The 61,971-nt window shown below is 40.6% G+C and overlaps 1 protein-coding gene across 2 annotated transcripts; it reads right to left on the reverse strand.

Annotated features, from left to right (window-relative positions):
• Positions 1-2,637: 2,637 nt before the first annotated feature.
• On the reverse strand, positions 2,638-57,860 carry tbx15 (T-box transcription factor 15). 2 transcript variants are annotated; one of them, XM_032568238.1, is made up of 8 exons: positions 57,246-57,860; positions 47,121-47,328; positions 41,729-41,830; positions 29,492-29,663; positions 18,787-18,954; positions 18,465-18,529; positions 10,093-10,190; positions 2,638-6,591 (listed from the first exon to the last, which is right to left on the reverse strand). In XM_032568238.1, exons 1-8 carry the CDS (start codon positions 57,430-57,432, stop codon positions 5,747-5,749), a joined length of 1,845 nt encoding a protein of 614 aa, XP_032424129.1. In that variant the 5' UTR covers positions 57,433-57,860; the 3' UTR covers positions 2,638-5,746. The 2 variants fall into 2 exon arrangements, with proteins under 2 accessions (XP_032424129.1, XP_032424130.1); XM_032568239.1 differs by lacking the exon at positions 57,246-57,860 and adding an exon at positions 55,582-55,732.
• Positions 57,861-61,971: the final 4,111 nt, after the last annotated feature.

The following is a 61,971-nucleotide window of genomic DNA, read 5'->3' on the forward strand; positions in this document are numbered from 1 at the left end:
TGCTATGCTATTTATACTATAGCAGATTGATGCTACAGATAGCTAGCTATCCGTTTAAAGATAGATTTCCATTTAGAAATGGATAGCTGGCTAGCTAAATCTTGCTAGCTAACTAAATCTTGCATCTAGCTAAAACAGCAGGTAGCCAGCTGCTGTTTTTTTTCTTTACTGTCTATGTTTTTCCTTTCCTTGACATCTGTATCATGACTCTAGCAATCCTACAATAGTTTCAAGATGTTTTTTTAAGGAGGACAGAAGGAGGGCAGGTGTAAAATGGCAGAAAGTCTGAGATGGTCCTCTGCAATTTGAACCCCGATGATTTAGAGTCCCAACGCAAAATGCTGGCACACTGCAACACCTCGGCAAAGGGTGTGTCTGCCTACTGTCTGCAGTAATTTACTGACCGAACCTAAAGCACAAGAGAGGATTAAACACAAGAGGGCAATAGTTTACCAAGAATTCCCAAATCAAAGTGTGTGATATAAGCTTGCACTCTTTATAAAAACCAGATGCATGCAGAAATTAAACCAGAAGTCTGTTTCTCTCTCTCTCTCTCTCTCTCTTTTTTTTTTTACCAGGTCTTCTTCTCGGTCGTCCTAGGATTCGGCTCGGTTCACTTTAGAGCGACTTCTGAGCCTTTGAATATATGCGAGATGTGTTCAGGTCTCTTGACGGAGAACGGGGTGGGGGGTACCTTGCGTCCAAAAAGTGCTCTTACTCAAACTGAGCCCAAAACCGTCATCTCTGTCAGAGGTTCTCATTAAAACACCCGCGGCCTGGATCTTCAGTTCTTTTGCTTTTATGGCAGGCCAGGCACACTGAACCATCAATCAGTCAACAGAGCTTTTTGCTTGTTTTGTTTCTAATTGAAGACGCCACCATAAAAGGCTTAGGGGCTCCCACTCATGCCTAACCATACTTTTCCTGTTAGGGCCCTGATTGATAGCTGCGGTTTATAAAAAAAAAGAGAAAAGAAAAAAAGAAAACTGGACCTGCTATGCATTATGTTTCTGATTCCAAAGACCCAGAAGTAAATTTGGGTTAAAGATGTGTGGGAGCAGCTGGATGATTCCTAACATTAGTGGAACGAGACATAACAGACAGATAATGTGAATAATTATCGAAAATAATGTCCAGATAGATGGAGCCGGGCCCAATTCTGAAATCATCCTTTGTTATATCGCGCTGCTCATTATTTGGAGTCATGCGTGGAAAACAGGTGTTTCTAATAGTTTGGTCACTGTCTCCGCCCCCCCCCCCTTCGTTTTCTGATGCTGGCTCAGATATGATATTTCATGGTTGAGGCCACGCTCGTGATGGGAAGTGACGGGAGAGAGCTGTTCAGGAGACATCCGTGTAATGGATGCTGATTGGCTGCGGCTAAAATCACGGGGCTTGTGCCTGCACAACAAGAGGGGAACCACAGAGCGGGGCTCATCGTTTTTTTTCTCTCTCTCTCTCTCTTTCATGGAGCTTTAAATGATTACAAGGGGATTTCTCTGTGTTTAAAAACAGGTGCCATATTTATATGCTTCGAGCAGAACAGCAGTGCAGCTGATTGGGTTCAGTCTGTTTCTTTTATTATTATTACTATTATTTGCTTGATAAACGGAACCATCAGGGCTCGGAGGTTCCTTTCCTTCAATTTGGTTTATGACAGAAACCCTGGCTGCTGACCATCGCAGATGGCTGCGTTTTATGGACAGAGGATGTTTTCTTGTTTGATTGAGTCATTTCATAAGTTTTATGCAATGGCAGATCTTCATCAGAAATGGCAAGGCCCACAGTCTGCTTCTCTTGTTCTCTGGGCCTTTGTTCATCTATGGTGGCTGCTGCTTAGCTTACTTCATAAGACTCAATCGGCCAAAACAAAGATCAGAACCGATGTGAATTAGCATAGAGTGCAACAGAGTTGAGTTAGATGCGAGCATTTTTATGATCGTTTCTCCATTCAAGGAGACACATAACCTTCTTATTTTTCTGTCTGATTTCAAAGGGGGCAGTAATATGTGTTTTCCAGGCACACAGTGCCTTTTTATAGCACAATCAAGTAACTATGTTACCTTCAGTTTTTATAAAAATGCTACATATATCAAATATGACTTAAAATAAATATTACTTCCTGACTTAGTGCCTTGAAATTGGGCCTCTGTCTCTTTAAGAAGCTCCTGCTCTTTCTGAAACTTTGCCTTCAGGAAGTCATCACAACATGGCTCCTCTATTAACCCTTTAGCAAAATTTTTACCAGCGTTATACTGAGAAGTAGCTCCTGTAGTGAACTCAGGAGATGCTCAGTTCTAGGTGTTTGCTAATTCCTGATGGCTAGTCTGAAGGAGTTGAGTGGGAGACTCACGGGGGACGGCTGCTCTGTGAGGCAGAAGCTCAATAGCTTAGAGGAGGAGCTGCGTCTCAAAGGCGGAGCTAGGTCCACCCAGGCGTTTTGCACAGATAAATGGTTGCCACGGGGATGAAAGGATTTCTCAAACATGCATAAAAGAATCAAAGCAACACTCCGGGTGTGTTTTTGATGCAGGAGGAATAACATAACGTGAAGTAAAGTTCAAAAAAGCCAACTTTACACGATACTGCCCCTTTAAATGAAAACATTCGGCGAACAAATAAGAAACAAATCCCACCTTCATACATGAAATAAACGTTTATTTGAGTTTTTTCATGTGCTTGGCACTTGTATGTACAGCTACTCCAAAAAAAAAAAAAAGGAAAAAAAAAAGAAGATTAACTTTGCTAATTCCCATTTGCACAAATTTTAATAACAAATAGGTGAAATTGCTATACTGGTCAACTCTTAAATACACATCTTAGTACACACCACAACATACTTTACTCTCTTATTATAGTATTGCTTATTATTCAACATTTCACACAACAACTTTTTAAGCTTATAATATTGATTGCATTTGCCTTCTTTTTTCTTTTATATATAATACCGTGAAGAAGTGTTTGTCTCCTGGAAGAGTTCTTCTATTTTTGTTTTGTTGTCACACTTAAACGTGTCTTATTTTAACTCAGAGTTTTATATGAAACTTTAGTTAGCCGAGATGAAAAGAGCTATCCAAACCAACATGAGAAAATCATTGACCTCTAAAGCTAACAGCTGGTTGAGGCCACCCTGGTGGAAACAACTGCCGAACAGCGTCAGAAGATGGCAAAATGGTAAACGACCTGCACTTGTTAGCACTTTATCAAGTCAGAGGACTCCAAAGCGCTGTACGCTACAATCGGTCATTCACTCATTCATAGCTACAACATAGCTAACCAACATCTGCCCTGGATGTGGACCGACAAAAGGAAGTCTGAAATTTAATCTGACCACCGCCAGCAGACAAAGTGGGTGAAGCGTCTTGTCTAAGGACATAGCAGCAAAGTCTGAGACGGACTGAGTGGGGGTCTGAACCAGCAACCCATTGGCTACATGGGCAACCCCAACCTGCTGGTCCACTGTTGCCCAGGATTACGGGACAATGAGTCTTTTACATCGCTGTCGAAGAGTTCTGGTTGACTTCACAGACTGGTTTTATTCAGCCACCTTGAGGAGTTTTCGAACACGAGCAATCTGTGAAAGGTCAAACCGCAGCATGTTCGTTAGATTTAAGCCCAGTGTTTGTCCAAACTGCTACAAAACCTTTTCAATACAGTGAGTTTGGAGCGTTGGGATTTTGTCTTGCTGCATATTCCAAATGCCCTTCACCCTAAAGGTCACAAACTCATCTATGGATACAAATTGGAATTGCGAAAAATAAATTTGCTTAATGGAAACATGGCAATTTTGAAGAAAAAGAAATTCATGATTTTTGATACATTTTTGCTGTAGGATAAGGTTGTTTTTTTGGCCATATCAAAATGAATGCATTTTGAAAAGACTCCAATGGAAACACCTTGTTTCTATCACTAGTCACACCAGTTTGCATACATCAGCAACATACTTATTTTTAGGAACTGGCCACCTTGGACAATGCACGGCTGTCTCCAGCAAAGCCAGGTGTGCATCGCAAAGTTCTGGTTCTGGTGCCTTGCAAAGCTCATCAAAAGTTTGTCTTTTGAAAGAGTTGGATCCATAGCTCTTCCAGAAAACTGTAGACTGCAAATTCCCAAAAAAGGGAAATGGTAACACCACAATTGGGAAATTGCGTTTTTTGTCATTATCAGAGTATTAAAAAGGTTTTGCACTTACTTGTAATGGAAACACAGCTAATGACTTAGTCAGTATCCACAACCGGATGGATGATCAAATTGGACCTTCACTCTGGTTTACTGGCGTCCAAAGGCTTGTTAAGCCTGTCCAGACTGATGGATGTCAATAATCCTGTTTCTTAGAGTAGGAGACAATGCGTATCTTTCTGAAATCTTTGGCATGCTTCATGTTGTTAGACAGGTTGTGTTCAAGGGTCCATTCGCTTTAATCAAACTCTAGTTCATTTGTCTAGAAAGTCCATTTCATTTGCGGAGGTGTGAACGCGCAATCGAACTCTGAAGCGAGTCATAAAAGCAAACCCCTACAAACAGAGGTCTCTGTTCAGTTGAAGTGAACGCTGGTGCGGTTCGAACGCATAGGTGGATGTAAGCGAACCGGAAACCGCTCCAAAAGCAGGAAGCGGGTTGTAGCGCAGAGCATTCTGGGTAACTAAAACAAATGCTTGTGTCTAGCTCTAGAAGGAGAAATGGCTCGTGGTCTTTCACCGAAGATGTGAAAGAAATCCTACAACCACTAAAATGTGACACTACTTACATTTTGTGAAGGTCAAAGTTGTGCTCGGTGTCTTAAGTTTTTGTGTTGTTTTCTTCATTAATTCTTTGTGCAGCGTCCCCCCCCAGGCGAGGAGGGGAACAAGTTTTTCAAAGGGTCTGGATCGTTTGACAGTGCAGTGTGAAAGCAAACTGCTGAGAATGCCACAAATTGAACCGAGTCTACCGGACTGTCAGGTGTGGAAACACCCAAAGTCATTTTATGATTCTAATTTTTGTATTTACTCAGGTTATCTTTGTCTGATATGATCTGAAACACTTAGGAGGGATAAAATAGAAAGAATGCAAGAAAAAATCTGCAAGGAGGCAAATCCTTTTCCACTATATGCATATATATATATAATTATATATAATCACATAAATCCCGGAAACATTGTGAGGAGTTCTAGTTTTTGCGGAAGACAGGTGGGTGGAGTTGCCTGGCTGGAGTCCTGTTCTCACATTTTACTATACAGCGAAAAGAACCGCCTCTGTTTTCCTCCGTCAGCAGCCTCCACCGCGCCCAGGTCCTCCACCTCCAGCAGTGAACCGCTCACTGGCGCTGTCCAGTTGTCCCTTTCATTCTGTCCAAAACCTCCGAGCTCCACAGAGAGCCGCCAACTCTTTGACGTCCCTCAACCGAAACGGCACAAGCGCCGCTTGAAGTGAAGAAAACAAACAAAAAACCTCTGGATGACACTGGAGCTGTTTCTATTATTATTGCACCGTAACACATAGACTTCCTTCTCTACTCCATTTCCACTTCTCCAAATTTGCCTTCAAACGGTAAGAACATTGAGCTGCTGTCAAGATCAATATAAAATAATTAAATAGAAGTTTATACCTGCTTTTGTTTTTATTGCGTTTGGAGTGGTAGGCGTGTTTCTGAAACGTGAACGTTGTTGGTTTAAACCAACACTCACCAACTGCAGTTTTTTTTTCTCCTTCCCTTTTTTCACCTGAAATCGTTTCAGCGATGTGGAGAAGGTCGAGGTCGCGGCTTTCACACCATGTGCATGGACATCTGAGAGGATGAGCCGTACTGACGTCCATCGCAGGAGCTGCCGCCCTGCTGGCCGCCCGCCGCGTTGCCGATCATGTGCATCGTGTCCATGCCGCCGTTGGGCAGGTACTGGCGCTCGGCGAAGGCGCCGGCGGGGGCCGAGGAGCAGAGCAGCCCCGCCTGGGGCTTCTCCGGGCTGGCGGCCAGGCGAGGCGAGGCGGGGAAGTTGTATCCGTACAGGTTGTAGGGGTTGTGGAGGGAGAAAGCGTTGTAAGATCCCTGCTGCACGTGGTGGTGGCTGCTGCCGAACATGTGGGCGGAGGACGGAGACGACCCTGACGAAGAGGACGAGGCGGAACCGGAGCTCCCGCCAGCCTGCATCACGTACTGAAGCTGGGAGGCCGGGAACGAGCCCAGCTGTCCGCCGTAGGCGTCCATCTTGCCGCCGGCAGCACCACCGCCGCCTCCACCGCTTCCGCCGCCGGCCAGGGAACCGTGGGCGCCGCCCTGCATGCCCGCGGCGATCAGGGAGGAAGTCCTTTGCGGCAGGAAGGATTCCGATGGCTGGGCGGACGCCACGGCTCCCCCCGCCGCCTGGAGGCGGCCATAGGAGCCGTCAGCCAGGCCGCCGTAGCCTTGCAAAGCCGCCATGTTGCTGCGGGCGCAGGCGGGGTACTCTGACAGGCCCAGGTTGCAGAGCTGGCTCTCTCTGCAGCCGACGTTGAACGTATTGGGGGCCAGGTGGAAGGCGGGAGGGGAGCAGGAGGGGGAGAGGAGGTGGGCCGCGCCGGACGGTGAAGGCGTTCCCGTGCTGGAGGTGGTGGGAGACGTCCCAGTGCTGCCACCTGGAAAACAAAACACAGACAGAGCCGGTGAAACGCAGATTCAGGGTTTCCCCCAGTGTAATAAGCCTGGCGGGCCACCAGGCTTTACTTTTGCCCCCACCAGGCTAAGCATTGTTTATTAATTTTAGCTTTTTTTAAGAATTGCCTTTTTTAGGACTTTATAATTGGTGTTTAGGTATTAATGTTCCAGTCTTCCAGTAACGCATAACTATCAAGTGATAATTTCAAATTTCCTGTCACCTTTAAACATTTTTTAACTCATAAACATGGTGGCCGGCTAGATGAATGACTTCCCTAGCGCCCCAAGCACCGGGCTTAGAAAGTGTTCTGGGGGAAACCCTGCAGATTTATTCCATGGTATTCAACTGGGATTTGAGGAGAAGTTAGCATGAAGGTCCAGTTAGATGGTCAATGTTAGTAAAAATGGTTCGTACACCACGAACAAATAATGGTCGAGAAAAAAAAAATCCATCTTAAAATCCAAGGTGAAGAAAAATCATTAACTGGTTCTGGCTCTGCTCTGCATCCACCAGAACCAGAACCAAACATGGAGAAGCGGCATTCAGCTTCTATGCACCACAAATCTGGAACAAACGTCCAGGAAACTGCAAAACAGCCGAGGCACTAAAGTCACAGTTTTTATTCTCCATACGTATCAGCAGGTTGCTAATCTAAAATAATTCCGATCAGAACTGGACGCACAAAAAAATAAGAACAAAACATTCCGATCAGGACATCCCTGGTTCGAAGTGATTGGTAGCAGGGAGTATGTCCAGGTTGGACACCTGCACTGGATCAGATGACACAAAACTGAATCATCTGAACAAAACACACACACCACTCTACTTCTTCTATTTCTTTTTTGTTTAACTCTCTCCCTCTCCGAATAACTGCAAGTTTTACTCTCAAGCTGTCCGTGACACCGCATCACGCGCGGGACCGTAAAACATTTGGCTGGTCAACATGGCCGCTCCGCACACACACACCCACCCCCACACACACACACACACACACCCACGCACATATAAGACGCACATAAAGCGCAACGCTGTTGAAGCAGACGATAACCACAAGTCAGGCCTCTCGGAGTGAAACAATAGCTGTGGGATATCAATCACATACTTTTCGATTAATGAGACTCTGGCAGGAGTTCCCGCTGCTGCTGCTGTCGGAGAAATTCAGCTTGAAACCAGAACGAGGAGGAGACGCGCGGCTAAATGGTCCAGGACTTGCTTGGCCCGGGATTCTCGTGATTTTGCACCATATGCCTTCGATAATACGGCCAGCACCGCTCGGCCAAGAGAGAAAGATAGCGTGGTGATGTCATGTTTTCCTCCGGTTAGTGGGATTCAAGGTGTTTCAAGGAGGCGCGAGGAGGACGTGAAAGCAGCGCGTGCGCTCACAGATACGGCCCTTTATGCCAAAAATCAAAAGAAAAGAAAAAAACGGGGTCCGTACAGGGTGACAAAGACGGTGTAAAAACTTTAATTAAATCTTAATTACTGTAGAGGATTTTTAGGATGACAAACACATGTTAGCATCACGTCATACTGACCCCTGGTGGTAATTTACACAGAAAGGAGGGGGGAGTCAGCGGGGAAAGAAAGCCATTCCACAGCGGCGAGGTCTTTGAAATGAGCCATTACTAAAACCTCGCTTTGGGCAACACCGGAGGGGGAGAGAGAGCGCAGCGCCGACGGTGACTCCGAGCGGTCCAAAGCCAGCAGGGTAATGGTTTCGTACCGGAGGCCTGCGCGCCATGTGAAAAGTTCAGCAGACGCAGGCGGACCCGCCAGAAAAGCGGCGCATGGCCAAGCTCAAGTGAAGGACGGGCATGGCTGACGCAGTGTGCGGCGATAGGCAGGGGTTGGAAAAGTGCAGGGAAAAGTTCACGTCGGGATAGCGACGCACCTAGTGCGTCCGCACGCTGCTCTGTAACCCCAAACGGATCACAAAAATCAAGCAGCTGTGAAGACATGGATGAAATACACGCATAAGGTAAAGTAAAGCTGATTTTTATTTCATGTTACAGTCATAAAACTCAGTGTGTTGTGTTGAAATGTTGTGATAGGCCAACAAAGTGGGCTATTTTTTGAAATAGAAAGAAAAATGTGTTTTTCAACTTTTTCACTTTTATTTTTTACTAATAAAAGTTTGGAAATTATGCATTTGACTTCAGCCAAACAAGGTCTAGTCACCATAAGAAATTTTGCTGGACGATAAATTGTCCTGGAAGTTATCGCGATGAACGATAATATTCTTGTATCGAGACCATCTTCAGGTAATACAATGGAAACAGCATAATAATGCAAGGACACATTCTCAAAGATCAATAAACTTTAAATTCTAATGAACATTTAAACACTGGACCTGGAAGACATTTTAAATATCCATAATAAATAAACAAAACAACAGAAACAGCAAATAAAATGAATTATGATGGCTTTGTAAACCAAATTGTCCTTTTAAAAAAGCGACCAGTCGACTGAAGACTTTTGTCATCCAGTTTTTGGTAGAAAGAGAAAAACAATAAATCCTGCAACTGAAAACGATTGAGCTTGTTTTAATTTATCATTAAGTGATTTATTGTTTATTGCGCCAGGAATCAAAACTAGCGATGTGACTAATTAGGTGACTTCTGAAGACAGAAATCTGCGTGGAGCAGCAGTTCTGTTAAGTTTGTCAAAATCTTACTAAGTATTTGTTACTCTAGCTTCTAGTGCAAATATCTTAGTTCACTTGAAATAGACAAAATGAACTTATAAGCAACTCTTCAGCAAGAACTAGGAGCTTGTTTTAAGTAAATAATGGGAAAATGTATTGTTCCACTGGCAGATTATTTCCACTTATAACCAGTCATTTTTCATAAACACAAAGAAATTATTGACTTAAAGCAAGCTGCTTGTATTGTGCTGACATTTTATTGTTGTCTTATTTTAAGTGTCCTAAGACATTGTGTTTTTGCAGTGTACTGAACTGACTCAACGGAGTCCAAATGCTGCAAACAATTTTTCACTTGAGCAGTTAGCATTTTCAGCGAGAAATTTTAAAAACTATGAAACACTTTCGACAAACCCAACAATTACGTTGCGGTTTTAGTGTGACAAGATGTACATTTTTGCAAAGCACAACAGTAAAATCCCAGGACGGCAAGCTTTAAGAAAGCAAAATTCAGTTTTACGGCTTGTTCGTTTCAGGTGCAAAATCGTAGAATTTCTCCAGCTCGTTCTCTGCGTCAAATATTTTGTTTGTTGGCCTGCTTGAGGGAAACACAAATATAATGACTCACAGTGAAATGAGTCATCTCATGGATTTCTGACCTTCACAATAAATTACATTTACTCTGTTAGAGCTGCCAGCGCTCTCCCATCTGGTTTTTTGGAGCAGATGAAATCCCACCAAGAGGTTCGCCAACAAAATTAAAAGCTGACTGACTGGATTTAGCCGACAGGTTATTTTCCAAAGGGTTTTCTCTCGGAAAGTGAACGTAGATTAGCGTACCTTGTTGCTTCTGCATGTTGGTGAAATCCTCAAACGTGAGGGTCCTCACAGGAGGTCTCCAGAAAGCGTACGTCTCCATGATGGCCTCCAGGCCGGTTCTGAAACAGAGAGAGAGACCCTTCGGGTCAGACGTCTGAAACTACAAAAACGTGACGTCCAGTGACGACGAGCTGGGATTCGGTTCAACGTTTCACTGCTTTGTGTTCACACCTCTGCATCGGGTGAGTCTTTTATTTTGTTTCTACCTTTATAGTTGTCCGTCTTCCTTCCTGGTGAGGTTTTTTGTGCCTGTGTTCTTTCAAAATAAAAGGTTTTTGATGAGCTCTCATTGGTATTTCTCACTTTCAGCAAAGTTACTCGGGTGCTTTGACGTCCTGATGTCATAAAGAAAAAGTTTGACGTTTCTGAAGTAAGGTCCTGTGAGAAGGTTGCACCAATATTCAATAAACGTGAAACACTCAGCACTTTAAGTCAAGGCTAAAGTCCCACCTGTTCACCTCTGGTGCATAATAACTGGAACATTGATCATTACATATTTGGTTATAATTATTCATGATGATTTTGATGATGGTGTTGGACAGAATTTAATGTCTTCTGTTTTGTAATTGTCTACTGTTGCACATGTTTTTCATTAAGGTTACATTTCTGTGTTAACAAATGTTATTCTTTTATTTGTTCGGTGTTATATTCAGATTTTTAAATGTCATTTTTTCATTAACCGCAAGTGGAAAATCCATCAGAATTAACAGGGAGGCTTTCGAGCATTTGTCTGTGTGTAGTTAATTTATAAAATGTGCTTCACTTAGTGATAAAGTTCCTGAAATAAATGGACTTTTCACTAGTATTCTAATTGAATGAATGGGTTAGCAAGGTTTTCCCCCAGAAAACTTGCTAACCCCAGTGGTTGGGTGCTGCAGTCATTCATCCAGCGGCCCGTCGTGTTTTTGAGTTTAAAAATGATTAAGGTTGACAGGAAATTTGAAAATATCACTTGATAATCATGTGTTATTGAAAGATTAATACCTGAACACCAACTATAAAAACATTTTTAAAAGACTTAAATAAATAAGCAGTGTTTAGCCTGGTGAGGGCACAAGTAAAGCCTTGGTGGCCCGCCAGGCTTATAAAACACTGAGGGAAACCATGGGTCTGTATAACAGGCTGACCTGTATTACAGTTGAAAAGTCTTTTTTTGGGGACGAGAAATAAATTTTTAGACGGTTCAAGCGAGCTAATAAATGAAATAACACCAGTTTCCCACATTAGTTTGTATAGAACCGTTATTTACTGAACTGGGTGTTGCTGCTATTAATAAAGAGCACGTTATAGGCGGGTCTGCAGCAATGATGTTCCACATTTAAACTGACTTCTGTTCAGTTTAAATGCCAATATTTTATTTATAATTAATAAAAACACTGTGCAGCAGGGAAAATGTCAACATAACTACTGCACAGTTATTGAAAAATAGCGACTCCGGTCCAAAAGAATGCTCAACTAATTGAAAATGTTCAAAATGTGCGTTTGTATTCATTTGAGCATTAAAAGACAGACTTTTTACAAGAATAAAAACTGCGCAACAGCAGATATGTGCAAATGCCAGAAGAAGTGTTATTTAAAATGAGTAGAAACTTTGCAATAACTGTACAAACAATTGTGAGCAACTGAGGCTCTGTGAAAACAATAATTAGCGTAAATCAGTAGGATGAGACTTGCCGAGTTTTTGCTTGTGTGATTAGGAGAAGTGAAATAAGGGACATAACTATACACTTCTCAGTAAATATCTTCCTACCACCTCCTAGGCCTGTCAAATCAATTAATTGTGAAATCAGTAACAACGAGCTGAATAATTTCTATTTTTGCATGATTTATCGTTTTTCTATTTTCTCTCTTTTCTGTCAAAAACTGGACGACAAAAGTGGCTCTTTTAAAGGACAACTTTGTTCACAAAGACTTCATAATTGATTATATTTACTGTTTCTGCTATTTTGTTTACTGATTTTGGATATTTCAAATGTCTTCTAGTTCCAGCGCTCATTAGAATGTAAAGCTTGTCGATGTTTGAGAATGTGTTTTTGCATTATTATCATGTCACTTGAAAACCGTATCAAAACAACAATATTATCGTTTATCATGATAACTTCTGGGACGATTTATCGTCCAGCAAAATTTGTTCACTGGACAATAGAACTCATAAAAATGATTTACATTCACTGATCTGAAGTGATTTTATTGCAGATTTTAAGTTTGTTGTTTAAGTATTAGTGATTAGTAATGACTCTATATCAAAAATGTATATCTTAAATGGCGTCGTAATTACTTTCAAGTCCAGGTTAGAAGCAAACGTCGCATGTAGTGAGTCTGGAAAGCTTTAACAGGTTATCAAAGCAGCAAACGAGTTTTGAAGAAGACGGAGTGTGATGGATTCTGCCTGAGCGCGTACGACAGGAGAGGCAGAGAAGTCGGAGGCAGCTGTCCGAGTCCGAAAACCGTCAGACCAAGTGAGACAGAGAGGCAGGGAGAAGCCGACGTCTGCTTGGAGGAACCCAGGGCCATTAAAAAAGGAGGAAGTTTTTTTTTTTTTTGTTTTGTTTTACTGCGCACATAAATCCGAGGTGACGTTTCTCCTTGAATCTGCACATGCTCCTCTGTCCGGCTTGATTTACCTCCCCGCGCACACGGCTCCGGCCCACTGCCGGGGGCGAGGGGGAGCCAGCGCCCGCCGCTGTTATTTTAGGCCTGCTAACTCCCAGAGCAAGGCGGCTCGTTAGTGCGCCTCGCTAATCTGACTGCGATCATTCATGCGCCCCGACGGCGGTGGGACCAAAACACAATAAATGAGCTGTGTCCTCCTGGCAGGCCGTAAAGCCGCCTCACCAGGACACCAGGTGAAAGACACCTCCACCAGTTACCGCTGGGCCCAGCTTGGATCTATATTGGGATGTAGTAGGTAATTCAGAATATATATATATATATATATATATATATATATATATATATATATATATATATATATATATATATAAAAAAAAGCTGGTGCTTAATGTGATAATTGGCTGTGTGGAGGTTTGCCCTTTTCATTAATATGGATTTTCCACTGGATGCAGGAAATGGTAAAGTTCCACGGCAAAGTAGCTGCGCCGTTGCTTTAGCTCCTGCAGTGTAAACACGTGTGCAATAATTGCGTTTTTCCGACGACTGTTTTTGCAATTCATATCCGATTCTAATATTAGCTCCTTAAAGTTCAAAAGTGGCTGAAATAACGAAGCACGTCACAGCGGGGTTTTTTTTTTTTCTTTTTCATGTTTGACTTCTCTTTTTCCAAATAAAAAGTTGTTGCCTTCAACTCTGATATTTTCTTCTTTGCGAGGTCAATGGCAGCAAATCGTTGTATTTAAAAAGAAAATATATATATTAAGATCTAAAAAAAAAAAAAACATTTTCCTTAGAAAGAACAGGCAGAACTGGGCTAAGCCTGGCAGGATGTTTTACCGCTCTTTTTGGAACGAGCGGTGAAGTTCGTTTAAAATCGGCTGGTTTCCGGCCATGGACTGGGCTTTTACGCGCGGCCTTCAAATATTGAGTACAGTTGAGGTCGGGGTTTTTGGAGGGCCATCCAGAAAGTTGACTATAAGGCTTCCAGAACCAGGTTTTTATGTGCGCTTTGGACCATTGTCCCCCTTTTCTTGTTTCTTTTTCTCTTACAATAAAACATAACCGCTGATACAACACTACTTGGTGTTATATAAACTATGAAGGCTATATAAAACAAAGCCTAAGTATTTGTTCAAATGTGACTCAATCTGGGATGAGCCAATTAAAAAAAAGACATCCAAAATAAAGAGCAGAGCGGGAGATTTTCCAGAATCCAAGAATTTTCAGTCTGAAAATGATAAATCCAAATATTTTCTGGTCAGTGAATGCACCTTCCTAAGACTCAAACTTAGCCATCCGTTAAGTGCTTTAAAATGAAGTCTGAGGAGGCAAACTGAGGTAAGAAGCTATTTAATAGGGAATTATTTGTTGGCCATGTTGTGACACGTCTGTACTTCATTCAGGATGCTAGAGAGCAAAACTTAAAAATCATAACAGGAAGGCTGGAAGGATACAGAAACTGAGAAGACGCACAGCATGCTTGCTCAACTGTTATGAACCATTAAATTAAATGTTAGTAACCTTTTAGAAATCCCAATGTTACCGTAAAAAGCTCTACATTCAGATGTGAGCAAAAGGTCGGCTGTTTAAGCAATGCTAGCTGTGCTAACTAAGCTAATTGCTGATGGAATACGCAAAAGATGCATGAGAATGTCAACTTTAAATCATTTCGTATTTGTTTAAAGGTCATAAAAGTCATATTTTAGAGCAAATGCTCTCTTAAAGGCTGAGTTATGATCGTGCTTTTGAAAGTTTGCGTTGAGCGTGTGCGAGCTGAGCAAGTTGTGTGGCAGTTATGCTGGACGCGTACGTCGGTGCGGTATTCCCTGAAAATGAGCCGCGCCAAATTACAAATATTCAGAGGTACACAACCAGGTGTGCCAGGCCAACGTGGATGGGCTATCACATCGTGTTTGGCGCACACCCGTTCAATGCGTCGCCAATAAACCCAGATTAAGGGCTCCACACACGGGAGGCGACGTCACTTCCTTCACCTTTATTTCCTGTAGAACTTGTGAGGCCAAAAGTCAATTGCCCTCATCCAGCTTAGCGACCAGCGAAATTTGAGCTTGTACACGCGGATAGCTACGTGACACAAGAAAGTCGAAAAAGGTTAAACTTTTGTCGCTGCTGTCGTCGCATCCCGTGTGTTGGGTTCATTGGCGGAAACCTGTTGTTGTCCTTCGTCCAGCCTGTTGGATGAGATGTTTTATCTGTTCTCAGCTCCTAAAATTAAACCGAGATCAGGTAGAATCGGTATTAGCAGATGGACGGTTTCCAAAACACGGATACAAACTCTGACTGGTGCAGCTCTTCAGAGGGCGGAATTGAAAGTTTTCTGAATTAGACAAAAAGTTACTCATCAAACTTTCTCTGAGGTCTACGTTTGAACGGATATTGTAAATATTAGCAGCGCATATTTGTAATTTTCACTGACCAAAGTGAAAGAGAAAGAATGAAGCATTCAGAGGGTTTTCAACCCTCCCTCGGTGTTAGCGTGACGCACAGGAGGAGTGCGACAAGTGTCAGTGCGACCCCGCCTGACCGTAAAAAAAGAAAAGAAAACTCTGCTGGGTGTAAATGACCCGGTCTCTTAAGACCGGCAGAGGGTTGAGGGAGGGTTAGCAGAAGCAGAGCGGTGAGGGATGCGATGCGAACAAAAGGGCCGTAGAGATGGAATCCGAAGCCGCACGTGAGGACAAATTCATTTTCCCTCGCTTCTCTCCGCGGACCAATATCTCACGTTATGTTATCTTTTCATCTGTTGCTTCCCCTGCAATAAAACTCTGATGCCAGTTCGTAAATCAAACGGCCTATTGTTTGAAAAATAGAAAAAGATGTCTCAAATATCTGTGCGCTTAATAATGCGGACCAGATGAAGGAGGCTGCTTTCATGTGAGGCGGGTCTGCCGGGTTTAACGTCCCTCTCATTCCCTTCTTCCTCCATCACGCTGATACTCATCGGGATTCAAAGACCTGACGGAAGACGCGGCGGCTCGAAAGAAAAGAGACCGGAAGGAAGGGAGGAAGAGGTAGAGGAGGACAACAAATACCTTAGCAACATCGTGTATTTTGCTCAGGCAACACGTAGTGAGAAAATCTTTTATTGTATTGATTTGGACGAGGAAGTCCTACAGAACATGCAGAGCTTCACAGTAACGCCCGACTCGCTCGGCGCTTCGTACGACGTCTGAGGAGTCCAGACGGTGTTAATAACCCTGCTGATGTGGTGATTTGCAGGTCAGAAAAATAAAAAAAAAGTCTAGACTAGTCGAGGTGAAAGGGAGGGAACATTCTGTTACACAAAGCCATTGTTTCCAGAAGCATTTTATAACCAAATGTTTTGCTCTGAAAGTGTTTGGATTTATTTATGGTTTCTAAGAATAAAGGGTTTTTACAACCGGGCAGGAATTTACGGCTAAACGCCGAGGTAGACGGACCAGCAGACCCAGGTGGTCATAAGGGCTTGGAACGGCTGTGCCGTGTGCCAGAGCTGAACCACAAGCCATAACCTTAATGATCACCAGCTAAAGAGGGAAAAAGCGATATTTTTTCTCTGAGTAACACCATAACGATGGTATACTTCTCTCTACTGCTTGGTGTGCATCCCGTTTTTAAATCTATTTTCATTTTTTGGAGTCAAGCTAAGACTGAAAATTGTATTTAGACGTTACAGTACAAAAAAATTGATCAAATCAAAGTGTCAGAAAGAGAGGAGAGGCAAGCAGCAGAAAACACATTTCAAGCTAGTCCATCAACGTGAGGCAACCTCGTAGGAGTAAAAAAAACAAAGATATGTTAGAGGGAGGTTAAAGTGTCGCGTCACTGTGAGTTTTTGAATAGAAAATCATTTGTCATTCTTTTTATCCCTTTCTGATTCCACCAATATGAATAAATCTGCTGATTTTTAACATAACCTTAGAGATGACCTGTTGCTTCTGTGACCTCATTGTGACCTTTTGTGCTACTTGTTGAAGCGCTTACCTTTTTATGTGCTGCTGAGATCACTTTGTGCCTTGATGAAAATTCAATAAAAACACATTGTATTGAATTTATATTACAAGAACGGATTATTTCACACTTGTCGGACATCGCTAACCTGTCTTGGCAGATGGAAATAATATATACTCTTGTGTTTTTTTGGTTGTTGTTAGTTTAGACCTTTGCAATCCTTTGAGTTCTCAAGACATAAAGAATATCATAAATAAAATCTATGATCATTCCTATTATTATATTAATAATATAATACATCCATATCAAAACAACCCAAGCCTATGGAGGTTGTTACAATGCTATGAACCCTTAAACGGTTGTCATCTTTGCACTGGCCTTTCATATTCCCAGAAGCCAATAAAAATCTGTGAGACATTGAGAAAGTTGAAGCTGATAGTAAGGCAGCCTTACTCTCATTAACACACTGTGCATTTAAATCACTGACAATTTTGTGTTTTTTACTTAAAAACCAGGCAGCCAAACTGAATATTTGTGTTTCATCCAGGAAGATGATTGTGGATGCACCACTTCATGCCTCTGTTTTTCATATAAATACTAATAAATCTCGCCAATCTAATCCCTAATCTGTAAATTCTTGGAGAGCTAGTATTATTAAAAATCAACCTCGTTGAGATTTACATCTTGTTATAATGTTATTCCCCTCATCAGAAACATCTGAAGCATTGCTTGGATTCTTTGATGCATGTTTGAGAGATCCTTTAATCTCCATGGCAACCATTCAGCAATGCAAAAGCCTGGTTGGACCTAGCCCCGCCTTGGAGGACAAAGCTCCTCCTTGGAGCTGCAGTTTCCAAGTTTCTGAGCTTCGAAACTGTATCCCTCCCCACTCCGCTCCTTCAGACTAGCCAGAAGCAATTAGCAAACACCTGGTGGAACTGAGCATCTGCTGAGCTCAATATAGGAGCTACTTCTTCATAAAACACTGGTAAAAATGTTGTTAAAGGGTTAATAGAGGAGCCATGTTGTGATGACTTCCTGAAGGCGGAGTTTCAGAAAGAGCAGGAGCTTCCTAAAGAGACAGAGGCCCAATTTCAAGAAATTAAATTACTTAGTCAAATTTCTTTTAAGTCATATTTGACACATATGGCAATTTTATTACACCTGAAGGTAATATACTGTAGTTACTTTATTGTACTATAAAATGGCACTGTATGCACAATACTGCACACATACAGTACATCTATCTGCTTTGATTAACAAATATTAATATCAGTGAGTCGTCATGGTGTTGTGAAACGTTTTGTCGTAAAAAAGAGGAAAGAATCAAAAAATGTGCCTGAAACTAAATTATCTAGTGACTCTGACTGCATATGTTACTGACAAATACAAGTTGAAAAATGTTGGCAGCGATCACACAATGTTCTTTGGAGAAAGCCAGTGATTCTTTTGTTCCCACTTTTGTTTCATTTGCTGTGGATCTCGGCTATTTAGAGGGTAGCGCAAGAACACAAGATGTGGTTTGGGTTTAAGCAACAGAACGTCATGGTGAGATTAAAGAAAACAGCTTTTTGTCAAGAATAAAAGGCAGGGGTTCCTAACCGGACGCATTCCTCACAAGAGCGCTTCTCTGGCCGAGAAGCGAAGATTATACATATTTTTTTGGAACATAACGTTAAAACCTTTGAAATAATGAATAGGTTAAGTTGATGGATGGAAACAGATGCAAAGAGTTAAACAAAGCACTCCCAACAGGATTTATTCTGTACCTGTTTCGGCCCGAGTCCCGGAATCCTTTGGCAAAGGGGTTGCGATCAATCTTTAGTCTGGTGATCTGTCAAAACGGCAGACAGGACAAGGTATTCTGAAATTGATGAAGCTCAAAATTAACTCACACAAAAGGCTTTTTTTTCCCCCCGTAAGATGCGACATCTTATTAGATGTATGACCAAAAAAAAAAACCTAAATCCATAAAACTGAAGAGTAACATTCCCCCTTTGTGAACATACAACTTTTTTACAAATTCTTAAAATATGCTAGGCAAAAAAAAACAAATTTCCTAAGAGAGAGAAACAAAATGGGGCTGCGTACCTGCTGGTTCTGGTAGGCGGTGACGGTGGTAAAGACGGTTTCGGAGAAGCTGAACGTTTTAACGCCCTCCCCGCTCGGCACTGGTTTGTTAGCAGACAGCTCACTGCTGGAGTCCTTCCTGATGATGTGAACCCGAGGCTGATACTTGTGCATGGAGTGAAGGATGATCTGTAAGTAAATATATAAATATAAAGAAATAAACTATAAGGGGTTTTACAGCTGGGAGTGTTTTCCACATTGGAAGGAATCCTAAAAACTTTGTTCACTTTTGTCACATTTAATTGCTTCAGATCAACAAAGAAACCTCAAAATCGGACAAAGTAATCGCCTCAAGAATTGTGCTTAATTAAATTGATTGATTAATCAATTCCAGAAGATTTGTTTATTCAATACATGGACAGGACCAGTCCGACCACATGAAGTAGGCTGAAAATCTCCAACAGAAAAAAAAGTAAATTAATAATCAAGGCCACATCTAAAAAAAAAAAACTAAACAGATTAGAAACGGTGATTAGCCGAGTTGAACATATGATTCAGCAATTTGACATTTCAAACATAACTTCGCTTGGTGCCACTTTACAATAAGGCTCCGATTATAGCTGGTTAATAAATAGTTCGTGGATATGTTATTAATTCATCTCAACACTTTATAAGTCATGAATAACTCTTTATTATGCATTAATTAAGGGTAAGAAGGAGACAAAATCTACAGCTTGTTTTGCCAAATAGTGAGCCAAATCAGTTTTTTAGCATGTAGTCTCCTTCTCCGTCTTTATGCATGATAAGCAGTTATTTATGACTCATAAAGTGTGTACAGATAACATATCTATGAACTATTTATTAGATATCTAAAAGGGAAAACGTAAAGTGGAACCATTCGCCTAATGGAAACACTGCAATGTTGAAAAAACACATTTTTCAAAAAAACGTTTTGTTGTTAGGATGATGAGGTTTTTTTTACTGTAATTTGGTTTATTTTCCAAAAATGAAATGTCCGTGTTTTTAAATGATTTATCGCGTGAACAAACTTATTCACACGTGACTTCTTGTTTAACAGGAAACACCGCAATTGCAAAACTGTGGCGTTTTTTTTGACATTAGTGGAATATTTGCACACATTTGGCCACGGAAACGCGGCTGAGCGAGGGCTTCAAAGTTATCTATAAGAACCAGAGTGCGAGTCGTCATCCCCCAAACAGAACCAACCAAAGTTACTCTTGGAGCGCGTCGATAACTCATCCAAGGAGTCCTAAAAACCATCAACGCACTGCAGGTATATCTATGCTCTGCTAAGGTCAAAGTTCATGATTCAACAGTATGAAAGAGGATGGGCAAAAATGGCATCCATGGAGATCAAAACCACTGCAAAACAAAGAAAGAAGGGGGGGGAAAAAAAGACATCTTGATGATCCTCAAGACTCCTGGAAAAAATATTCTGTGGATTTATGAGACACCCTATTACATCTGGAGTACGGCAAGGCAAGGTTATTTATATAACACCTTTCGGCCCGAGGCAAAATCAAAGTGCTTTTTCGTTGACGCTAATACGACAGATTTCAAAATGAAGTTTAGGGGGGGGGAAAAAACTTGGTTTAGAGTAGGCAGCAGCAAATAAAACGGTTTTTAACCTCGTTTTAAAAGAGCTCAGGGTGGGAGCATTCCTGCAGAGTACAGAGAGCTTATTCCAAATTTTTGGTGCATAAAAGCCTGAAGGCTGCTTCAGCATGCTTTGTTCTGACTCTTGGAGTGGTTGGTAGGTTTGATTCAGATGATTTTAGCACTCTCAGTGGTTTATAGCGTCGAAGACGGTCGGATCAGACACCCAGTCCAGGCTTTTGCGAGTGAGAGACCCATTAGTGAGGTTCTGAACTCTGTTCGGTTTACAGTGTGAGGACATCAGAACCGGACTGGTACGCTGATCGGCTTTTGTTTTTGTAAGGACTCTCGCAGCAGCATTTTAAAGAAGTGGAAGCCGTCTTGTTGTTTGTTTTTTTTCTTGATAGTCCAGTGAAAACGGTGTTACGATAATCGAGCCTGCTAAAACCAAAGGCATGAAGTGACTTTTCAGAAATCTGTTGGGACAATCGGTCGTCTAATCCTGGACATGTTTTTAGGTCGCAATGTGCTGCCTTTACCCTACGTTTGATAGTTGTTGACACTAAGATCAGATTCATGGTCAAAGCTAAATTCCTGGGTTTTCTCTGAACTAAAACAACGTTTTAGAAAATTAACATCTAAACATACTTAAAGTCAAACGTGGTGATGAAGTGGCAAAGTTTGGCACTTTGCCACTTCATCACCCAGAAGGATTGCCAAAAATGATGGAGCTATGAATTTTGCTCTTTATCTGAAAATGCTGACAGAAACTCTTAAGGTCGAGTCTAACGCTGTGACAAGACGTGAAACATGCAGTTCAGGCTCGAGAATCCTCCAATACGGTCAAATTAAGACAATAAAGCAAAAAAAAGAGTGGATTTATGTTTCCATTTGTTCATTATTATCTTTTGGAGGCTTTTGCTTTTCATGTGAACAGGATAACTTAATGAAATTATCATTTGAAAACGGACATTTTTTTTATTTGCTCTGGGCAGTTTTCTTTGATATTATTATTGGTTTTCATTTATCTAAAATATAAGTTTCTGAAACTTACACTGAAACAAAAACAAAGTACTTTTTTTCTAGTTTCTAGTACAAATATGTTCTTGGTAAACTTGAAATAAACTTATAAGGGATTTTTCATTAATATTTTTTGTTTTAAGTGAATAATTCCTTAATATTAATGAAAAACATACTGCTTCCACTTGCAGTTTATTAAAATGTCTCGCTATAAGTGAAATAATCTATACTTTTTCATCAATATTAAGGAATTATTCACTTAAAACAAGCTCCTATGTCTTTCTGAAAAGTTACTTGCAGAACAGTTTCGTTTTATTCCAAGTGTATTGAGATATTTGCACTAGAAACTAAAAAAAAAAAAACACATTTGGTGAAATTTGGTGTTTCTGCAGCGATGAAGTCCTTGTTTCTTTTCCACGCATTCCTCCCAGAGTCGGCTCGCTGTACGTGACTAAAACTTCACGCCGTCGTGAATCTCAGTGGAGGATTACTTCACAGCAGAGCAGAGGCGTCAGACCGTGTCGGCCTCAGCCTCGCCTCGGGGCCCCCGGTCTGCTCCTGATTAATCTGAGGGTGAGAAAACCTCCCCAGAGCCAAACACCCCCAGTTCTTCCCTCATCCTGCCGCAACGAGAGGGGGTCATTTCAAAGCGGCGGGGCCGCAGGGGCGAGAGGAAACACCTCCGAATATGAAAAACACTACACCTCCAGACCCCCAATCACACACACACAAGCAGAAATTAAGACTGGTGCACGCTTTAATCTACCATCCTCGTTTTTTTTGGTTTTTTGTGGTCTTTTCCGCCATGCTCTGCTCTTGGACCAGCCGTCAATCAGAACGCCGTGGGAGGAGCTGCGGTGTCTTTTTACCCAGCTCAGTAGACGTCGCACAAATTGTTATCCCCCCCTCCTCTGACCAGAAGGAAGGAAGAAAGAAAGAAGTCTCCGGTTTTTCACCGGGGGAAGACATGTTGCCTTCGCTCGGTGTTTCGGTTGCGCCGAAATGGCCGTTTGAAAAAGGAGCTCAAGATGGAAAAAAGACAGACAAAACCTCCATTATAAATTCTAAATCTTTTCAGCCAATTAGCTTAGCATTGTTACTACAACAGATACTGGAAGGGGTAAAAAAATAAGTCAGTTTCTGCTGGGTTTTCAAGTCGACACTGTCTTTTTGTGTGTAGTAATCGTCTGGCTCTCCAGTTTGGCGGCTGTCATCCTGACGGAAAGTGTCGTCTTTAACTAATTTTCTTCAGTGTTGTTATGCTTTTAGCTCCATCCATCTTCCTATCAACTGTGACCAGCTTCCCTACGTATGAGACCAAAGAATTCCCCAAAGCATGATGCTGCGACCGCCACGTTTGACTGAGAGGATGGCGTGTAGCTCCAGTTGATGTATTGTGCTAGTTCTTCGCAGAACATTGTGTTCTCCGCGTAGGCCAAAGAAATTAATCTTTTGTCTCGCCTCCACCGCGTTCTCCGATGCGTCATGATGATGTTCGCTAATGTTCTCTTAACAAAGGTCACAGGATTTATTTGAACCTCAAATTACTGATTAGATGAGCTCTGAATGCAATTGACTGCGGTGAGAACTCATGTGCATATTTGTGCTTAAATAAATTACATCCTGCATCGTTTTAGTCAACAGTCACTTTTGCGGCTGGCAAAAAAACATTAAATCCCAATAAAATACATACAGTAGAAGATTGTGTCTGTAACATCATAAAACGTGGGAAAATAAAAAGCTAGGAATATTATTGGAGTTGTATCCATCCTTTTTTCTTTCCACTCCCGATACCGATATCTGAGGTTCAGTATCGGCCGATACCAATACAGAAAAACATCACTGAATCACTGAATGACTTAAAATGTTTGGGTTTTTTTTTTAACACAGACATAAATATACTGAATTACAAATTAATTTCATAACTCTGCACCAGTGCAGCACATTTGAATACACCAACAGGCTAACATGTAAAAACAACACAACTTTAATTTGTTCAGTCAGTGAAATTAACAATATAACATCCAATGTAAAATAAATGATAAAGAAACTGAAAACAAAAAAGTGAACTACTTCGGTCAAACATGTAAAAAAAAAAAAAAAAAAAAAGCTGCAAATGTTTCAGAAAGTGGAATAAGGAATTATAAATATAATGTAAAAATAATTAATAAAGCATAACGTCGCTCTGATCTAGAAATGTTTTCAATATCAGGAACAACATAGATATTAACATCAGACTGGTGCATCTCTAGTTTCATTAGACAGAAACTTTCTAAACTACTCTGGGAAATCAATTGAGCTTAACGTACTGTTTTATAACTAGTATCAATTTTAATATATAAAGTTATGTTTTTGTGCAAACTGCCTTAAGACGTCATTTGTTGCGAATCGGCACTATCTAAATACGACTCAACTGGAGTATTTAGACATCTGTCTCCGAGCCACACTCGTTTTTTTCTCAAGGAGAAAAAGACATTTTCAAAGACAAAGAGGCAGGTCAAAACTAGAAAGCAGTTTATTAAATGAGGTGACACGAATTAAATGCAGATGACCCGGCCTCTTAACTCGAAACAAATGACTCAGGGAGCAGCCAGGGGACAAAAGGCTGACAGTTGTTCAAATTAAATTAAGTTAAGAAGAGATGTTTTCATTTTCGGCGGAGATAATCCCCTTCAGTCGCCTCCGAGGAGCACCGGGGGGAGGATGGGGCTTGAATCGACAACCGCGCGTGTTCATACCACAGGTCGGCGTCAAAAGCAGCTTAATAACGACCTTAAAAGATCGGCGACCGGATGAACGAATCACAGAGCGCAGATGAACCGGTCGGGTTTGAGTTCAGCAGAGACTCAGAGCGGGGGGCCCAGTCAGGACAGAGCATCTCATAACTGCAGAGGAACAGAAAGAAAGTTGCATCGCTTTCAGGCCAATTACATGATTTTCGGGGCGGCTGGGGAGGGGAGGTGGGCCACGACGGGCAGATGTTCAAAGCGGACTCTCAGAAATATTTACTGTGCAGTTTTAAACAGTCTCGCACAACAGCCCAGATATGTTACAATGCAACGCATCATTAACCATAAAGAACAAAAGAAAGCAACAAAAGGAAAAATGGAAAAAATACAAAAAGATTTCGGTTATAGTCTTGCCTGCTCCAGAGTTTTATTAGACTTTCCCATACAGCAGAGAGGCAGGAAGTACGCGGTAGAGAGAGCGACAGCCAAGAGGGCGAGTGGTGCATTCAGGGACCGCGTTTTCTTCTTGTAAATAAATATTTAAAATCAAAAGTCTTCTGCCTGTTTAGGCTGTTTTTTTTTATTTGCTTCACCATTGTCACTCTAAGAAGTAATTTTAATTTTTCCAGTTGTAGATAAACATTTATCTTTTTTTTTTTACCTCTGGCCAATTTACACACACTTAATCCACTTTGGCGTTGCGCAAACTTTTTTTTTCTTATGGTTTATTGTATGACTAAATTATGCTTTGTTCTTTTTTTTCTTTTTTTTTTGTTATGAAGGCTTAATTTCTGGTTCCCCACTAAATTTTATTACCATATAGTCGCAATCTTCCAAAGTGTCAGCAGCGCTGCCAAGCAGATTATTATTCATTTTTATTTAGACAAAAACAAAACTTTTTTAAATCTTTGTGAAATTTTAGAAACCGTGTCAAACTTTCCGTCCAGTATCACGTTCACTTGACGAACAGTGACTCAGCACTTCTCCAGAAACTTTGGTGACTCTCACACTTCAGGCTCTTTTTTTTTTTTTTTTACAAACTATTTCATTATTCTCTTCAACGTTAAGAACTCCTGCTTTAAACAAGAGATCCTTCATCTTAAGCTACCCTGCCAGAGCTCATTAGCATTAGCATAGCCTGCCGTGGATGCTAAGGCTAGTTAGCATAGCCACTGACGATGTCTTCGCCATTAAGACATGGGGCACCGCATACACGAGCATGATTGTCAGTGTTAAGACCCTCCTCCTGGCTCTGATTGGTTGTCATGACATATTGAAACTTTTAACAAATATGTAAAAACCACATTTTTGTGCTTTAACGCAGATGTTTTTACAATAGTCTTTATTTTCTTTTTAAAAACTTTGTGGCGTATATATATATATATACAGTATATATATATATATATACTGTATATATATATATATATATATACAGTATATATATATATATATATATTTATATATATAAAGAGAGAGAGAGCTCATTGTTGCTCTCTGTGCTAGAAGCCACAACAATCAGAATGGAGCTATATTTTTATTTAATTTATTTCCTCCTGTCTCATTACTTTTCCTTTGTTTCCATTGAAATTCTTTTGTAAGCTAAATTGTGAATTACTGAGAGGAAATGGTAAGCAGCACCAAACAAGAGTTGAGCTACAATTGTATTGCTAGAATCTTTAGCATAGCAATTTAGCGTTAGCTTCTTTTGAATCTTGATGCCGTTTCTGTAGGTACTACATCCATTTCTATTAGAACGCCAAAGACTATTTACTTGGCAATCATTTTATCAAGATCAGATACAGCATGTCCAACACGACAGAAGGGAAAGCAGCAAAGAGATGTCACTTTTATGGACGTTACGGCTACACGTTAGCCGTCGTCTCGGTGGGAACTGCAGTTGCCATAAACACGACGTTCGGGCGGCGCCGAGAGGGAGACATTTCCAGCGCTGCGACAAAATGGCAGTATCCAGTTTTATGTGTTCCCGGAAGGACCCGGCTCCGTCGGGGCCCTGCAGATGATCACATCGGCTCGGCGGTGACACATGTAATAACATGTGGAAGTGTCTTTATATTTTTCCCTCTCCTGCTGTTCCGTTTAAACTCTGTGTTTTTCCCGGTGGGTGTTTAGGGGATAAAGGAAATTAATTTGGAAGCTCCCTGTGTGGGAGGTTAGAAACTCCCTGTTCGACGTTGGTTTTTTGTGAATTGCGGGTTCCTTGAAAAGTCAGTGTCATGAGAAACCGGCAACATAAAGTAAGTGTCATGAATCATCCGACATGCCAACAGAAGCGGAGTCTTTTTTTTTCTTTTTTTGAAAGGGGATTATTTATGTCCTGGCTGGCAAACTGTCAAGAAACGTCTCCTCTAGTTTGGGATTTTGTGATCAAATTTAAAGGTTTAACCACAGACTGCAGATGTACCACATGCTTTACACGAGAGAGACTATTTTTACAACACAGTTGTGTAATGCAAAATATTTTTGATATGAATGTCACACCACATGTTTTTACACATGCTTGATTTTTTTCTGATTGATTTTCTAGACACAATTTGTAAAATATGACGCGATGACGATCATTAGTTTTCAGTAATTCCATTTTAAAAGCATAATTACTCACAAACATCATTCGATTTATGTAAGAAGCCATAGAATGGAATGTATACCAACAGACTAGATCAATATTTGTTTTGATTACTTTTGACATAAGATGCAGTAGATAGCACACACCCACCACTGCTACAAAATAAACACGACCGCGAATCAAACATCCCGGCAATCACCTAACAAAACTAGGACTTAATCTCACACTATGCCACGCAAATGCTTCACTCACCTCAGGATTCTGGACACTTGAATCTCAAAGTGAAACTGAAAGCATGACCTATATTTTAATTAAGTTGACTTAGACTTGTATAACCACTTGTGGACATCCTCTAAAGCTACAGGATGTAACTTTTATTAAAATAGCTATCTATCTATATATATATATGTTTGTTTACATATTTGTTAAAACCATCACCATCTTGTGACACTATAGTACAAGACACAAAGTCTGTGAAAAAAATTAGCTCCTCTGCCTTGTCCCAGTCTCAGGAGTGGTGCATTTCTTCTGTAACTGCAGAAACCTTTTTTTTTTTTTTTTTACGTATTATTTAAGATCATTTAAGAAATTATCTTTAAAAATAAATTAATAAACAGAGACATGGCAAACGTAGCATGCACACTTTGATTACCTTTACCTAAAGTTTATTCATAAAGCGACAATTGAAAGCATTTTTAATCTCAGGGCATCCCAGGAGACAAACCAGTTCCAGTTCATATTCAAACCAGTTCCATCCAAATTCAGCTCAGATCAATGCAATTGATTCCAATACATTCCAGTCATATTGATCAGGGAATGTGGGCTAGTAGGTAACTGAGGTCTAATCAGTGCAAATGCTCTTACTTTGCATCATTGTTGTGATTCAGCCAGATAACACAGCAGAGGAAAACTTTCTAAATAAAAATGCGGGTGAATCCCTTTGACTGGGCCGTTTGTCCCTTCAGTTTATTCTCAGGGATGGATGGATGGATGGGTTTCCATAGATGCTTTTATTTTGAATTCAGACGAAGAAGAAGAATCCCCCCTGTTTGTAACTCCACAGAATGAGTGCACTCACGTCGGGTCGGTATGCGGTTCTTTAATCATGTCCAGGACTCATTTGCATTCTGGCTGCCAGAACCTGATGTGGATCCTGCTGCAGCAGGCCGCCTGTGAATGTGGACTGATCAGCCGCGTCTGGTGCTGTTCTCTTGGCAAGCAGATCACGGAGGATCCCGGTCGGCGCAAAATGCGAACAGGGTCCCGATTGTCTTCGGTAACGGAGCCCTCTGAGTCGCTTTGCCTGATTAGATACACGGAGGGCAGTAAATCAAAGAGCTGATGATTTTACTTGGTGCATTACGGTTAAATATTGCACCTATGAAACCCACATTATCCATTCGGAGCGGCCAAGAACCACTAAGAAACTCACTTCAGCTGACTACCTTTGTAACTGGCTGCCTGTGAGCGAGGCAGTAAATCAGGCATATTGCGGTGAGACTTCGAGTTCTAGCTGCGTCGCTGCTTGAGTGAAATACAAATCAACTTCAGTCATTATGTGCCTTTACCCGAACCGTTTTATAACAAAATCCTTGTGCTGCATAGAGGGAATAAATATTATGTATTAAATTCAGCACACTGGTTCAAATTCCAGACTTCTAATATGTTTCCCGTACAAGACGCGGACTTCAAAACAGACAAAAGAGCGTGGGAGGGCGGCGTGTGGCACAGAAGAGAGAAAATCGATTTTGAGCAAGTCTGACGGCCGTGTGAGTCACGAACGCATCGGGTTCACGGAGATATTCCCTTTCAAGTTTCCTTTCATGCAAATGCATAAAAAAAAAAACAGAAAAAGATTTCCATCCGAGGACGGCTAACCCAGCTCCGGCACCATGCGAGACTCAAAAGGGAACGGAAATGAAAATCACAGATTGAACATTGGAGAGCAAAAGTTTGTCGGGTGAAGCTGGACGCTGCGGTCGACTGAGTAGAATCTGACGTAGAGCCACGGAGAGGCAGAACATGTAGAAAACTCTGCTGTGGCGTTCTTTCCCCACCCACTTCAGGACAGTTAACTTTAATTTAACTAAACCAGAATCAGACGATTTTAGGCTCAAACTTCACCGCTTTTTTCTTCTGGAGGAGATAAAAAGCCGTTAGTGCAGTCTCACTGCAAAACGTTTGACACAGCTGTCAGAAAGGGAGTTTTGTTTCATTTGTGTTTTGGTAATGAAATTAAATATGGCTTTCCATACATTTTTAAGCATTCCAACCATTTTCAACTCTTTTTTTTAACCTACTTTATGAGACATAGGCCTCACTTAAATGGCACGTTCTCTTGTGTTTCCCTTTTTGAACAGGGGATAAAAGAATTGAGGAAACAGGAAGTCAGGAGTTATAATAATAGTACTAACAATCAAGACAATGATGGAAACCCTGACCATCATCTCAATGAGACTGCCATTGAGAAACAGAGTCAGAGGCATCTTCAAATTGCCCGTAACACAGACTGCTACAGGAGACCCTTCATGCCCACAGCCATCACTACCTACAACAACTGTTTAAAGAATTTGAATTAATATGAGTCACAATAACACCAAAATTCCCCTTCGGGATCAATAAAGTAATTTTGAATTTGAATTTGAATTTAATGGAATTGCTGGCTGGACTTACTAGAACATTACGGACATCGACTCAAACTACGTGAATGATGACGTAACACTGAGCACCGGGTGACGTGGGGGGTTTTAAAAAAAAAAGAAAGACGTTTTCTTACGTGTCCCTGGTCGTCCAGCTCGTTGTTGGTGAGCTTGAGCTTGTCAAAGCTGACCACCTGCCTCATCCAGGTGTCTCCTGAAGCCAGAGAGTCCGGATGGATGTAAACCCGCGGCGGCACCGGGGAGTCCGCGTTTCCCGCCACCATCCACTTGGAGCTGTGGTACACGTACCTGCACAAAACCAAAAAAAAAAAACAAGAACCGCAGCGTGAACATCTGGATAACAACCCAACTAAAACACGTTATAAAGTTTATGTTTGACTTGAAATAAAGACGGCTAAATCTGAAATATTTATTTATTTGTTTAATATTTTAATATATCACCATTACCAAAACTATTTTCGGCTCCTTTTTGTATGCCTGTTTCTGATGCTTCTGTTAGCACCCGGTGTTAAGATTTGACGTAACGTTAGCGACGCTCTAACGTAGACCATGTCACCTCACTGAGGTCAGTTCACGGTCGGTCTGGTTCTTATGACGCCTGCTCTTGAAAACCTGGAAAGGCGTCAAGAGTTTGTTTCTCTCTGCCGAGAAAAAAAAAACCCTAAACGTCAAAAAAAAAAAATAATAATCCAGTCCGCCGTTTCTCCAATCCACTTAAAATATTCAACAAGGCCAACATAAAATAACCCACATGCAGTCACACGCTCGGCTGCGCAGTTTCAATTAAGCGTGGCCATAATATTTGATGATGTTGTGCACAAGGTTTTGGTACTGTGGGGAGTTCCACCCATTAAACAGCAGGAAGATGGGGAGGGGGAAAAAGCAGAGAGTAATAAAAAAAAAAGAAAAGAAGTAAGTATTGTTAGTGTTAGTTTTGCAAAAACATAGGAGTTCAGTTAGTTTCTTGGTGTGGAGAAAAATAACAAGAGGAGGAAGAACTAAAAGGACAAAGAAAGTAGCGACAACGGTAGAGAGTGGAGCGAGGCTAACTAACGTGGAGGCTTGTAGAGAGAGAAACTCAGAGGCAAATAAAGCAAACGGAGGGGTAGAAGAAGTAAGAGGGAGGGGAAGGAGAAGAAGAATGGCAGAGTACGGCTGGAAATAAGTGCGGGAAAAGAGAGGGAGAGATTGAGGAGCACAGCTGTTTGCTTTTAGTTCTGGCCCTGAGCTCAGTTGAAAGTGTTTTATCTGCAGCGTCTCTGCCAAAGTCATCACTCACTGCTGAAACATGGACAAGACGCTCATTTGGGCCTTTTGTTATAGCCTTCGAAGGGCTGCACCACCCTGTTTAACACACACACACAAAAGAGAGGCAAAAAATTATACATTCTGCCACAAGCAAAACCCACATATGTGTGTAAGAAGAAAACAAACGTCACACATGGCAGAAGATATTTCTGGTCCAGGATGGTCACATTCTCACCCCACACAGGCATATCAGAAATGGTCTTCCAAACATTTTCACTGCCCTGAAACCTTTTCACATTTCGTCACGATATGAACGTACGTTCCAATGTATTTTATTGGGATTTCACGCGACAGAGCAAGACAAAGCAATATGCATGATCGCGAAGTTGAAGAAAAACGGCAAATAGTTTTGAACAATTTTTCACACGGAGCCAAAGAATGTACCAGGGATAAAGTTCTTAAAACTTTTAAGCACAGCCAAAACTTTAATGTGTTAAGTTTGATTGATAAATAACGATTCACGTGTTTCTGGTACATCCGTAAATCCAACGCACAAGCGACATCTGCAAGCAACAATGGATGACAAAGATGCTTCTCTCGTCGCACAGGGGGCTAATTGTTGCTAAAACAAAAAAGATCTTATTGGACGCTGGAGAAGACTATTGTGCTTAAAGGAGTTAGCCTATCAGCAGAGCTAATCAAGACTATCTTTACAGCTTAGCTTTAGCTTGTATGGTGTTTTTTTCTACACTGTACTGTTTAGTATGTTATTAATTTCTGTTCCTCTTTCTTATTAATGTCTCGTTTTTTTCTGTACAGCTTAAATTTTCTATTGTGGGACTAAGAAAGGTTTATCTTTTCTTAACCTAGCATCTCAGTGCTAAACATGTAGCAACTAGCACAGATGTCCCCGATGCTAATGTTAGCGTCCACATTTCTAAATAGGTTCTATGAATGGTCTAGGGTTTCTGTACTACTTGAAAGATGAATAGGTATAATAGCACTTTGCTCCAATCTGATTGGTGAATAACCTGAATAACATTGACAACAATAAATATCGTTATCATATGTGCATTCATTCAATGACTTAGCAGAAAAAAAGGTCCTCTAATTGAAAATGTTGCTTATTTTGTTGACTTATACTTCAATTAATCAACTACAGACCGTCCAATTGACTCAACAGTAAGTCTGATTCGAGTCCCACCACTAATTTAAAGCCCAGGCCTTTATGGCAGGGACCCTCAAATCCGGACCTGGAGGGCCGGAGTCCTGCGGGTCTCAGATGTGCCTCCGCTTTCAACACACCTGAGCCAAGTAATGAGGCCATTAGCCGGACTCTGGAGAACTTGAATGCATGGTGAGGAGGTAGTTCAGCCATTTGATTGAGGTGTGCTGAACCGGGCACACATCTGAGAGCTGCAGGTCACCGAACCTCCAGGCCTGGATTTGACGATCCCGGCCCTCTGGACCCCTCTCCCTTCCTCCCCCTGGGTGGAGCTGTTGACAGGACGTGCACTGACTGCTGAGTCCACAAATCTGACCTTAATGGGGGAACGGAACGAAGAAAGTCGTCGAAAGAAAGTCGTAAAATGTACTGTAGCAAGAACGTGGAACGAAGAGCTCGGCTCAGATGGGACCGAAACAAAGCGCGACATGGAATGTGTTGCATGACACCGAGAACGCTGTTCCTATGGGGGAAAACTTGGTGGATGCATGGGAACTCAGGGAAGCTGTTTGGAGTTGATAGGTAGATGGATGGAGATAAACATAGGGAAAATCATGCAAGAAAGTTAGAAGTTGCAAAATTGATCCAATCTTACAGGAATTGAGCTGGTTTTGCAAACGACACACAAATTATGTCGCTACAGGAGCTATACGACCAAAAAAAACCTGCAGCTGTAGGTGCAGCGGATGGTGGTTTACAGGAAGTATCCAACGTGAACTCAGAACACATATACTCGTACTACATTTTGAAAATAATTCATCATTTTCCTCTTACTTCCCAATCAAAACTTTGTTTAGGTTTGTTGCAAAATCTTGCCAAGTATTTTAGTCTAGTTTCTAGTCCAAATATCTTATTTCACATGAAATATATAAAAACTAACAAAAGGTAAGTTTTCAGTAAGACATAGGGGCTTGTTTTAAGTCAATAGTTCCTTAATATTGAGGAAGAAGTGTTAGTTCTAGTTCCACTGGCAGATTATTTCACTCGTAACATTTTTCCCATTTTTCAAAAATAATTGACTTAAAACAAGCTCCTATATCTTATTAAAGGGTTACTTATGAGTTAGCTCTGTCTTATTTCAAGTGTTCTAAGATATTTGCATTATAGAAACTAGACCAAAAATACTGGCTAAGATTTTACGTTTCCTTAAAATACCCGGAGTTTTGTAATACAACAAAAATGTGGAAGAAAATCTACAGGTCTGAATACTTTTCCAAAGCACTCTATCTAGAAAATCAGTTAAGACGGTGCAACAACAAATTAAAGCAAACATTACGGACATGGACATGGAGGGAGTGAGCGGGTTAAGTCCTGAAGATGCATCGTGGCAGCAGAGAAAAGTGTTTTTGTGAAGTGCACATTTTCTACACTCCTCCATCAACGTATTCCTATGTACGCTTTAAACCGCACAAATGTAAATATAAATGGATTGTAAACATGAGCTGCACATAAAACGTGCCTTATCTGCAACCCAGAGAGTCTGAGAGGCTCTCTCAGAACAGACGGATTTTCTGTGAGCGTCCTGATAAAGTCTGTTTTTGTTTTTTACTTCTTTTTTTTTTTGTGCTATGTGCTGAGAGCAAATGGATGAAGTTGATAATAGATCAAACTTTATAAACCTGCACTATGTTCAAAGTAATTACATGAGCCATGTCAGAATCAACTTTTCTAATAGTTTTTTATCTGCATTGTGTTTTAATCTAAGAAAATGTTCCAGCAACCGTACATTTTTAAAGACGAACAAACCTTCAAATCTGACTTTAGTAAAGTCATTATGGTAAAGTTCTCCACAAAAAGAAGTTTTGTGTATTCCCTTTAAGACGATAGCCAATGTAAATAAACAGCTGCATGAAAAATGATTGTTAAATTTTTAAATACTATGCTAAAAATAATGTTATTTCAATTGTAAATTTGATAATGACGCATTTTGTACAGGAAAATGTCCGCCTTAATGCATAAAGAGTCAAAGGTCACGAGATTAGTTGTAATTATTAATTAGTTGTAATGAAGACGTTTAAAAAGTTTCACTAGTTTGGATTATGGAAGAGAAAATAATAAGAACTTGGTTTTGTTTGTTGGGAGTTTTTTGCTAATCCGACACCACCAGTTTGCATTGCACGTCAAAGTTTCACTTTTCTAACTTCCTGCAGCACCTAGCTGCGCTATATTGCTGTCTTGTATTTAAACAAGTGCAGATTTCATTTCAGCTTTATTTTTTATTCCAGTTCTTATTTATGACTGATACATATATGTTTAGCATCTGTGTTGGGAAAAATGTAATTTCTCTCAAATTAAGATGTTTAATCTACCACTGAAGACGGTTTAGCAAGTAGTTTATAGATAAGATTCAACTTTATCTGTCATACAAATCGTGTACCGCTGTTATCTTGCGTTATCCAGCTGAAGAATGAGCGTTAGCTTCTCGGCTGAAAGGAACTACAGACGTTTATAGCGGTGAGACTATCACCGCTGGTGATCGCTTTTCGGATCAGTTTTAGGGTTTCCAATGAAATTGAGAAATTGGGATCTACAGTTTGTAAAAGGAAAATAAGAAGAAAAAAAAACTTTGTAATTAAAATTCAGTTTGGTTAAAATGTGCAAAACTAATAATTTACTCAGATATCTGGACAGTAAAAAAAAACAACTAAGTCTTCGCCGTTACATTGTCACTGCAACGGCGCGATCTTCTCTGCGACCTTTGACCTTCATGCCCTCGCTCCCCCTTTCACAGACGCACAGACCTCAACAAAGGGTGCCAGGCGTTCCTGCAATTTCCTGTTTGGAGCGCTGTTTAGGGTTACGCTCGGCGTAGCAGGGAAAGTGTTAAGGAACGAGGAAACTCAAGCCCCCAAACGGGACTGGAAATCTGATTAGTCCTCTCGCTTTCATCTTTCATAAATCCGCCATCTGGCACCGGCACGATCAATAAAGATTGGACTTTATGTGACACTCTTACTGGACAGATGGGGATGAGAGAAGTGGAGGGGGAAGGAGGGCAAGCTTTACGACTTCTCAGCCAACACCAAGCCGTACAGCTGACAAAACTAAACTGAAATGCGCACTCAGATTCTCACCCTATATTACATTACCACATACACAAACACACACACACACACACACACACATGTGGCTCCAAGAAGTAATTGCTAAAAGCGCGTGTTTGTGCACTTTTAGCATGCGCGCGTATGCCAGCCCACGGTTAGGCTGGCATACGCGAGATCGGCCCGTATATTGAGTTACTGCACTGACAGAGTGAGCATCCTGGGCTGAATGTTTGGCTCGGGCTCATAAAAAAAAGGCCAAAAAGTTTTGAGAGAGCAAATGTGTCCTCTCAGATTTCCGTATAAATGAAGGCCAACAATCGTCGATATGTTTCAGCTTTCACTTCTCGCTCTCAGAGCATTCTTGGTCACCGCTGACGTGACTAATACGAGAATCGTGTTTAAGTCAGACCTTCAGTTTGGGGTTCAGACCGGACCAGGCCTCTGGAGGCCTTAATGTTGGCCTGAAAGCACCGGTAGCACATAATGTAATCTGACAAATAATATCCAGAAATAAGAGATTCACACAAACTGGATGGAGGGTTGGGGTTAAAATCAAATTTTGTAGATAATTTGGATGGAATGAATTTTCTGGTAAACTCTGAAAAAGATCTATTCTGGTGAACAAAAACAAAATCACTGCGATTTTTTTGAAGAGTTTTTTTTATTTTTCTTTAAATTCTTGAGCTGGTGTCATTGTGACTAATTTTAGCTTAACAATTCCCTTCATTCTCAAACTGGTTATATAGTTTTTTAAAGCTTTGTAAAAATTAAGATTTTAAAGCGGTGAGTGGCTTACTTGCGACACAGTTTGCCCTCACAGGTGCAGTGCTGTTTCTCATTTGTGAACGTGTCTTTAATGTGAGTGTGTGCATTTATTTTCATAATTGTGAAGAATGAGAGTCAGATTTGATACTTAGTTCGACCTAAACACTGGGTTTATGCCGTTGGGACAGAAGTTAGGGACTCTTAGCAAAACCGAGTCCAAAACTGTAACCGAGTTTTTTCGGATTAGCGAAAAGACGACGAGGAAGCTCGTCATTCAGGCGGCCATGTTGAATGGCGACCTGATTAAACTTCACTGAACCTGAAATAAGTAATAATACAAAGGTAAACTAATGCTGTATAATGCCAGTAATCATGGTGAGTTGTATTGATGGCACTCAAGAGGAAGGGTTTGCTTAATAAAAACAAATTTAGCTTTTTGATGCTAATTAGCGCAAGCTAGTACCCCCCTCATGTCAACATGGTAACTGAAGGATTTTGCTCCGACGTTGGAATGATGTCACATGATTCAAGCACATTCCTCTTCCAATTTCAACAATCAGTGACATTTGCTACATGTCGTAGCCCCAGCTACCATTAGCAATACGAGTTAATTCTCTCTATTTTTTTTTGTGTGTTAAAGACTTAAAAAACATTTTCACAAAGATGTTTCACAGTAGGTTTGTAACGCTGGTTTAATAAATCACAAACTGTATGGATAGTTGGTAAACAATTAACTCTCACTACAGCTTACAGTCATGTTTTGCTGCTATGTTTAGCTAGCTAGTCTAAGCTAGCAGCTGTGACTTCGGACTCTCCCAACGGGAAAACGTCAACTAGAAACGTGGAAAACCCAACTTCCAAGCACAAACAGAATGCACCATTGGCAATATTAAGCTGTTGAAATATATTGAGTATAAATTTTGAGTTTTTGCTGTTTTAGAAACTGCATTGTTGCAAATGTGTTAGTAGTTTGGATTATCTCTTGTAACTCAACCTCTGGTAGCCTCCATGATAGACACTGGTCACTTTAACCAACTTTTCAGGCTAAAAACTTAACTTAGCATGTTGGGTCAAATCTGTAATGAATCCAGTTTTGCTATACTGACACTTGGACTCATATGTTGGTAAAACAGTCCTAACTGGATTGTATTTAAGCTAGAATCTTTAATAATGATGAGAGACTTTCCAGAGTTGTAAGTGCGTTTCCAAATCAAATAGATGAGTTATGAAATGCTTTGCTACACACAGAAATTGAGGCACTAAAATCACTGACATTAAACATTCCCAAGCAAGTTGTTCAGCATAAGTAATCACTGCAATGTAAGCTTTTGATGAGCAGTACCATGAGGCGCTGCTGAAGCGGGGCAAGCGGCACTGTGCAAAGCAGGACTGATCCCAATAAAGCCCCACATTTCCAGGCGGCAAACTCCCAGGCACTGTGAGACACACCAGTGACAGAGGCCGGCTGGGTTCACAAAGCCCTGTGGTAAATTCCCCAGCCTGGAAGAAAATCCTATTTAATTTTACAAGACCTTTCTGGCCTCTAAAAATCCTCCATGATGTCTTGGTTTGCTGGTGGGAGACGCCGCAGAGCGGAACGCCTACAGAACGCTCCGGTGGAAACTTTGTGTTGTTTTTTTTTTAGGTCAAATCAAATGATCTGATTGTAACAGTGAGATTATTAGAATCCGTCCTGTTTTTTTTTTTATAAACGTTTTCATTTCTGCTTGATAAGTCTGGTGTAAATAAATCTGCTCTGCAGACGGGAGGAAGTGACGGATCTTTGTCTTATGTTGCCTTTAATAAATTTTACTCTCGCACAGCAACACATTTGAACTGACCTGCTTCAATCCCATCAATAAAGTTTCATCTCAGACATGCAGCAGACTTCTAATGCTTTTTTTTTCCTTCATCAGAATCATATTTTCAAGGTAATTCTGGCTAAATTAAGGGTTTTAATTTCTTTTAAGCCTTTTTTCTGTTCAGTTTCAAGCCGAAGTTTTAAACATCTTTTAACTCCTTGAGTTATCAAAGCAAATATGGGAATGTTAGCAGCGATGCATCAATCCATGTGTTAGAGATCAGATTCAAGTAGTTTTTCCCTGATTGGTGAATGCCTGGTCTAACAGTAAAACAAAAATTAAGATAAATCAATTCATTACACACATGAAAGCTACAAATTCCTAACATTTTGGGGACTGTAAACACATTGACCTCCAGGATTTCCTTTAATGTTGTTATAAAAATTAAAGTTTTGTCTGATTCTTTAAAAGTTTTTGAAGACTTGTCATTCCTTGATTTTTTTTTTTCCTGGTGGATTTAAATCTACTAACTCTATCAAAGAACTTGACAAATGCAGTTTAGTTTTTCTTTTTTTGTTTTTTTTTAAATACATAACTATAAAAATTTGAGTCTTGTGAGTAAGATTTAATCACGGACTTAACTTCATCTATCAACTTTAAAATCTAAACGTGTAAAACTTTACAAAAAGAAATCAGAGTCTGGCTTGGAAATCTCACCTAATGATGTTAATATTCAACAGATGAAATATTCCCTTCACTTTTGCCCAGAGTTGTTTGACCCCTGTCCACTTTTTGCATATGTAAAAAGTCGGCCGTGCGTGCCAGTGGTGTTTGTAGTCATAGTTAAGATTAACTAGAAAAAAAAATAACTAAAATAAATTAGCTTATCTGTTTTACACATTAAAAGCATAGTACTGTGTTCTGATAAATACAGTAAACAGAACTGTTTAAAATGTTATTAAAATTTAGAAAGCATTTTCCATCATGTTCTACATTTAAAACTGTTATATGGTAAGATCTTCAGATTACTGCAAAAATATATGTAATGTATTTATTTTTTTGTCATTTTTAAAGGGGCAGTATTATGTAAAATCAATTTTTTTTTTAGCTCTCCATTGTGTTATAATGTTATTTCCTCATCAGAAACATACCTGGGGTGTTGCCTTGATTTTTTCACACGTTTGCTAAATCCTTTAATCTCCCATTCAGCTGTTCAAAACATCTGGGTGGACTTAGCCCCGCCTTAGAGGACAAAGCTCCTCCTCTGAGCTGCAGTTTCCAAACTTCCGCAGCCATCCAATGCAACTCCCCCACTCAGCTCCTTCAGACTAGCCAGCAGCAAATAGCAAACAGTCCATCACAAGGCAACACAGAGACACACAACCATACACACAAACACTCACACCTATCGGCCTTTTACAGAGATGCTGGAGTACCCAGAAAGAACCTGAACATGCTAAATCAACGCAGGCCAGGATTTTAACCCAGAACTTTCTTCCTGCAAGACAACAGGGCTACCAACTGCACCACCGTCCAGCTGTTTTTCAAAATCTGGAGAAATCCTGTCGTAATGCTGCACGTTTTGTTTTATTTATTTTCTGATATTTCCTATAAAATGAGAGTAGCACTTCTGAGGAACATCAGTGGCAAAGTCCAGGTTGCTGATCATGTGACTAGTGATGTGAAAAATGTTTTCAGCTTTGCAAAATAAACCAACTTTGAAACGCCTCATCATAGCGTTGCGAGTTTTTGTAGAAATGTAAGAGATTTTTCAAAATTGCAATGTTTCCATTAAGCTGATTTGTTTTCAAAGTGTCAAATTGTGCAATTATACGGTCAGTGGAAGCGCCGCTAGACAGAAGCGTAGACAGAGGTTTTAAAATGTATTCATTTAAAACCACTTAAATTTCCCATCATGCCGTTCATACGGTTTAAATATAAGATGCAAAAGATAGTCCTGGAGTTAATTCATGTGTGGCTGTTGCTGCACACTGTTGACCAGCTGGCTGAAAGAAGGCCGCCACACTTCTACCGTCACTTATGAGAAAGACCAATGAAGCTTTTTTTGTAAATATTTAATCTGGAGTAAAACGGAAACTACAGGAACTCCTCGATGTTTAAAAATTAATAGCTGTGAGTAGCGTGTTTCTATGGTAACCGACTGCAGAGCTAAGCTAACAACCTGATTCACTGATCAGTTAAAGCCAGATCTTCATATTTTATGTATGTTATGTGCTTGTGTCCATGCATCACAATGGCAATCGGTGCATTTGTGTAATAAATTCAGAAGCAGCAGGAGTAATTACTGCCTTTCTGATCATATGTCACATTTTGATGAAATACCATAACACCATAAAAGTGGATTGAAAATCAAATTCCTTCTCTTGTATAACAGACATGGGTTCATTTCAGCCTTGCTTTATAACAGGTCCAGCTGATTTCAACTCAATTATTTCTCTGAATGTAGATCTGAGCAAATAAAAGCAATTTATTTGCTTATGGTTAGGGATAGAGTTAGGCTTCCTGACATTTCAAGACTGCCTTCTTTTTGAACGGTGTGTATTCTCGTCTTTCCCCTTTTTGAAGACTGACTACGAGAAACGGAGCTCCAGATTGTATCATATTATAGATCAGGGAAACAGAAGGTCTTCTATTACTAATTGAAGTAAATAAGAAATGGTTCGGTTGCTTTTAGGATTTGTTAGCTATTCGAATAGTTGAATTTTAAAGTAAACAAAATGTTTCACATTTAATTTTCTTCCCAAAAGTTGGATTTTGTTTTTTCTAATAGTGCACCACCACTGTTAAGGTTTTCTGTATTCGCTTTGTGTTTTTGTTTTGTCCAACAGATGCCAAGAATTGTGAAAGCAGCTCTAAATATCAACTCGGTTCATTTGTGTCAGCGTCCTGCGGCATCTCAAAGGAACCTCACACTTCTCTCAGCCTCTTCACACAATCGATCATGTCTGCCTCTCGGCTCCGTAGCAACGGCCTTCTGTTTTCTTTTGTCGTGCTCTCTCTTTTCTTCCAAATCCCGACTTTTGCAGTGATGCATGTTGGGAGTGGTGCTGTTCGCAGGCAGCCGCTGCTGGCTCTCCCGCTTTTTCTCCGTGGGATGATGATGATGATGAATACATTTCAATCTTCCTGTTCCTGGCTCTAACTTCAGGGAACGGCACTGTGAGCCAGGATATCAGTCTTATAGCTTATCCAGAGCGATCCATCACACACACATCATCCTCCAACACACACACACACAAGCATGTTTGCGTGGCTATCTTTGTGGGGACTTTCCATTGACTTCTATTCATTTCTACAGCCTAAACCTTACCCTTATCCTAACACCTAACCATTACATGAGTAACCCTAACCAAAACTTAATTCACACCTTAGTCCTAAATCTGACCCCTGACCCAAAAACAGGGTTTCTCCTTGAGGGGACCAGGCTTTGGTCCCACAAGTAGCAGTGGGTCCCCACAATGTAGTATGTGTCAGGAAAATGGTCCCCACAAGGTATTACAAACAAACGCGCACATACACGCATGCACACACACACACACACGCACACCCCCTCTCTCTTAAAGAGTCCAAATGATCATGGTGACCTTTTTCTCTCTTTTCCTCACAGTAGTGGCGTGAGGGGCAGAAAGACCAACTTGTACTATCTTTGTTTAATCCAAATAACGTTCCGAATGACCGACATGACAGACGGTCTAAATGAGACGTGCACAACAACGAGGGGCAGCAAGAGTTCGCCAAGGACTGATGTTTTGAAACCCGTCCAGGAAAAAGATGTGCGTTTAATAAAACCGAAAGGCTAAGCTTACTAACAGACTGGAGCTGACCTGATTTCCTGCTGATCAGCTGCATCTGTTGCTCGGATGTTGTTTTGTTTTTCTTTCTCCTTTTTTTTTCGTTTTGCGTCCAGCTTTATTTTCGTCATAGCCAAAAAGCAGGTGTGACAACATTAGGACCATCGTGGGAATCCACATTTATTTTATGTCTCCGGGCTTCGGAGAAATAAAATCCTCTCTCCCCCTCCCCGCCGGACTCTGTTCGGTGAAGCAGTTGTTCTACTCGGGAAAACTCTGGATTTATGAATCGAAATGTCAAGCATCGTAAATAACAACGACCGGATTTAATGACAGGTTTAGCGCTGACAGCTTGCTGCTGTTTTGGATGATGCTCAGCAGCTCTCAGTCGTGTGTGTGGGGGTGTGTGTGTAGGTTTGTGTGTAAGAGTGTGTGCGTAGGAGGAGGAGGAGGGCACCTGTATCTCTTGTTGTCCACTGGCACGATGTCCATCGCGATGTAGTACTGCTGGTGCGGGTCCAGGCCGGCGATTTTTACCCTCATGGCCGGAAACATCCTCCTGATTGGGGACGAAAAGCAACAAAGGCGTCACTGACCCGAAGACAACATGAAACTAGAAATCAGAAATTGCCATGAAAACGCCTGCAAAAACGAAAACACCTGCTAAGAATCAATTCAAATCTCTTTTTTTTTATCCCAAAAGGTAAATAAATGCCGAAACTCAAAGCATTTAAAGGATTTCCAATAGCAGTCAGTCTTACAACCAGGGCCGGTCCAAGCTATTTTGGAACCCTGAGCAGCTTTTTGGGGGGGGCCTAAGCGGGGGCCCATACCAACATGTCAACACCAAATGATTTATCACTCCTAAGCAACTCTATGTGTGTAACACACCTACTGTCATTAGGATCATTTGTAATTAGCAGACATTATACCACTACCATTATTACTATTGATTTTAACCTTACAGGAGTAACAAAGTCAAAAATAAAAAAATCATCTGGATCATTTTGAAAATGCAGGGCAGTAACATTTAATGCATGTTAGTTGGCGTTTTATTTGAACTATTTGAAAGTAACATCAGTTGATAAACACTCATTTTAAATATCTTCCATCGATAGGAAAAGATGAATCATTATTATTTATTTTAAAAAAAACAACTCAGAAATTGTTTTGCCATGTGTAATAGCATTTAGTTTGCAATATTCCATTTAAAAAAAAAAAAATTTCTCTCTTATGCTAGTGTGGTGCTCTTGGGGACCCCCTAGTAATGTGCCGCTTAGCTCGCATATGCTTTGGGCCGGCCCTGCTTACAACGAATATGTAGAGGCTTCTGGCTGCAGTCGGTTGCTATTTGTGACTGTCATGACATGCTAACAGCTCCGTAGCCAGGCAGCAGAGACGATACTCCACAGCAGCATGTCCTGGATGACGGCAACGTTTCTTGACGAGGCTTTACGTCTTGTCCAAACGTAAATATAAAAAAAAAAATTTCTACAAGATTTTCTTTGTATTTGTTGGTATAATTTTTTTTTTAAATGTCTTATTTCATTCATGCAAAAACTAAAATAAAATAGTCGACCAAGCAGAGATGTTGTGGACAATTTCTGGTCACCGATTTTGTAAATCTCAGATTCCCGTTAAGCTAAAATCCACTAAGGAATACTTTCTTTTGTAACTTCTGATGAAATTTCACATTACAAAAAGATTTTCTAATAATAATATAATTAAAATTCTAATAGTAAAGCAAAAAGTCCTGAACTGCCTGTTTTTATCACTCAAATGTAAAAAGAAATATATATACAGTAAAAACCTCCATGTTACTGGACCAACGTATTTAAACAGATAAAAAGATTCAGCGTATATCAGCTGTGTCAAGTTCAGATCTGAGGAGAAGAAGCTTTAAATTTCTTTTCATGTGTTAGATTGTTTGATCTGCAGCAGCATTAAGCAGGTTTTTGTTTAATGATGAATTATTCATAATCGAATCAGGAGCAGAATCAACCTTAGTTCACCAGAGAGCAGCCTGTGTTACACAGCTCTGCAGATCTGAACAGGATTTCACTAATAATATTTTATCCTGTCATCAGATTCTCAGTTTATCTGGAACCGTTAGTTTGAAAAGGAATGTTTTCAGTTTGTAATATTTATTTATAACTTCTACGATGGTGGGGAGGGTTGTATGCTTTTTTTTTTCTTCTTTTTTCACAAACATGAAATTGCGTAATGACCTAACTGATGAGATAGATAGATAGATAGATAGATAGATAGATAGATAGATAGATAGATAGATAGATAGATAGATAGATAGATAGATAGATAGATAGATAGATAGATTCAGACTTGAAACTTTTACTCAGATACAAAAAGTTTTTGCTACACACATAAAAATAAAATCCTTGCTCCCTAAAACACTTAAGATAAAATATTAATTAATATTAAATCTATGCCTGAATGACTGGTTGCTAAAAATAAGACACAGTCACATTTCATTCATCAGCGGCTCAAGAGTTAACTGTGAAAAATTTTGTGCTCAATGCAGAAGCAAACACGATATAATGAAAGAAAGAAAGACAGACGGATGGCGGCGGACCCCCTTCTTCTGCTTGGGGCCCCATATATCCCCGGGGCGCCTCTGCTTTTTACGTTTTCGCCCCCGACTTTTTAATATCTGCTCAAATGTAAAGCAACAAATTCATATTATCGCTCGGGATTGTAAGTAGTAATGACTGCACGTCACGGATGAGCTGCTGCACTAAAAGGGAAACCGGGCTTAAAACAAACAGCGGTCCAGAGGAGGACAGTTCATCTGAACTCCGGCGCTTGAAATGCGGCGTTTTCCCCTCTTTTCATTTAAAGCTCGTAAATCGAGGCCTCCCTAACGAGAAAGAGAAAGTAGTTTCTCTCTCTCTCTCTCTCTCCTTCCCTTCTTCTCTGGATTTATGGCCTTATTACGAGCAGGCCGTGAAATGCGCACGGCGACGCGGCCGTGTCCGCCTCATTCACTCTGCTTCAGCGCAAACTGATTGCTGTGCTATTTATGAGCTGATTACCAATTTAATCCTAATTTATTCCAGCAGCCGAGGGCAGCTCGTGTATTTCCAGCGGAGGGAGAAGCCGAGCCGTAATTTAACCCTGCAGGACTGCAGCAGAGAGGAAGGAACCACTTTGGGTCTAGACGAGACCAAACACACGCAAAGAAACGGCGCCTCAAAACTGTTTGGGAGCATAAAAAATAAAATAAAAATGATTGGTTTAGAGTCATAGACTCCCCTATTATTATTATTATTATTATTATTATTATTATTATTATTATTATTATTATTACAAAGAGAGCTGATGTCTATTTGCTTGCGAGGATGAATAAATGAAAGAATCTTAGTCTTTTTTCAGGAATATGAAGCGCAGAAAATCTTCGAACAGGAAGCTAAAATTAAATGGTTTAAACGGGGTTTTTTTTAGTAACAACAATAATAATCTGAAATTATTTTAATCTAATTGAATTTTGCTGATGTTTTTAAAATTATATTTTAAAATAATAAACAAAACATGTCAATGAAACGTCACTTTTTTTTTTTTACTGCCTCAATATGCCGAAGTTTCTAGACAAAAAATGTTTTTTCCTCTCATGCAAACAAAATGTACAATTTGTTTGATAAAGACGCGGCAGAAATTGGTGAGATAGTGCGCGTGCCGGGTGGAAAGGCTCGCGGCGCTGCGAGCACGAAAAGGTGAGCGCGAGGTCCTTCCTCCAAGACACCGCAGGTTTTCCTCTTCTTACTCGGTTTTTTATTTTATTTAATTTTTTTATTATTATTATTTTTGGTCCGTGCGCTTCAAAATGAGCGCGAGCCCCACCCCAGAGCACGAAACAGAGGGGATTAATGAAAAGCAGCTCGTGCTGCGCTCCGACTTTAACCTGCGGCGCGCGAGAAGGCCCGAACCGAGCCTAGAAGGGGCGACCCGCACGTGCAACACATTAGCACCCAGCGGCAGCACAACGAGCGCGTGAGCGCCCTACGGAGACCCGCGCGCAGCTGAAAAATAAAAAATTATATGTATATATATATATATATATATATATATATATATATATATATATATATATATATATAACATAAGTTATCATATCATAATTTAGGACACTAAGAAATCGTCGGGATTTTATGTTGGCAAAAAAAAGCAGTGGTGAGATTTTAATAGTTTATAGATGAGGATTATCTATAAATATTACAAACTGAAAAAATAATCTATTCATTGACTTTAATATATAGTCCACGATAGATTCAAATGATATTTTGAGAAAACCATTCCATTTTTCAAAGTAAAAGCTCTCCCCACAGTGTTTTAAAGCTGCTCCTATTAGAGTCACGCCACACTGTTGTGTTGTTTTTGCTTCCCACAGCAATCTGAGGTGATAACCAGAAGAGGAATCACTAGATTACCTCTGAGTATCTGTGTGCTTTCACAAACAGAATGGAGGCCTGGTCGAGTTCTGATGGCGTTGCAGATCATTGCTGTCTATTATCCAGCTCTTATCTCAGGAGTCTGACTGATAAAATAACACACCAAGACATCATCCAGCTACTTTTTCTTAAACTGCTTACAGCGTCAGGAAAATATAGGCAACTGACAAGCAACTCTTTTTTTTTTGTTCTTTTTAAATTGCATTTTGGCACTGCACACCTGTCCGCATCACCAAACCGGCCTCTGAGGACCGTTTGGGCCAAAGACGCTCAGCTGAGGGGATAAACCGATGGGCAGAAGGTCAGGGTTTTTTTCACAGAAGTAGGCAGCATGGATTCAAACCTGATTGTATATTTTTATTAGAAGACAAAACTAAAGAGAAAAACTCAACAAAATGAAACTAATGGAAAGAAGAGAAGAAAAGGATAAAGGTTAAAAAAAAGAGCAATCCATCAGACAGAACAAAGGAGCCAATCTTTTTTTAAATGACTGTCTTGTGTAGTTTGTATTTAGACTTTGGCTCCTTTTTTCCCCCATATATTCTGTTTGGTTCTTGCCTGCGTGGGCTTCAAAGACTTTACCCAAAATAAGTAAAGGTATCAATATCAATCACAACAAATGCTCCAAACGCCTGATTAAAACCTAAAACACACTGAGTGGATGGATGGATGATGAAGGTGGATACAGGGACAGGCCACGTAGCATTTAAATGAAAACTCATCCTTTAACACGCTAACTACTTTATTCCTGCTAAAGTTAAAAAAATGACAAAATCAAAGGAAGTCACTCAACGTTTTTGTTAGAAGTGAGTCTAGGAAGACAACTACATATACCCAGGCCTGAATCGATATATCAATAAATCCGTTAATCGCATGATAAATTAAAACGAGCTCAATAATCTCCAATTGAATGATTTGTCGTTTTTCTCATTTGTCTTTCTTTCTACCAAAACACTGGATGAAAAAGTCTTCAGTCTGGTGCTCTGGTCTCACCTGGACCGTTTTTGACGGGTCATTTTGTTTAGGGAGACCGCACAAGTCATTTTATTTGTTATTTCTGTTGTTTTCTTTATTTATTTTTGGATATTTAAAATGTCTTCCAGTTCCAGTGCTGAATGTTGATTAGAATTGAAACTTTATTGATCATTGAGAATGCATTATTGCATTATTATGCCGTTACCATTACATTACTTGAAAACGGTCTCAAAACAACAACATTATCATTTATCGCAATAAGTTCTGGGGACAACTTATCGTCCAGCAACATTTGCTATCGCGACAGGCCTAGTTGACCGCTTCGACGCCGGGCTAGGCCCCAAACGTCCCAGGAAACTATAGCAACAGCCCAGTCTGTGCCTCAGCCAGAAAGCTGAGCCCGCCGCCTACCTGCCGGCCTTGGTGATGATCATCTCCGTGCCGATGTCGTGGAAACGCTTCCAGAGGTCGGCGCACTGCAGCTCCACCTGGATCTCCTCCATGGAGGCCGAGGGCGAGGCGTCGCAGGCGCCCGGGGCCAGGTCGGCGGGCGAGCCGAAGGAGCACGACGTCCTCTCGGCCAGACCCTCTCCATCCGAGCCGGGGCTCGCCTCTGAGTCTGGATGGGGGCGAAAAGAGCGGAGGGGGGGAGAGAGTGATGAGGAAGGCGGCTCTGGATTAACGGAATAAAAAAAAAAAAACTTAAATAAAAAAAGTGTGGGGTTTTTTTTTTGTTGTTTTTTATTTTGTAGAGGAAAGTTGGCTCGTGCGAGCGTGCGCCGCAGCGTTCCTCCTGTGAGTCTTCATCACCGGACCCCGCGGACCCCCTGCAGGCCGGGCTTGGCTTGCCGTCTCGTGGAGACAGAAGCGGGATAAAAGCCGCGTGAAGCTTCTGCAGAGCGACGAAGAAAAATTGTTGCGCCCTCTTTTTTTTTTTTTTCTGGTCAGGCAAACGACTATTCCAATGAAAAAGGTCTGGGATATGAAATTTCCCACAAAGTGATCATTGACAGAAAAGACGAATTCACAAAAATAATCAAGAGGTTAAATCGGATTTTTTTTAAAAAAGCTCATTTTTCTTAGAGACGAACCCACACTGCAAAAACACAAAATATTACCAAGTATTTTTATTTTAGCTTCTAGTGCAAATATCCTAATACACTGAAAATAAGACAAAGGTATCTGAAAAATAACTTTTCATCAAAATACAGGAGCTTGTTTTAGTTCCTAAATATTGAGATAAAAGTACTAAAGTACTAGTTCCACTGTCAAATTATTTCATATCTAACATGGGGAAATGTTCTGTTATGGGTTAAATAATCTACTTGTGCTTTTGTATCAATATTAAGAAATTATTGACTGAAAACAATCTCCTATATCTTGATGAACAGTTACTTGTAAGCTTGTTTTAAGTCAATAATTTCTTCATATTCATGAAAACGTAGTAGTTCCATTTGCAGATTATTTCACATGGGAAAAATGCTTAGTTATAAATGAAATAATCCACCGGTGGAACTTTGTCAATATATATTTAGGAATTATTGACTTAAAACAAGCTCCTGTATCCTGCTGAAAAGTTACTTATCAATTAGTTTTGTCTTATTTCAAGTGCACTAAGGTATTTGCACTAGAAACTAGACCATAATACTTGGTCAGATGTTGTGTTTTTTGCAGTGCACAGGAGTTTGTGATCCTGAAGAACATGAAAGTCATCAAGTACACTAGAAAAATAAATAAATTTAGAGAAAATTCTAAATTTTTAACAATATTTCTAAATTGTATCATTAAATCCCTTCTTCCTGTAACAAGACTCACTTTATTAGACAGCAGATGTTCATTGCATCTGGTTAGAATAGTCTGAAAAAGCGTGACATTTCAATAATGTTTTATGTCTCAGTTACAAAGCAGGTCTTCATTTTTATTTCTTTTTATTTTGGATGACAATCCAGAAACGTTTCTAAAGGAAATATTGAAGTTGCTGGTCGTGGTTGTGCTGCTGTGGGAAACCCAGCGGATGTGTCTGTTGTCTCAGAGGGAAACTTCTCCGTCTTTGCACTTGTGAACGGCTGAATCTCATAACCGCATCCTTCATTGACGTGTTTTTCATTTTCATGCATTTACTCTCAGAGAGGGGTCTAATTAAAAGTCGGGCTGGCTTTCCTCGTGCAGACGAGCCGTCGCACGTGAACGGCAGCGGGACGAACACCCGACCTTGAGGTCGCCCAGTGCTGAATTAAGTCTTGCTTTTAGGATTAGGGTCATCTCTAAACTCTGAGAGTTAACAAAGTTCATGTCCTCTTCGTTTTGAACGAGAAAATAACCAGAGCTTTATGCTCGGGAAATAGAAGAAAAGAAAGCAATTAAATTACAAGTTTTGTAAAAATTGACTTGAATTAGACGGCAAATGTATTAATCTTGGCAAACACTAAGTGTTTAAAACTGTTTACTCTCACCATAAATCCACGCTCAAATATTAGATATCCCAAAATACACCCAGACCCCTGCCACCGCCGCTGAGTCAAACGTCTGTGTGCGCTTATTTAGATTTGAAAATCTCTCTGGGTGGAGGAATCCCAGAATGCCTCGTGATTTTTCCAGCTGGGGCATCAAAACCTTTCCGTGCGCACAATATCCTCACTTGACCGCCGCGTGCTAAATCTCATTTCACTTTTCGGAGAAAATCTTTTACAACGACCTCGCTCGCAACCCCAGAGCCACCCAGGAAAAAAAGAAAGAGAGGGGGGGGGGGAAAAAAGGCAGAAAAATGCAATAATGTATTATTTATTGCTGGTCCTGACACGCCGAGGTTGGCTTGGCAGTGCCGGAGGAAGGAGCGGGGGGGGGGGGGGGGGGCTAGCACAAATACGCTTATGCAAATGCAAGGAGCTGGGAGAGAGAGAGAGACAGAGAGACTGGACAGCATCCCGGGCGAAACTGCCGCAGCGCAGCCAAGCCCGCTGGAAAGGAGAGAAGGAAGGAAGAAATGGGGGAGATGAAGATGAGGGAGAGAAAGGCAAGAAGGCGAGGAGTGGTGAGGGCCGTAATGAGCCCTGAGAGACAGCGGGGGCGGAGGAGGAGGGAGTCTTTCCATCATCCTTCCAGTGTCACTGCAGCCAGGGAGGACTGTCGCACATGATTAGTGTCCGCTTCTCTCCTTTAACTGTTCACACTCAGGCAGATAGACACTCAGCCCCCCCACCTGCCCCCCACACCTCCCTCACACTTTGTAAACACATTCTGCTCGGGTAAAAGACGACGAGCCCCGGTGGCTCCGATTCTCACCGGGCCCCGGCAGCGCCTACCGCAGGGATGAGCTCATTGCAACACGCTCGTCCAACAAACGGTCGCGCTTGGAAAGATGTTTTTTTTGGAAAAATGTAGCAACATCGAAACTATTGGACAGTAGGTGCAAACCCACAAAATTGTACAAAGTGATTTTGGTCTAGTTTGTAGTGTAAATATCTTAGCACACTTGAAATAAGATAAAACTAACTCAAAAGTAACTTTTCAGCGAGATATAAGAGATTGTTTTAAGGCAATAATTCCCTAATATTGATGAAGAAGAACTAGTTTTACTGGCAGATTATTGCACTCATAAAACATTTTTCCATATGTTTTAAGTGAAATAATCTGCCTTTGGCACTAATACTTTTTTAATCAATATTAAGGAATTACTGACTTAAAACTAGCTGAAAAATTTCCTTTTTTCCATATTAACATTTTATTTCCAGGTAACACATTAAATAAAGGTGTTTCTTTGGGTTAAATTGATTTATTCTAGTACGGCTAACAGATTGGCATATCTTTTTATTATTATTATTATTATTTGCTTTCAACTGACAAACTACAATATGTAGAATCTGTTGAAAAGTGAAAAACATTTTAAGTCAATATAACGTTTAGAGATGGGAAAACTGTGGTTTTTAAATTGAATCTCATTCATTAAATCCTGAATGAAAAATTGAAACTGTGATATTTAAAACTCCAAAGAGCTAAAAAACAATGAAGCACCATTAGGATATAATATTACCAGTTTGACATGTGGGACCTTAAACTGATCATATGCAGTAACATATTCCAACAGTTTGACTTAAAAATGACATTTTAGAATTTAAATCTTCAGGGGGGGAAAAATACATGTCACAAACAAGAGGCTTAAAATAATAAACTGCTAAAATGGACCTGCAGTATATTTTTGTTGTTGTTGTAACTGTAGAGTGACTGTGTTCACGGCAGTTCCTCAGGGTTGAAACAATGGACTGGTGTCCCTGGAGATTTCATATTAGTGAAACTGACATATTGCGTAGCGTGTGACCTGTTCATAGCGTGGTGCTGCAGGCTTCCAATGTATTCTTGTGAAATCTATGCATAGAACCGTGACATGAGTTACAGTAAAAACAACTAAAACAACAAAAACATATACCGAACAACACACAAAAAAAATAAAAATTAAAAAATTATAAAACGGCCTAAAAACAGACTCTGTGTGGCTCCGGGTTGCTTCGAGCGTCTGCTCCAGAACGGAGGCTTCAACAACCCAAATGGGCCGGAGGAGAACAGAGGAGAGAAAATTGCTAGTCATTAGTTCTTGTTTCTTTCATATGTGTTGTATTTAACGGTCATATTGTAAGGCCTGTCGCAATAAGCGATAAATCAATTAATCTCATGATAAATCGTAACAAGCTCATTAATTTCCATTTGGGTGATTTATCATTTTTCTTTTCTCTCTTTCTACCAAAAACTAGACGTCGAAAGTTTTCAGTCTGCTGCTTAACAATTTTGTTTGCAGAGACTCCAAAATTTGTTTTCTTTGCAGTTTCTGTTGTTTTGTTTATTTATTTTTGGATATTTAGAATGTCTTCCAGTCCCAGCGTTTACATATTCACTAGAATTTTACGTGTACGGATCTTTGAGAATGCGTTCTCGCACTATTTTTGCCACTATTAATAGATCACTTTAAAATGCTCTCAAAACAGCAATAACATCGTTTAGCGCGATACCTTCTGGGACGATTTATCACCCAGAACATTTGTTGCCGTGACAGGTTTAGCTGTCAGTACTGCCTGGCTGCACTTTGCTTTAACTGCAGTTTTACTTTACAACTTAAATACCACAGCTACTGGGTAAACTGGGTGCCACTGACTTATAGTTTCGACGACAAACAATATACAGTTTAGTTTGGTTTAGTTTCTGCCTCCTTTATTTTAAAACTTTAAATAGATTAAATTGTTGGAAAAAATTTTGACTTGAAATACAGTAAAAAAAAAAATTTTTAAGTGCATTTGGGGTTAAAAGAAAAAGAGGCTTCAGGGGAATCAGCTGCACTGCAGAGACTGAATGAAGGGATGATAATAATAATAATAATAATAATATAATAATAATAATAATAATAATAATAATAATCCATTAAACCTATGCAGCGCTTTTTAGGACGCTCAAAGACACTTAAAGATGGAGAGCAGAAGGTAAAGAAGTCTGGATGCCCTGTCATCAGGCTGGAGGGCACGTCCTCTGACATTCAGCAGCCACACACACACACACACACACACACGCACGCGCGTCAGCACGGCATCAGCTCATTTTCACTTCTCTATCACTCAGCGTTTAGTTTTCAGCTTAGCTTTCATTTTGCTTTCTGAAAAGATGCTTTATGTATTATTGAGAAGAAATTTGCCGTTCGTTTCTCTCTGTCACAAACACACACACACACACACACACACACACACACACACACACACATTACCTCACACACACTCTGCTCGTCCTGTGCTTGACCTCCATAAAAACACCCAGCGTGAACCAGCTTGGTGCCGCACGTCGTTCTGACCTCCGGCTTCACATTTAGACACGTTCGTATCGGTTAGAGACGCGCTGAAGGCTGGACAGCTTTATGTGTCATTCAGCAAGAAATAGGAGCTCGTTTTAAGTCAATAATTCCTCAATATTCATCAAAAAGTTCTTGTTTCATTTGCAGATTACTTCACATACAACATGGGGAACATGCTGAATTACAAATGAAGCAATCTTCCAGTGGAACTACTGCTTTTTCCATTATATATTAAGGAATTATTGACTTAAAACAAGCTGCTATATCTTGCTTATGAGTGAGTTTTGTCTTATTTCAAGTGCATTAAGATATTTGCACTAGAAACTAGACCAAAATTACTCGGTAAGATTTTTTGGATTTTGGCACTTGCTTCCTAAAATAACCATAGTGTCATTGTTGCTACAGTTTCTAAAGTAACGCGTTAAAAACTGAACATTTTTAACCTTCACACAGACACTGAAGGTCAAGCTGAGTCAGCTTCATCAAACCCGACAACTTTAGGGACACATTCGGACGTCTTTACGTCGCCTCACCTCTCAGCTTGTCAACAAAAATGTCACTTTGAGTAGAAGGAAGGCAACAAGGCTGACGTCTACTCAGCAACATTTCATCTAATGAAATATGTTTAACTGTTTCAGGGAAGAGTTTGCAAAAATCATGTTACACGTAAAGTAAACTGACCATAAAACAGGTCATGTTCGATCTGAAAGTGAAAGGCGTGCAGCCGTCTGACTCGGGGTTATGATTAAACCTTGGATGCTGGAATCATTTTCGCAACCTCTTCATTATTATGAAGCCCACACATCCGCACATTTCCATCCAAACGTTTTGAATATTTACACATGCACATCCCCGTCCTGTTTACGGTTTTAATAGCAAGTTAAAAGCAGGAGGAAACGAGTTCATCATTCATATTCTGTAATCAGTGAGGCCGTCTTCGGGTTCCAGTTTATTCTCTTTGCCGTTTCTGCGTGATTTACGGGACGCGGCTTGTGGCCCTTATGATTTTTATTTTTTGGGGCGGGGAGGGGGCGAGGGAGCTGATTTTATAGAATAATTATCTGAATTTAAAGGCGTCTGGTTGAGCTGAACGCATATGAAACACACACGCGTGTGCAATGGCCTTATGATGTAACTGAGGCCTATATTTAGCTCTGCTTCTCAGTGGGAAACAGCTTCAACTGTCAGGCTGCCTCAGCAGACATTTTATTTACCTTCCAAATAATTAGACATGTTTCATTTGCATTCTTTACATATAAGAGAAAAAATTAAATGTATGAAGTTGTGAACATTTTCTCTCCTTTTTTTTTGAGGGGGGGGGGGGTATTTTTTTATTTGTTGACCCCCGCCGACCCTCACTCGTAAATAACACATCATAAACAAAAATGTTTTAATATCAATTTCTTAATTTACAACAGAGTGACTTTCCTAACTGATTCAAGTCTTTAAAGTTTCAGGTTAAAATAATAATAATAATAATAATAATAATAATAATAATAATAATAATAATAATAATAATGATTTTGGATTTTCTAGTGCCTGAAAGAAAAAAATATTTTACTCTGGATTTGGATATAGAAACGTTTATATATTTTTTTGTTTAAGGAGGAGCTGATAGTGAATATTATGAAGGATCTGAAAGATGAACAGATCAGCTGTGATGTGTCGTCTTCTGCTAAATAATGAGTTCTGAATTTAGACCGGCTCTGTTAGATCAGCTCAACGTAACACAATTATTTTACTATGTAATCGTCTCACCCAACTGTTGGAGTGTGTGGTGTGTGTGTGTGTGTGTGTGTGTTGGTGGGTGTGTGGGTGTGTGTGTGTGTGCGTGGGTGTGTGTGTGTGTGTGGTGTGTGTGTGTGTGTGTGTTTTTAAGAACTGTTTCTGTGCGTAAAAGCTAAGCCTCTCTAGTGGAGCTGGGGTTTATAACAGATGTAGTTTCACTTGTTAATTGCCGCTTTAACGGATCCATATTAGAGCCGTGTGGAAGTAGGAACTTTGTGAGGTCTCACAAAACCAGCTTTTTCTTTTGTGTGTGTGGGTGTGGGGGTGTGTGTGCGTGTGTGTGTGGGTGTGTGCGTGTGTGTGTGTGTGTGCTAACGGGCCTGTAGAGCTCCTCCGGTCAGCCTGTTAAAAAATAAAAAATAAAGTGCTGCAGACTCAGTCCTGCTCTCTGTCTTCTCAGGCTAATAAACGTGTTATACGACCGGCCGGCTTCCAGCCTTAAAGCCTGCTGGAGCTGAGTAAAAAGAGGGAAGAAGAAGAAGAAGAAGGAGAAAAAACTAATCACTCCGCTAAGGATTCCTCTAAACCACATAATGTGACCACAGAGACTCGCTGTTCTCGGTCACCGCCGCCTGATGCTCCACAGCGGAGGGCTGTAGGTCCGGAGCGGGATCCTGCCAGGAGCCGCGGCGGCTAATGAGAGGAGGGGGGCTCTGGATGGAGGACCGGGGGGGGGGGGGGGAAGGAATTACTCCAGATAAAATCTGATTGAGAAAAGTGCTTCTTAAAACGACTGGGACGACCACCGAGAGTTTTAAAAAAAACGGAAAGAAAAAGGGCGATTTTTTTGTTTGTTTGTTTACCATCTTTGCCCCTTTTAGGGCTCACAAAAAAGCAGCGCTGCTTCTAATTAGCGCTCCCTCGTTTAAACCGCAGCGCAGACAGCACAGTGCCTCAACAACAACAAAAACAACACGCTTCCTGTAAGGGTTCAGGGACACAACTCCATTCTTTTCAACGTTTCTTTCTTCTTCTCCTTCTTTTTTATTTTTATTTTGTTTTGGTTTATCGGAGCGAAGAGGCGCGCGACGTAAAAAGAGCGTTGAGTTCCGGAGGCCAGGCTGCGCGAGGACCTCCGTCCCGCCCGGCTCCCGAGTCCCACACCGATCCGAACCGAACTCATCACGATGAAATCAACATAACGTTAAAGTGAAATACCTGTTTTCTGTTATTATTACGTATCTAAATGTCCAAATATATAAGCTGTGCTTTTAAACCGTGTATATATGAAGGGTCCGAGTGTGGCGGCCGACTCACTGCGCCGCGTCAGCGTGTCCACTTTCAGTCCGGAGGACGGAGGACACGTCCGGACCTTAATCCACGAAGGTCGGGGCTGAAAATCTGTGAGCGGAGGAGGCCTGACGCTGGCGCGCGCGTTAGAGCCGGGCGCACGCGAGGCAGCGGGAGGATTTCACGAGGCAAATGAAGCGGCGGCGCAGCTCCACATGTGGAAAATAAATGAAACGGGCAAGAGAGATGAAAATGGAAAATTAAAGATAAATAAATATGAATGAAGCCGTTCACACACTGGGAAGACAAACTGAATAATAATAACAACAACAACAATAATAATAATAATTATTATTATAATTATAATAATAGGTATTTGGGGGGGTAGTTTTTTTAGTCAATACTTTTGGATATAAATTACGTCAAAAGACACGTAAATAAATTAGTCAATCTTTTATTTGCTTACTCAGCACTAGCTTTGTTCAATTCCAACTAAAAGATAGAAAACACAAAAAAAAACTGCTCTGCGACGAATGCGTGAATTAATACTGATATGATCAACTTTTTAAAAACGTATCGACCTTTCGAAGAAGCCAAGACGCGGAGTTCAAGTCTAATGAGTGTAAAACGCCGTTGCTTAGATTAAGTCTCCACAAGTTTCGCAACTACGATTTTTATAAGAGTTTTCTATTTTTTTATTTTTTATTTTTTGACCTAACGAGAATATCATCTGACTTAATGTCACTGTTTATATACTTGATTAAAAATTCAGATAATTGTAGTGGCTACTATTTATTGCATTTCCCCCCCCCCCCCCCCCCCCCCACCCCCCCCCAAAAAAATAAATATAGTTTTATGCTGAGTACAGTGCGGTTGTAGAGATAGAATACGAAATATGAAATAATATAAATAAATAATAGGGTCGCTCTTTTATTTGTTGTCAAATGTAAGCTGTAAAACTGTTATTAATATTCTTTTTGTTTATTTTTCTTCCCTCTCCATTTTATCTGCCTCACGCACTGCGCCCCTGTCTGCGCCTCCAGCGGCCTCCTGCCTGACCTGCTCTGACCTGTTTTGCGCAGGGTCAACTGATTATTTTTACGCACCTGTCCTCTCGGCGTCAGGATGTTTCGGTGTGTGAACGTCCGCTCCTGTTTTACAGTGAAACGCGATAGATGAGAGTCACTTATTTGAGTCTTGGCGCGAGCGGTTTACGGCCCAAGTTACCCAAAGGTTGGCTGGTTTTTACGCACCAAAGTGTTCAAGACGCACACCGTGACTGTGTGCGTCGCTGTCCAGAGGCACTGGATCCTTTAAAGGTGCAAACCGACTTTTTTTTTAATTTTTTATTTTTTATTTAAGTCAACGCTTTCTGTGACACAGTTGTGTGAAGTTAAAGCAGGGCCTGCACACGTTCCTTTTTTTTTTCTTTTTTTTTAAATGAACTGCAACAGTTGTGTTTCCCTGCGGTGTTTTTGCTGGAACGCAGCCGCAGAGGAGCGGATGCATTTCTCGGGGTTGGACTGCGGAGCATATGCGCTCTGAGTCGGAAGCCTGGGGTCCAAAGGCGTGGAGCCACGACGCAGAGAGACCTGACGGGAACTTTTAGCGGTGTTTGTTTTTTTTAAGGAAATAATATATATATATATATGCATATGTGTGTGTGGGGGTGTGTGTGTGCGCGCACTGACCCGGGTCCATATCCAGACAGTGCGCCGGATCCTCTCCGTCCGTGGCGAGGCTCTCCATGGACAACTCCAGCTCCTTCTCCTCCCAGCCCCGGAGCTTCCTCTTCTTGTTGGAGCCGATCAGGGCTTCCACGGAAAACGCGTGGGCTCTAGAGCTCAGAGCTGCGGCCGATCGCCTCCTCTCACTCATTTCTCTCAAATCCACCCGAAGAGTTGGGCAGGAGGAGGAGGAGGAGAACGTGGCGAAAATTCACAACGGCAAGAAAAACCCCGCCACCCCCCGAGCTCCCCCGAAGCCCCCTCACTCCGTCCCGTCCAAAAGCAGCGAGGCAAAACAGTGACGAACAAAAAAAAAACAGAGAAGAAGAAGAAGAAACTGCACACGTCAGTGTTTACAGCAGGGCGCAAACTCACCAAGTGTCCAAAGTAATCCTAGTAAACTTTGACTAGAAAACGGAGAGTTTTCTATCAGTCCGACTGCGCGCGGACTGATAGTTCGGATGCGGTCAGCGGCTTTTTGCGCGCCCTGCTCTCTGTCCTGCTTTTTCTCTTTGTGCCCCACTAACTCCTCTCTGATTGATACTCACTTCTGGAGGATTTTTTTTTTCTTCAGTCGCAGAGAGAGAGAGAGCGAGAGAGAGAGAGAGAGAGAGAGAGAGAGGGGTGGGGGGTGGCGGTCTCCTTTAACTCTGTCAAAAAATAAAAAATTTTAAAAAAAGGAAAAGCGCCCAGCCTCCAATGAGGAGTCAGACCGGAAAGCCAGACGGACGGTTCTGTCCAATGGCGGCGCGGCGGAGACGTGAAGTGTAGAAAACAGTGAAGGACGGCTTGAGCTGATGAAACAGGCACGTTGGAGCTCAGACAGCGGAGGGGAATTAAAATTGATTCTACAATGACCTCATCTGATAATAAAATGTTGCCCTTTTTATTAATTATTATTATTATTATTATTATTATTATTATTATTATTATTATTATTATTATTATTATTATGCATTTCTAAGTTCCCCCGCATCACTGCTTTTTTATTAAAGATCCCGCGGCTTCTCCTCCGAGTGTCCAGAATTGGGGTTGATTTTTTATTTATTTTTAATTTTTTTCCTGGGTGAGGGGGGGTTGTGAGGGGCTGGGATGTGTAGTTGCAGCTGCGCGTCTGATCCGCTCCAACACCTACATTAACCGCCTCGACTCGCGATTTAAACTGAAACTTTGAACATTTCGCTGATTTCCACTTTATATTTTCTAACCCGCGCCTGGGTCCGCGCTGCTTTCTGGATCCGGATCCGTCACAAATGTTCTTGAACCAATATCTTTAATAAAAAAAAATAAACAAATAAAAGAGAGAAGAAGAAAAGATGTTCATTGGCTTTCAGTGCGTTTCGTTAGGGCCAGCGGATCCTGATTGGCCCAATAACTGCTGGACTTCCGGTTGGTACGTTGAACCCAAAGCGGATTAAAATGAGCCTCAGTTCAAAACGTTCAATTCAAGAATATTTTATTTATCCCAAAGGGAAATGAAATGGTGTTCTCACTGGTCCCAATTCAAATTCTTCAAAAGGGTTATTGTAGATGGTGATGGCAGAGATTTATTAATAATAATAATAATAATAATAATAATAATGCTATACCCCTTTATTAATTATTTAGTTTATTAGTTTACAGCATAAAAATACAAAATAAACAAATAATTTTTTTTAAAACCAAGAAGCGGACATGTTTAGAGAATGAAAAATACCATAGAGCGGAATTAGTTTTGACTAAATGTTAGAGCAGCGGAGCGGCCATTAAATGACACCTGCGCGATTACAATAAAACAAAACTAACGCGGCTAAATAAAACCAGCGCCATGTTGGATATGGATATTTCTGTGTTGAGACGTTTTCTGCTGCTACGTGACGATTTATTTTCAAGTATATTTGACGAACCTGTAGCTTCGGGGCTTTTGGTCTGAAGCGAATCAGAACCTTTTTCTTGCCGCTCGAGCTCGCAGGCCGGACCGTGGACGGGACTGGCGCGCGCCTCCGCCGCAAACACAACAAACGCGTCAGGACTAATGACGGCTTCCTCTGATGTAGGGCGGCGGAAGTATCAGGGTAGGGAAAGTGGCACGTGCTGGAGGACAGGGATGAATAATAGTAGTAATAGTAATGATAGATAGATAGATAGATAGATAGATAGATAGATAGATAGATAGATAGATAGATAGATAGATAGATAGATAGATAGATAGATAGATAGATAGATAGATAGATAGATAGATAGATAGATAGATAGATAGATAGATAGATAGATATTTTTTCTGTTAGGATCTTATTTAAATCAGATTTGTTTCTCCCATATAATCCCTAACTTCTCAGGATCTTTATTTTTTTTTTTTATTGTTTTTTTTTGGACTCAGACTTTACTTGCCACGTTTGGGTCCACGCGCTCTTCCCACGCTTCCCTCCCTCTTCCGGTCTGCAGATCGTTGAGTCTTTGCGCGCATGCAGGCCCCCATAGCTGCATGCATGTCTGCGCTGATTGATTTCGTGCAACGGGCCGTTAACCACTGGTTGTTTAATGTACAAGGAAGCGCACGACCCGGTGGGAAGGACGGAGAGTGAAGCTGAAGCAAGCAGACAGACACATACACACACACACACACACCCCTACACCCACACACACACACACACACACACACACACACACACCCACACACACACGCACACACACACAAAGCAGCACTCGGACTTTTTCGCCTGAGGCCGCAGACTGCGCAGCAGCGGGGCTGACCGGTTCAGTCTGCTCTCATTCATTTCTGACCCAGACAGAAATGAATACGCAGCAAAATTAACTTATTGATAAAGAACAGTTGCAGGTTTTCGCACCTGAAGTTTTCTACTTATGTATTATAACGTGAGATTCAACAAGAAAATCAAGCCAGTTGCACAAATTGAATTTGAGTTTCTTTTTCTTTCTATTTTTGTTAAATCTGAAATTCAGAATGCAAAAGAGGGAAAGAATAAACTTAGCATTTTAACTTTTAATTGATTATATGATGAAGTAATTTTTTTGTTGTTGTTGTTGTTGGCAGGGCAACGGGAGAGCGTCATTCATACATGAAAAATCCACAGAGATGTTTCGGAAAAGACGCAGAGGAGCTAAAAAAATAAATAAAAAATACAGGCAATAATGGGATGAAGGTAAATCTCCGCAAAACAGTCCGCAGTTAAAAACTGCAAACAAAGTTTAGAGTCATCCTAAACAGGCCTGTTTTTAAACAAAAAATATATATTAATAGCACCAGATGATTTCTAAAAGCTAGCAAATAATCTTGAATCAAATTATTATTTATTTTAATACTGCTGGACAAATAGTGCGCCTTTTCTCTCCGCTCCTCAGGTAAAAGGCAAAGGAGATTTATGCGCTAAAATTCCCGTTGGAGAAGATTTAATACGGCAACAGCTGCATAAAATATAACGCATATCAGAGTTATTTCACTGCTCCAATGCAGATGTGCCAAATTTCACGATCAAATGTGGCGCAAACATCCAACACGTTGACCTGTGACATGCGCCATCCGTCATCTAATCGTCTACTGTACGTCAGGTTTTGTATTTACTTTTAAAAATCATTCATGTAAAAAATTAAAAACAACTACAACCTCTAATGGCAGACCAGATGTATTGAGATTTAGATACGAACCATTATTGGTTTATATTTACAAATAAAACCGCTAAATTTAAGAAAATCGCAACAAGAAAAGGAGAAAAGAAAAAAGAAAAGTGTGTAAAAAGTATTATGAACATGGAGGTTGGTGATAAAATATTTGTGCAACTGTGGAACACGAATTTCACGAATACAAAATAACAGCTACACCTCTTCAAATTCTGAAGCACACGGATTATACTGTTTGAGTGATATATATATTTAAAAAAAAGATCATACATGTATAGTTTTGCCACAAATAATCCAAAACAAATGAAGCAAAACCAAATCCACATATGAAAAACTAAATAAAATGTACATTTTTGTCACTCAGGCACAAAACTACTGACACCTTCACAAATTCATCAGTGCAAGAACACAGACTCCACAAGCCGCAAAATATTAAATTCCTGCTCTAATATTTTTTTTTTTGCTCCACTCAGTCCAGCACGGTTAGAGCAAAGTTCGCGCACTTGTATTAACATCTTCACACATTTTCTTCCCTACACGGACACGAGTCAGTGAATGCAACGGCACGAAGCCGCTCGTGTGAGTCACAAATATCACCTTCTTTACCCTCGCGCTCTTTATTTTTTATTTTTTTTGCTCCATTACTTACGCCAAAAGTGGAGCAAAACTATTACTTGTGTGTAATTTGTACGCCCGTACAGCAGGAGGCGCTGCCGGACTCAGTATTAACAAACAGGAAATACCGCCATGCCTGACGGATATTTATTTATCTCCATACGAAGGAGCAAGAAAAACCTCTGATTCCCTTTGACGGATCAAATCTAGGACCTGTTCCATCAATTAATGGAGTTCAAAAATAAGTCTGGTTGTTGTTTATAAAAGTTGAAAACCATATTTTGCTATTGCAGTCTGATTTTCAGTAATGACCTCACTGATGTTCAACTTAGCAATAGGATTAATGGTAGAGTGATGTTTTTCTACACTAAGGAACTAATCAAAGTGTTTTACTCTACTTCTTTCAGCCATTTTTCATCTGAAGCGAACAAAGGTTCCTTTCGCTGTTTGACAACAT

Source organism: Xiphophorus hellerii, chromosome 7 (genome assembly GCF_003331165.1).
Source record: "Xiphophorus hellerii strain 12219 chromosome 7, Xiphophorus_hellerii-4.1, whole genome shotgun sequence".
Taxonomy (NCBI): Eukaryota; Metazoa; Chordata; class Actinopteri; order Cyprinodontiformes; family Poeciliidae; genus Xiphophorus; species Xiphophorus hellerii.

What these genes read in the sequence shown, in the direction of transcription:
- tbx15 (XM_032568238.1), bottom strand. Translation starts at nt 57,432, where the DNA reads ATGAGTGAGAGGAGGCGATCGGCCGCAGCTCTGAGCTCTAGAGCCCAC. An exon ending in ATCATCACCAAGGCCGGCAG is followed by an intron (nt 41,831 to 47,120) that starts GTAGGCGGCGGG and finishes GTCCCCAATCAG; the next exon opens with GAGGATGTTTCCGGCCATGA. An exon ending in CAACATGCAGAAGCAACAAG is followed by an intron (nt 6,592 to 10,092) that starts GTACGCTAATCT and finishes TTTGTTTTCCAG; the next exon opens with GTGGCAGCACTGGGACGTCT.